Below are 54,767 nucleotides of genomic sequence, written 5' to 3' on the forward strand. Positions count from 1 at the left end.
AAACAACAAAGGAACAGCTTAAAAGGAGCAGAGCTTTTAGGATTTATGCATCTACCTTTCCGATGGAAACAGAGGGAGGAGAAAGAGAAAGAAAAAACCTCCAAACCTTTCCATAGCTCTGTTCAGTTCCTAAAAGGCCAATCACACCCAACAAGTTCCAAAAACAGCAAATAAAAATGTATCCCTAGGTAGGAAGGGGAGCAATACTCAGAGACTGCCTCAGAAAGATCACTGGATTTGCAGTCAGAAAACTTGGGTTCAAATGCTGCCTCAGACACAAACTAGTTACATGACTTTGGGCAAGGACTTAACTTTTCTGGTTATTAAACATCAATCGTTGTTGTGTTCAACTTTGTGACCTCATTTGGGGTTTTCTTAGCAAAAATACTGGAGTGGTTTGCCATTTCCGTCATGATTTTATAGATGAGGAAACTGAGGAAACAAGGTGAAGTGACTTCTCCAGGGGTCACACAGCTAGGAAGTGTGTGAGGCCAGATTTGAGCTCAGGAAGATGAGTCTTCCTGACTTCAGACTTGGCATTCTATGCACTATAGTGCCACCTAGCTGTCCCTACATTTATTAAGCACCTACTATGTGCCAGGCATCATCCTACATGCTGAGGATACAAAGAAAGGCAAAAGAGACTCAAAGAACTCATGATCTAATGGAGAAGGTAATTAACAAACAAATATGTACAATCTATATGCAGGATAAATCATCAATAAAAGGAAGAAAATGGAATTAAGAGGGATTGGAAAAGGCTTCCTGTAGAAGGGAGAATTTTACCTGGCACTTGAAGGAAGCCCAGAGACACAGATGAGGAGGGAGAACATTCCAGGCATGGGGGAGGGGCAGCTAGGTAGCATAGTGGATAAGCACTGGCCTTGGAGTCAAGAGGACCTGAGTTCAAATCCAGTCTCCGACGCTTGACACTTACTAGCTGTGTGACCCCGGGCTAATCACTTAATACCAATTACCTCACCAAAAAAAAAAAAATCTTCCTTTGGTCAGCTAAGTAGAGCAGTAGATAGAGCACTGGCCCTGTAGTCAGGAGGACCTGAGTTCAAATCTGGCCTTAGACAATTGACACTAGCTGTGTGACTCTGGGCAAGTCACTTAACCCTGATTGCCTCACCAAAAAAGGAAAAAAAAAGAAAATTCCGGGCGTGGGGGACCACCATTTCCTCCATCTCCTCATCTGCAAAATGAAGGAGATACACTCTAAAGTCTCTTCCAGATAGAAATTCTAAGGTCCTATATATGGGAACTTTAGCATCTGGTACTCTACCTGTATCTTGTATGTGCTTGTTTATTCATTTGTTTCTCCCATTAGAAAACAGAGACTGCTTTTTTTTTGGTATTCCCAGGACTTAGCACAGTGCCTAGTTAGTACATAGCAGTCACTTAATAAATGCTTGTAGATTAATTGATACTCCTCCATAGAAGCAGCTTTCCACAAAGAGAGATAAGGGTCACAACATGAACAGTTTTATTGACAGGTTTATAGGATCATAAATTTTGGTTGGAAGGGACTTCAGAGAGCATCTAATCCAAGCACCTTATTTTACATATGGGAAAACTGGGGCCCAAGGAGGTTAAATGATTTGTCCAAACTCAAAAATTTGAACTAAAGTCCCATGACCCGAAGTTCATTGCTTTTTCTACTGTTAATGGAAACATATAGGACTTCCATATGAGCCCACAGAAAATGTTACTAGTATGCTGTGCATGACTCTTTATTTTAATGGGACTGGTAAGGGGAAGAGAGACCTTTTTCATTTTCATTATGAGAGAAAAAGAGAGAGGGAGATGACAGAGAGAGAGAGAGGGAAACATGAGAGGGAAACATGAGAGAGAGAGAGAGAGAGAGAGAGAGAGAGAGAGAGAGAGAGAGAGAGAGAGAGAGAGAAGGGAGAAGGAGAGGAGGGAGAGAGAGATAAGAAAGAAAGAGAGAAATAGAGGAAGCTAAGGAGGAGAGAGGTGGGGAAGAGAGAAAGAGAGGAGAGGTAGAGAGAGGGAGGGAAGGAGAGAATAAAAATCACAAAAAAAAGAGCTGTGTTGCCCAACTGACCAGTTCCACTTGAGTCCCCAGTGGGGCAGCTCCACTTTGTACTCACAGAGGTTGTCATTTGCTTTTTGTTCCTGAAGAGGACCATGACATCTGGGAGGTGATGCTATGACATGCAAGTGAATTGGATTTAGGCGAGGGAGGGCTGTGCAGATGGTCCTCTCTGAGAAAGACAAATGACAAGCACTTACTTTGAGCTAAGCACAGCTTTGGGGATACAAAGAAAGACAAAAACAGTCCCTGCTCTCAAGGATCTTACAATCTAAAGGGGGAGACAACATGCAAAGAACTACAGGCATACTTCAGAGATATTACAGGTTCGATTCCAGACCACTACAATAAAGTGAGTCACACAGTTTTTTTTAATGTTTCCCAGTGCATATAAAAGTTATGTTTACACTATACTGTGATCTATTAAGTGTGCAATATTAGTATTATGTCTAAAAAATTGTACATACCTTAATTAAAATACTTTCTTGCTAAAAAATGCTAGCCATCATCTGAGCCTTCAGCAAATTGCAATCTTCTTGCTGGTAATGCTTTTTGCTGACTCTATGTTGATAGCTGCTGATAGATCAGAGTCGCAGTTACTGAAGGTTGGGGTGGCTGTGGCAATTTCTTAAAATAAGGCAACAATGAAGTTTACTACATTGATGGATTCTTCCTTTCACTTGAACACTTGGAGGCCATTGTAGGGGTATTAATTGGCCTATTTTCAATATTGTTGTGTCTCGGGGAATAGGGAGTCCCAAGGAGAGGGAGAGAAAAGGGGAATGGTTGGTACATGGAGTAGTCAGAACACACACAACACTTATCAATTAAGTTTGCCATCTCAGAAGGGCTCGGTTAGTGGTGCCCCAAAGCAATTACAATAATGACATCAAAGATCACCATAAGAGAGATAATAATAATATTGAAAAAGTTTGAAATGTTTCCAGAATCACTAAAATGTGACACAGAGACATGATGTGAGCATATGCTGTTGGAAAAATGGTGCAGATAGACTTGCTTAATGAAGGGTTGCCACAGACCTTCAAACTGTAAAAATGCAACATCTGCAAAGTGCAATAAAGTGAAGTGCTCCTGGATGTACAAACCATATACAGAATGAACTGGAGATGGTCAACAAAGGAAAGGCATTGGCAGGTATTAAAGGGGTTCAAGAAAGGCTTCTGGTAGAAGGCAGGATTCTCAAACAGGACCTCAGGGAAGCCAGGAGATGGAGATGAGGACAGAGAGAATTCCAAGCATGGAGGACAGCCTGCGAAAATGCCCGGAGTTGGGCTATGGAGTACTGCATTCATGGTTCAACAAGGAATCTAGGGTAACTGGATGTTCTAATTAACCTCCTTGCCTTGCAGCATAAAAACTATTTTTAGCACATGAGCTTGGGCTATGTGTACATTTGGAGAGTGCTGGGGTTGGGGGGGGGGAAGGGAGGTAGAATGAATGAACATAATAGATTCGCTCAGTGCTCAGTTTTCCAGGATAAATGCTAAAGTATTTGGGAGAACAGTGAGCCATCCTGCTATAATGCCAATACCCATATTGTTTTAATGAAGTCCGAAATAATAAATGGGACAGGTAAACAAAGACTATAGAGCAGAGGTTCCCAAACTTATTTGGTCTACTGGCCCCTTTTCAAAAAAAAAAAGTTACTCAGTGCCCCCCTGGAAATCTACTTTCTCTAACTCTTTAATGTTTTGTCTTTTAAATTTGTGTCATTTAAAAAATAAATAAAAAAGATGCATCTTGAATTTAATAATTTATCGTAAATTTGTGCATTGAAATTTTGATGATGCAACATTGCATCGTATAACCTTATAGTATCATATTGTAAACAAATCACTACAAACACATATTTCTGCCGACGCATGCTGGATGTCCCAAAAATGTACAACACTTACTTGCTAAGACCTGTCAGCAGACTTGAGGACTGATTGGTTGTGACTTGCATTTTTTGTGTGTTTATTTGGAAAATAATGTAATTACTACAACTGTCACACAACAGATGAAACACATATGAATGGTTTTTCAAAATTTTCTTCTCTTCTCTTCTCTCCTTATGCTTCTACTGCCCCCTTATTTTTATTCAACACCCCTCAATTACATCTGAGGCTACTATGCCCCCCTGGGTCATTCCAGCACCCCCTCGGGGCGGAATTGTGGTATTTGGGAACCTCTGCATGGAGAGTGTTACATTTGAATCTGCACTCACCCTCAATGCATGAACCCAACTTTATAAGCCCAAGTGTATAAGTGAGAAAGAGACAAAGGCAGAAGAGGGATCAGCTGGCCTGACCTCCCCCTCCCCCACCTCGATCTAGACTCTACCTGTGACAGGTGAACTCTATTTGCTACAAGGGAGCCACTTAAGCTTGATTAAGCTTCAGGCTCGCTGGGCTCCTTAATTCCATGAAGTTCCTAGGAGCATATACCAAGAGTCCAAATCAATGGGTACAAAGGGAAGAGACCTAAGGGGCAGAAGGGGTGGAAGCTGGAGGCAAAATAATGACTTCCATAATCTAATATTTCATTTCATCCTCTAGTTCAGGACTCAGAACATCAAGGAATTAAAATATTCCTTTTGATCTAAAAACCAAAAATACGGTCACTGTCATTCACCGGCTGAGATTGTTTCCCTGGGCACTTATGGAGAGAATCAGAAAAACCAGTAATGGTAACTCAGTATCAGTGCACCATCTGGTGGCCAGAGCATGTATTGTACTCTGTTCATTTAGATTCCCTTTCAATGGATTTTTGCCCGTGACAATACTTAACCAACCCAGACATCAGCCAAGGTATTTACAACCCGTGTTGATTTGATTATGGTTCCCTGATTATGCACTTGTTATGGACAAGTCACTGAGTCAAGCACTTAGGATACAACAATCCTTATTCACGAAGAGCTTACATTCTGTTCCAGGCACTCTAACATAGGCTAACATTCAATAGTCTAGAATCTTTTCCAGTTCTGAAATTCAATGTTTTAAGGTTCCTTCATTCTATGACATTTGATGATTTTGTGATTCATTTGGCCTAAAGTGCTGGTCTCTCAGAGACAAGACTAGACTGAGGCTGGGATAGGACCAAAGCACATAAGAAAGTTAGTAAGTGGTGAGGGCTGTGTAGGGGGAGGAGCTCCAACTAGGGTCTACACAACCCCAAATGAGAAGACAGTTCCCCTAAGTGTCTCATTATAATCAATGTCAATCAAAACTCATGTATTAAGTGCCCATATATACATGATATTTAACTATTTTACATTTTAATTAGGTACTTGTAACCCTTGCCCATTGGGAAGTTATTATCTAAGTTTAACAGGAGTAACTGTAGAAATGTAATGCTAGAATTCTTTAAAAAATAGTATTTTATTTTTTTCCAATTGTATGTAAAGACAATTTTTAACATGCTTTTTAAAAAAATTTTGAGTTCCAAATTTTCTCCTGCCTTCCTCACCTTCCCCCTCTCTAAGATGGTAAGAATTTTATGTAAGTTAGGTACATGCAATTAGGTACATAATTCCATATTAGTCATGTTGTGAAAGAAGAAATGGGCTCAAAAAAAGAACCACAAAAAATAAAGAAAATGAAAATAGTATGTTTTCAATTGAATTCAGACTCCATCAGTTCTGTGGATAGCATTTTCCATGAGTCTTCTGAAATTTTCTCGGATCATTGTATAGTGCTAGAATTTTGAAGGAACTGGAAATAAATACATAACTATTTAAACAACTGAGGAAACTCCAGCATCTCCAAATGCCTCCAAATAGTAGAGGCAGTTCGGTAAAGAAAAAAAAAGTTAGATTTGGATTTGGAGTCGGATAAACTGGGTCACTATAGCCAAATCTCTTTCTGTGTCTCAGTTTCCTCATCAGCAAAATGAAGGGGATAGATTCTTTGTGTGAATAGAAATTCCCTATACAACATATAAACGTTGTAGTCATTTAATCTTTGCTTGAAGACCTTCTGGGAGAGGCAGTCTAATACCAAGAAGCAGCCTGTTCTCCTTCTGAATAAAAAACTATAATTAGGATATTTTTATTTACATCAAGCCTAAATCCTCTTTTATGCCAAGTTGGCCTCTTATGCCTAGTTCTTTACTCATGGGGCAGAAGTCATATTCCTCTTCCCATGACAGCTCTTCAATAATGCAATAATTATCAAAGATAATTATCTTCTCCAAGAAGTTTTCATTTTTCCACAAGAAAAGAACCAGAGTTCACATCCCACCCTTGCTGCTTCCTATCTATGTGAACTTGAGCCAATCAATCATTCACCCCTTCTGAACCTCAGTTTCCCCATCTATAAAATGAGGGTGTTGGACTCGATGATTTCTAATGTCCCTTCTATCTCTAAATTTATAACCCATAACTCTTTAAAATTTTTTTATTTCTTTCTGTAATTACATGTAAAAACAATTTTAAACATTTTTAGTAAGAAAATATGAATTTAATCATTTACTTTAGCAAGCAAGCAGTTTATAAACACTCAACAGCAGCAGCATCCAATTACAATTTAAAAAGAAATCGAGATTAGTGATTATAATTTGTCCTTCCCTTTCCATAAAAAGGAGAAAAGAAGGAGAAGAAGACTAAGATGAAGATGAAGATGAAGACCAAGACAAAGATGAAGAGATTTGGAAGTGTTGTCTTGAAACACTACAAACCCAAACAACTTGGTTACATCTCCCATCAGGCTTCTACTCATTCTCACTCTCGAATTCTCTTTCTTCCTCACTCTCTCTTTCCTTCAAAGGTATCTCTACTAATGCATCATTTTGCAATAACTCGTATACAAGCATTTTCAATCTAGGAATCCATGGCTGTGGCTTTCCTACTCACGGGTTTGGGTATGTATGATCTCCACTCAGATCCCTTCCTTGAAAAGGGTATTTTTGTCTTAGTTCAATGCTTCATTGATTTTGGTTGGCAAAGTGTCGAAGAGGTCATCTTCTACCACCAGCCTGCTCATCTTGAGGTGTCAATACTGCCCTAGTTGGGCTGGCAGGTGGATCTAGGCAGTTTCCTTTCAGTTCCAGCTGAGCGAGCTATGATAACTGACTGGGATCGAGGTGACACAGTTTTGCCCCAGACTCAAAGTCCCCAGTTTAACACATTTAAACAATTGTTTGGGCAGAATGTGGGCGAGTGGAGGTGGTGGCGGGGGGAGGGGGAATGTTTACAATTTTGTTATGCCACAATTTCAAGCAAGTCAGTCTTTTCAAATGTTGGAAATTGATGACTTCTTCAGTTGTGCCTATGTTATTGGACTTCAGATCCAGCTCCCGCAAATTAGAGAGGCTGAAAATGGCATAAGGGATCCTCTCCAGTTCACAGTTCTGGAGCTGCAACTTGGCTGCTTTCATAATTTTCTTTTTCTTTTTTTTTTTGCTAGGCAATGGGGTTAAGTGACTTGCCCAGGGTCACACAGCTAGTAAGTGTTATGTGTCTGAGGCCAGATTCGAACTCAGGTCCTCCTGAATCCAGGGCCAGTGCTCTATCCACTGTGCCATCTAACTGCCCCCATTCATAATTTTCTTAAGGCTGTTAAGTACCACAAACTTAGTGTAGTCGTTGTGAATGACTAACTTTGTGAGAAAAGGGGCTTACATCTGTGATGTTGGGTGGACTTATGTCAGATTGCTCTTGAAGGTGCCTTAGCTCCCACAGAGACTTCAGTTCTATCATTTTATTGTTCTCAAGAGTTTAAATTGCCTACCAAGTACAACTCCCAAAAGTTCTTAAGCAAGTACACCCAGGTTGGGATTTCAGCCACTTCTGTGAATATCTCGGAGGAAGCTAAAAGCTGTCTGTTCCACCTTAGTGGAACAGTGGCAGAGACTGAGCTTTTGCAGGTTAGACATCTGGGAAGTCTTGGCTGGGACCTTAGCTTTTGGGGTGAGCTCCAGCTTGAGCACGTCAAGGTCCATGATGTCAAACACGGCATCAGGGATCCTCAAGAACATAAAAAGGTATGATTCTTGCTTGTCTTTGGCATTGTGAGAAATGTGACGCCAGAGTTTTTCAAATGTCCACTCATGCTTTAAGCTGATTTCTCTAAGTTTATTTTCACTGACTTTGGACAAGATGACACCAAAAGGCTTAGAGTACAGTTGGTCATACTGGTCGACCATATATAGAAGAAATGTAAAGCCATTCTTGACATCAAGAATGTCACTGAAACTGCTCTCTTCCCTCACATTTTCAAAGGAATACTCCTTCAAAGGCATCCAAAACAACCAGAAGAGGGTATAGAGACAAATAAAACCATATACATAAATAATGGAGATGTAATTGATGAGCAGCTTTTTCAACATATAAGTCATGTTATGGGTACACTCAAACTCCTCACAGCCAGTCAGGTGCTCCACTTCAGGCTTGCAGATATGCTCAAAGCTGATGGCATTGACAATAACCTTCTTTTTTTTTTAGAGCTTTGAGTTCCAAATTCTATCCTTTCCTCTCTTTCCATCCCCTTCCGGAGACAGTAAGCAACCTGATACAGGTTATAAATATGCAATCATGTAAAACATATTTCCACATTAGCCATTTTGCAGAAGAAAACTCAAGCAAAAAAAAAAAAAGAAAGAAAAAGAAAGAAGGAAAGAGAGTGAAAAAGAGTATGCTTTGGTCTGTATCCATCTACCACCAGTTCTCTCTCAGAAAGTGGATAACATTTTTCATCATTAGTTCTTTGGGATTGTCTTGGATTGTTGTATTGTTGAGAATAGCTAAGTCATTCACAGTTCATCATTGTACGGTATTGCTGTTACTGTGTTTAATGTTCTCCTGGTTCTGCACACTTCACTCTATATCAGTTCATGTAAGTCTTTCCAGGTTTTTCTGAAATCATCCTGCTCATCATTTTTATAGCACAATAATATTCCATTGCAACCATATACCACAACTTGTTCAGCCATTCCCTAATTGATGGACATCTTTTCAATTTCCAATTCTTAGCCACCACAAAAGATACTTTTGCATAAATATTTTTATATAAATAGGTCCTTTCCCCTTTTTATCAATCTCTTTGGGATACAGCACTAGAAGTGGTATTGCTAGATCAAAGGGTATGCACATTTTTATAGCCCTTTGGGCATATTGCTCTCCAAAATGGTTGGATCAGTTCACAACTCCACCAACAATGCATTAATGTCTCAATTTTCCTACATTTTCTCCAACATTTATCATTTTCCTTTTCTGCCATATATGCCAATCTGATAAGTATGAGGTGGTACCCCAGAGTTGTTTTAATTTGCATTTCTCTAATAAGCAATGATTTAGAGCATTTTTTCATACGACTATAGATAGCTTTGATTTATTTGCCTGGACACTGCTTGTTCGTATCCTTTGACCATTTCTCATTTGGGGAGTGAGTTCTATTCTTATAAATTTGATTCAGTTCTCCATGTATTTGGGATCAGAGATACTTGTAAATCTCCCTCTCCTCCCACCCCTAGTTTTCTGCTTTCCTTCTAATTTTGGTTGCCTTGGTTTCGTTTGCATAAAACCTTTTTAATTTAATATAATTAAAATATCCATCTTCCACTTTTTAATGCTCTCTATTTCTTGTTTGGTCCTAAATTCTTCCTTTCTCTATAGATCTGACTGGTAAACTATTCCATGTTCCCCTAATTTGCTTATGGCATCATCCCTTATGTGTAAATCATGTGCCCATTTTGACCTTATCTTGGTATACGGAGTGAGTTGTTGGTCTATACCTAGTTTCTGCCATTTTGTTTTCCAGCTTTCCCAGCAGTTTCTTTTGGTCAAATATTAAGTTTTTGTCCCAAAAGTTTATATCTTTGGGTTTATCAAACACTAAATTACTGTGATCATTTATTACAATGTGTTGTGTACCTAATCTATTTCACTGATCCACCACTCTGCTTCTTAGCCAGTACCAAATTGTTTTGATAGTTACCATTTTTAAATATAGTTTGAATTCTAATATGACTAGGCCACTTTCCATCCCATTTTTTTCCGTTGCTTTTTATATTCTTGACCTTTTGTTCTTACAGATGAATTTTATTAATATTTTTTTCTAGCTCTATAAAATAATTTTTGGTTGTTTGGTATGACACTGAATAAGTAGATTAACCTGGGTAGAATTATCATTTTTATTATGTTGGCCTACCCATGAGCAATTATGTTTTTCCAATTGTTTAGATCTGATTTAATTTCCTCCCACTTAAATTTCTCCCACTAGCATAATTTTACTGTTTATTTCCTCCTGTAATTCATATAACTTCTCTTTTAAAAATTTGGATGCTATATCACTTGGTATATATGTTTAGTATTGATATTACTTCATTGTCTATGGAACTTTTAGTAAGATGTTTCCTTGTTATCTCTTTTAATTAGATGTATTTTTGCTTTTGCTTTGTCTGAGATCATAATTGCTACCCCTGCTTTATTTTATTTTTTAAATGTTATTTGAAGATTGAAATACCTATTTTTTTATTAATTTATTTTGATTTATCAACAATCACTTCCATATGCTTTTGAGTTTAAAATTTTTTCCTCTTTCCTCCCCACCCCCTTCCCCAAGACAGCGCACAATCTGATATAGGCTATACATATACATTCCTATTAAACATATTTTCACATTAGTGATGTTGTAAGAATTAGAACCAATAGGAGGAACCACCAGAAAGAGGAAACAAAACTCAAGAGAAAAAAATAGCAAATAGTATGCTTTGATCTGCATTCAAATTCCATAGTTCTTTCTTTGGATGTGGATAGCATTTTCCATCATGAAGCCTTTGGAGATGTCTTAGATCCTTGTATTGTTGGGAAGGGTTGAGTTCATCAGTGTTAGTCATTGCACGATGTGGCTGTTATTGTGTACAACGTTCTCTTAGTTCTCCCTGCTTTATTGTTTTACTTCAGCTGAAGCATAATATGTCCTGCTTTAGCTTTTTACCTTTATTCTGTATGTGTCTCTCTGATTCAAATGTGTTTCTTGTAAACAACATATTGTAGGATTCTGTTTTTTAATCCACTCTGTTATCCACTTATGTTTTATGGGTGAGTTTATCTCATTCATATTCACAGTTACGATTACTAATGGTTTCTTTCCCTCCATCTTATTTTTCCCCTGATTATCCTTTTCTCTCTCTTTACCATGTCCCTTCTCATCAGTGTTTTGCTTCAGACCATTATGTCCCCCCAATTACCCTCCCTTCTATCAGTCCTCCTCCTTTTTTCTTATCACCCTTCCCTCTTATTTCCCTATAGGGTAAGATAGATGTCCATACCCAACTGAATGTGCAAATTATTCTGTCTTTGAGCCAATTCCAACGAGAATAAGGTTCAAGTGATGCTCTGCCTCATCTTTCCCTCCACTGTAATAGATCTTTCACCCCTCTTCATGTGAGATAATCTACCCCATTTTACCCCCCCTTCCCTCTTCTCCCATTGCAATTTTCTTTCTCACTTCTTAATTTTTTTTATATCATCCCATCAAAGTCAACTTATACCCACTGTCTATGTATACTCTGTCTATGTGTACTCCTTCTAATGTCCTAATAGTGATAAAGTTCTTAAGAGTTAGAAGTATCATCTTCCTGTGTAGGGCAGTTAAATCTTATTGAATCCCTTATGTTTTCTCTTTCCTGTTTACCTTTTTATGCTTCTCTTGAGTCTTGTATTTGAAAATGAAAATTTCTGCTCTGCTCTGGTCTTTTCATCTGGAATGCTTGCAAGTCCTCTATTTCATTGACTATCCATTTTTTCCTTGAAGGATTATGCTCAGTTTCACTGGATAGCTGATTCTTGGTTGTAATCCCAGTTCCTTTGCCTTTCAGAATATCATATTACAAGCCCTCTGATATTTAATGTAGATGATGCGAAATCCTTTATAATCTTGACTGTGGCTTCGTAATATTTATTCCATAACTCTTAATGTCCCTTCCAGTTCTAAATCTACAATCCCTTACAGCCCTAAATCCAGGCTTTTTCTTTTTATTATTTTTATTTTTCAAGTTACAAGCATTTTAAAAATTAGTTTTATTAATTTGATCCCTCTGCCATTAAGCAAATCTTAAAAACCAAAGAAACTCCCCAAATCTCTAAATCCTGGTTTGATCTTATGACCTGGGTTGGAATTAGATCTTTGGCAAGTCACTTCAACTGCCTCAGGTCCTTCATTTGTAAAATGGAAATAAAGATACAAATACTACTTAGTTCCTAGGATTGTTGTGCCGATTAAATAAACAGTGACAGTAAAGTTCTTTGAAATACTAGATAAGCACTTACCAGACGTTAAATTCTCACTCTATGCAATGCACTGCGATGGGTGCTAGGAGGCTTTTATAAAGACAAATAAAACATGTCCCTTGCTTCAAGGGCGCCTAAAATAGAGCAGCCAGGTATTTGTTAACATTATCACCATTATTGCTACTGTTATTTTGGTTATACATTTTTGTTTGGTTATATTGGTTGGTTTGTTGTTGTCAATACACACAAAAAGTTTAATATCTTAAAATGATCTCTTTAAATGCCTTGGTCTTGATGTGTTAAGTTAGTTCAGTGTTGGGGAAATCACAACTCTGTGTGCACTTTCTTTCCTTCATGATACGGCTTCACTTTTTCACGAATGAATTTCCCCCAAAACTCCATTTTGTCCTCTTTGAGTTTCCTTCCGACCTTTGGAGTCAAGCTGAGCTCTAGGTGTGGCTCTGATTGGTCATAGAGGGGCCAGTTGGGCAGCCCTTCTCCATTGGGGTCCCTGGAAATTAGGGGAAAAGGAATGAGTGGCTGGAGGAATGTACCATGTCCTTCACAAGCTGCCACAGACACATATTTCCCTGATGGCTCACTCTGTGGCCTGTTCCAACTTCACCCCAGTTGCCTTGCCCTCCCTAAGAATGACTCTTCTTTGAGTCTAGACTAGGTACTAGATTGCAAGGATTACCATCCATCCCTGCCTCTTTCTACTCCCCCTCTGTGTGTTATCTTGCCCCATTAGAACATAAACTTCTCAAGAGTAGGAAACTCCTTGTATCCCCAGTGCTTAGTATGGTTCCTGGCACATAGGAAGTATTCAATAAAGGCTTAATCTAATCTAATCTAGGACCCCTTGTAAAGTAATGACACCTCATATTATTTGGAAGCAAGTGCATGTGATAACACATATGCAATGACAACATGTTTTACATGTGTTGTGTGTTCTAATCCTATAATGGGAGATACTTGACTCTTTGATGAGAAAGGACCCCTTCTCCCCAACTACATTATCTTTCTGAGCATAAGGTATTAAGATAACATTACGGAGGTGCATTGTAACAAGAAATGGGTTGGAGCATCGCAATGTGGAGGACTCTTACTATTGTGATGGTAACCTAGCTGTGGAAGGAGTGGGAGGATACCAGGACTAGTACAAATGCTTGATGGGAAGGGCTAATGGTATAGGTGTTTCTACTCGTGTGACTTTGGGAAGGTTTTCTTCCTCATTCGTAAAAACATGGCGGCTGGACAGGATAACCTCTGATGATGGCAGAGGTTCTTAACTTGGGGTCTGTGAACTTGGTTTTGTTTTTATATTGTAATAATCATATTTTATTATTATTGTTAATAACAATAATGATAGCTAACATTTCTATAGTGTCTACTATCTAACAAGCACTGTGCTAAGCTTAGCAGCTTTTCACAATATTATAATCTCATTCAATCCTCATAATAATCTTGGGAGGTAGGTGCTAGTATTATCCCCATTTTACAGTTAAGGAAACTGAGGTAAACAGAGTTTAAGGGACTTGCCCAAGGTCCCACAGCTAGCAAGTGTCTGAGGCCAGATTTGAACTCAAGTCTTCCTAATTTTGGGCCCAGCACCATCCACTGAACCACCTAGCTACTTGATACAATTGGTTTCCTTTTAAATCCAATGTATTTTATTTTATGCATTTAAAAACAGAATTTAAGTAGGGGACCACAGACTTCACCAGACTGCTGAAAGAGATCACCTATAAGAAGGTAAGAACCCCTGGTTACTGGGTATCAAGAAGCATCCTTGGGACTGGTGTTGGCTGACTTAGCTGTTGAAAGATTGGCCTGGGAGCAGAGATAGAGGCACTGTGCAAAGAAAGCCAGTGGCTGTGGGGACGGTGGTTCTGAAGTGTGTTGGGAGGAGATGGAAAGAAAGAGCAGTATGTTGGGAGAGATTCCAGCATGGAGAGGTTTTAGTGGCTGTATGTAGGGCAGTGAGACAGTGTGTGAAGCCTGGGAGACCATGTGGAAATTGAAACCTGAGGAAGGGCAGGAGTCCTGGGTCAGTGACTGGGTGCCTTCCACCCCTCCTCCATAGCAGTGTGAACTGTGATGAAATGTGGCAGGCCTGATGCTGCCTCATCTAGCTTGTCTGAAATCGTGGACTTTTGAGCTTACTTATCTTCCAACATGAGGAATTTTGTGGGGAGTGTGTGGCAACAAGGTCATGGAAGGCAAAGGGGATCCTGGCACTGTGAAGGTTCAGCCAAGGATAGGCAGACTTAATCATTGAATTTCTCGTGGTCATTTGAGGTCAATAAAACTACACGTGGGGGTAAGGAAAGCAGAGTGAGGGAAATGCACAATAAACAAGGTCAAAGTTCCCACCAGGAACTAACAGAGAGGAATGCAAACAGTAACTTTATGGTAGGTGACTGGGATAGGAGCTAAATATCTGGGAATGCCAATTTGTTCTCCTCAAGGTCTAGCTGGGGGCAGTGTAATTGATCATATGGTGAGCATCCTGCTATCCTAAGAACTATTCTAAAAGGGGCAGTAGACTTCAGTGGCCGGACCTGGAGTGAGGAGTTCAAATTTTGCCTCAGACACTTATTAGTCGGGCAAGTCACTTAACTTTTGCCTGACTGAGTTTCCTCAACTGTAAAATGAGGATCACAATAGTACCTACCTCTCAGGGTTGTTGTGAGAATCAAATGAGATCATATTTATAAAGTGCTTAGCACAGAGCCTGACACATAGTAAGTGCTTAATAAATGTTTCTTTTCTTCCCTTTCCTTTCTCTATTCCTTTTCATTCAGGTATGGGCTTGAAGAGCTGTACTTAAGTTTGTCTTTTGGGTAAGAACTGAACACAGAATTACAGAATTTTAGAGTTGAAAGGGGAATCTCAATGGCTATCTAGTTCAGACTACACTTGAAAAAAGTACTGTAACATACTTAACCAGTGGTCCTCCAGTCTCTGCTTGATTTCTTCTATGGGGGAACTTGTCGCTACTTCCTATATAATTCTACATATATACATACATACATACATATCTATATCTATATCTATCTATATAAATATATATATATATATATACATACATATATATAGCATTTATAAAGCACTTTGGAGGCAGCAAGTGGCTCAGTGGATAGAGCACTGGGCCTGGAGTCAGGAAGACCTGAGTTCAAATTCAGCCTTAGACACTTCCTAGATGTGTGACCCTGGGCAAGTCACTTAATCTCTGATTGTCTGACAAAAATGGATCCACTGGAGAAGGAAATGGCAAACCACTCCACTGTCTTTGCCACAAAACCCCAAATGGGGTCATGAAGGGTCAGACATGACTGAAATGACTGAACAACAACAGCAAAATAAAGCACTTTAATATTTACCGAGTAATTTCTATATGTTATCTCATTTGATCCTTGCAACAACTCTGTGAGGTAGGCGTTATTATCTCCTTTTTACAGATGAGGAAACTGAGGTTGACAAAGGTTACCTATCTGACATTATTATCTTTATGAGTGCTATTTTGTATCTTGATTATATCTGGTTCATGATGTTCATATGAAAGCTTTCTTTTTCTTTGTGGGGGCAGAGCAAACATTTAATATATTGCTTATACTGCTGTGCTATCTTCACAAAAATTAAAAAAAACAACTTGCCCAGACTCACACAGCTATTAAATGTTTGAGGGAGAATCTGAACTCATGTCTTCCTGACTCTGAATCCAGCACTTTTCCCACTATACCATCTAGCTTCCTCTATATAGGAAGTTCTAATTGTTAAGATATCTATAAAATGTCCATTTTGTGATTATCTGTGAAGTTGTTTGGGAACTGGGGTGAGAACAAGCATTTATTAAGTGCCTACTATGTGCAAGGAACTGTCCTAAATGCTTTACAGAGATCTCATTTCATTCTCACAATGACTCTGGAAGGTAATTACTATTATCCTTGTTTTACAGTTGAAGGAACTGAGGCAGACAGAGGCTAAATGACACATAGCTAGCAGTTGTTTGAGGTTATATTTGAATTCAGGTCTTCCTGACTCCAGATCTAGCACTCTATTGATTAAAGTCACCTAGCTGCCTTCATATCCTTTCCTTTAATGAGTAGTGAGCTGTTTTGAAAGCCTAGGCAGGGGTCATCTAAACCAAGAAGGTCAGATGATTAATAACTGGGATGATAAGGTAGCCAGTGTCAACAACCATGACATAAGCACCAGTCTCTCTCTTCCTCTGAAAGTGTTGTAGTAATCTTATCAAAAGAGAACCAGGGAAAGTTCTTGGGCTGATTTTTCTACATTTGCCTTTGAACTTCAGAGCCAACTGTTGTCAGAAAGGAGAGCAGGAGAGCCTGAGGAAATCTCTTTGAAGCAAAGCAGTATAGTTCTGAGGTCTCTGGTTACCCAGATAGATTTCTCTGGGGGTCTGTAAATGGGTTCTCCTGCGCTGTATGTATCCCTGGGAAAAATCTCATGCTTTTTATAAGATGGTAGGCTTGTCCTATAAGCTGCCAGAGGTCTTAAGGCACAGCATATGTCAAAGGACAAAGTAGTAAAGACATAACGTAAGTAAAGGGTCATAACGTAAGAGACAACCTTGTTAATACTTTCTGGACCCTTCTTAGTTCTCTGAGGTATATTTGTGGGTTGTAGGACCTTGCAGTTAGAGGTCATAGGACCCTAACATTTGAGGGTACAAAGGAACATGGCTGCAAAGAGAAAAAAAAAACCAGGAACCACAAGAATCTTTTACAGGAGGCTAGGAAGCAAAGGTTAGGATTTAAATTTCCCCCCAGCTGAGACTGAAAGCTCAAACTCTAGTAGACTAGAGATGGAGTCCTCTTCTCTACTACTTATAACAAAGATTATTTCTGAGATAACAGTGACACTGGCCCAGTACTTTGAAGCAGGGACAAGGGGAGAATGTGAGTCTCTGAGATGATGATTCTGCCCAGTTCTGTGGCTTCCAAGTAATGGATTCAAGTATCCTAAGATCTTCCTCAGAGACCATCCTAGAATCAAGAGGTTCCTCCTTTGTGTAGGGTGATTATCTCCATCTTACTTACCCATTCCGAATGAAATTGGCCCAGTATCTCATCATTATTCTGCTTAGCTGTTTCTCCTCCTCAGTGGAGTCTGGAAAAGCTGAAAACATAATCATTTCTCATGTAGTCAAACCCAATTGGCATCGTGAAGAGCTTGATGCAACAAAAACTATCAGAAATTCACATTCAAGTCACACTGCACATCTCAGAAACACCTGAGCCTGACCAAAAGATTTGTTGTTCATTGAAATCATTGTACTTAAGGGGAAACTCCTAATTTTTCCATGAAAACTCTGACATACAGACATGCAGGGTAGGAAATAGTTTTAGAATTATAAAATTCTCTAACAGATTATATGGACAGCTGCCCTGCAGGCTTCTGGTTAACCATGTATACTAGCGTCAAAATCAGAGAGTGATCCTGTATTTTACACTTGATTTTACTCAGTAAGTGATTTTTTCTGTAGCCCCACATAACAAACCTCAACCTCTTTTCTATCTCTATGTGAAGAAGCTCATGAGTTCAAAAGTTCAATCTTGCTCTCTGAAGAGTCAGATTCCCTCTTGATCACTTTTAATTAAAGAAAAATTCTGAGCTGAAGTTTAGAAGTTCAATTATCTAATAAACCATTCCAATTCCATGAGAATTGCTATCTCAGCATCATCTGCAAACCACTTTGTGCCAAGGAAAGCTTATTATCCCACATAACCTCAGTTTCTGAGAAACTCTATGGCATTTGTGTGTTACCCCCGAGGAGCAAACTAGCTGACCTTGTTCCATCTTAGCATCCCACCTTGCCAATTAAAGGTGGTCTTTTGTCCTATTCCCAGGCACTCATGAGGCTGCTACTCCTAGTCTACTGTCACTGGCCTAGGAATGAAGCTGGGTCCTATATATTCACAAAACATTTCCTAGAGATAGAGAGGGGTGGTGGCCCTGATCCCACATGCATGTGTATGCCGGTTTTCTTTAATGTAACCATAACCAATTATGATTCCTTACCCCCATGATTCTGCCAATGTTATAACCAATGGTGTGATCTCCTCACCTATTATGTGCTTTTCTTTGTTCTATGCTTATAAACAAGGAGTTGTATCTCCTCTAATTGCCTCTAATTGAGGCAATCATCAGTCTACTTTATTGGTTGGTTGTGCCCCTGCTAACATACCATTACCATGCTTGAAGTGTGCCTTTGTTTACCTTTTTATTAAATTTAACTAATGACACTAGCTCAGCATTTGGGTGCTTTTAGAATAATGAGTCAATTCTCTTATTGGCCACTGAGCAGGAAGAGCCAATGGCTCAGTGCACCTTTAAAAAAGTATTGATTCTTCCCCTGTCTTTCTTCCTTTGACCAACCAGGAACATCCTGTAACTCTAGGACTTCCCATGAGCACGGCTCTTCTAACACGTTGGAAGTATTGTCATTATTCTCACATGGCAGCTAGAACTGGTCCTCATCTAGGTTGTCTTGAACCTGGACCTTGGGATGCTTCTTCTGCTTTCTGTTTCTTTGCCTGATGACAGGTTACCAGGCAGTGATCCTGAGATGGACATTTCCAGAGTGGGGGGCCACTTTGTAAGTTTGAGAGGTCTAGAGATACTAGATCCTCAGTTGGCAGAAGAGGTGTTCCCTACATTTCCTGATGAGCTTATACATTAAAGAAGATGACCACTGATAAGAGGAATAATCTCAAGGCCTGACCGGGCTTGTCAGAAGACATGAACCTGGAAGGGATTGTTTGGACAGGGCAGAGTTAAGGTGAAATGTGATAATGTCTACTCAGGGTCCTGTAAATTACATTATGCCTTGATGCATTAAGTATAAACCTCTCAGGAGAGTATAAGAATACACACAGATACACATACACACACACACACACGGACACACACACACACGTAGTTAACCTCTTTTAAGTCTTTCTCTTAGTGCGTATTTGTGAAAGCCCTGTCTTAATATTAAGTTTTTCTTTTGTATGTAAGAAATAAATACCTGCCCCATCCATGATTTACATTGTATATGGAATACAAGTCTACTCTGCTTTTTGGGGAGATCCTAGATATGAGCCAAACCTAAGCTTTAAGTAAGTCTTCCTTAGGGAGCAGTGGAATGAGTCAGAGTATGAGAAAAAGAATTTGACCCTTCTTCTAGGTGGTCAGGATTCCCCTATGACTAAACCCAATCACCATGTTCATGGGTTCAGAAGTAGTAGATGTAGTCCACGGGACTTTTTTTTTTTTGAGACTGGATCTCCCAATCTTGCTCAGACTGGAAGTACAGTGTCCATTCAATACCCGATCCCACTATTGATCCACACAGGAGCTTTGACCTACTCCTTTACATCTTGGGCTTGTTTGATCCTCCTTAGGAAGCCTGATGGCCCCCCGCCCAGGAGAGTTCACCATATTGGTGCCATACTTAATGTAGACACCCAATTGGCTGAACCCAATGCAGGTCAGAACTCCTAAGCCCAGGCTATCCACCATCACCACCTTCCTGGAAGCAGGGATTACAGTCATGTGCCACCACACCTGGCAACTGCTTTTTAGTATTATTGCTTTTCTTTGGAGATCTCTAAGTCCCTAAGAGCAGCTGCAATGGAAAGTGGGACTCCAATATCTTTGGGATAGTGTGGCTAGTATTACATGTGTGTTGGCTGATTGCTGAATGGATTTCACAATAATCGAAGTCTTCTTCTATATTGAGATTTTAATTATAAAACCCAACATTTAATTATCAGTTTAATCTGCCCTGAGATTGTATGTTCTCCAACATATATACACACACATATGTCTTAACTACCCACAAAAGATACTAAGTTCTTTAAAGAAAAACTGTATCTTTGTATTTCTCACAATTCTAGACACACAGTAAATATTCAGTAAATGCTGATTGATATATTTTCCTTACCCAACATGGAGCGCTCATCTGTCATGAAAGGGCCTCCAAAAATGAATGTGAGCTCAGCTGAATGGTCAGATTTTACAAAAGCAGGTTTGATCTTATTGAAAGCACTTGGCCGATGCTGGAATTCATAAAAGTAGACTGGAGCACCAGAATCTGAAGGAAAAGAGCCAAGGAGAAGCCTGGAGTTAGGAATCTGAGGCTATTGGGCAGGACAAGCCCATTATGTTGGGCTGGGCAAGCCCATTTTGTTTCAATGTTGTTTGTTGTCTCTGCCCTCTGTTACATGTCCTTCATTGTGAAGAGGATCAGTGACATCAAGGGTGATATTTTGACTTGCACCTGAATTGGATTTAAGTGAGGCAGGGCTGTGCAAAGTTGTCAGCCTCACTTTCTCCTCCAGAGTCATGGAAGTTCCAGTGGCAGGACAAAAGTCAGGATGACTGGCCACAGCCCAGGATGCAGCGGATGACCTCAGCATCTTCAATGTCTGACCAAGCTTGTAAGCACTTCATAGTGCCTGCTTCAGCTGTCTTCATAGCCCCTGGAACAAATTGTTCTCACCCTCCCATTCTGCCAGGGGAAGTCTTCACAAGCTTGGGGTAGTATCTTTTGTGGGTAGCCAATTGGTTACCCTTACTCTGCTTTAGCCCGTATGCCTAGATGGTTTTACCCGGGTGGCCATTGTGCATGCTACAGCTTCTTGGAGCCACAGGTGAGAGGTGAGTGCTAGGTGGACACCAAAGGTGGGTGAGCAGCCCTGAAAAGGCTCAGCAAGTCCTCATACCAGAGGTGCTAGTTCTCCCTGAACATCTATTGTTAAAGCACTACAAAACTACCTTTGAGGATATTAAGTGAAAAACCCATCTCTCCAATAAGAACACAGAACCAGCTATTTCTGACATTCATCTTGAAGAGAAATTCTCATGCTCTCAGAAGGAAGGAAACAAGCATTTATTAAGCACCTACTATTTGCTACTCACTGGGCTAAATCTTTTACAGATATCTCATTTGGTTCTTACAACAACCTTGGGGAGTAGGTATTATTATTTCTGTTTTGTAGTTGAGGAAACTGAGGCAGGCAGAAGTTAAGTGACTCATTCAGGGTCACATAGCTAAGTAAGTTTCTGAGGCCAGATTTGAACTTAGGCCTTCCTGACCCTAGGACCAGAGCTCTATCCACTGTGCCACTTAGATGTCTCTAAAAAGAATTTGTTATTACTATTGTAACATACAATATCATAATTAATAACAAATATGGTACCACTATTTCAAGGATCCATGATTTCCTTGGTTTAGATATTCTGTCCTCCCATGTGTGAACTTAGTAAGCTCATCTCCTGGTTGCCAACCTTCAGGTGATAAGTGATTTTGCACTTAGTAATTTTCGCAAGGTCACACAGATAGCAAATGGCAGAAAGAGGATTTGAACCAAGCCCCTCTAACTTGAAATCAATCTGTGCTATAGCAGAGGTGGAGACACAGATACAATGATTGACGATAATCCCTACTCAAAAAGAGCTCACATTCTGAAGGAGGAGACAGCAAGAATACAGTGAACAAATATAGATAAATGCAAAGGAGATAACTATAAGGTGCTTCAAGGAGGGGGCATTGATGGGATCAGGAAGGCTTCAGTAGAAGGTGGTGTCTAAGCAATGTCATGAAGGAAGAGAGGATTCTGTGAGACAGAGGTGAGGAGGGAATGCATTCCAGGCATGGGGGAGAGCAAATCAGTGCAAAGGTCCAAAAGTGGGAAATGACGTATTATGTGTGAGGAATAGAAATAAACAGAAATAGGAATTTGTTTGGATGGAGTTTGAGTGGATTGCAGAGTAATCTCTAGTGAAGAAGGAGAGATCCATTGCAGTAAGGGCTTTCATAGCTTAACAGAAGAATTTATCCTTGACCCTAGAGGAAATGAGGAACCACTTGAGTTGATGATGTAGGAGAGGGGCATGGTCAGATCTATGCTTAAAAAAAATCACTTTGGCAGGAATGTGGAGAATGGATTGGAGGGGTGAGAAGCTTGAGGTAGGAAGAAGAATTAGGAGGTTATTACAGGTAAAAGGAGCTTGAATTAGAGTGATGACTGTCTGTAGAGGTTTTGGGTGAGAGAAATGTTATAAAGGTAGAAACAGCATTATTGGCAACTGATGATATATGTGGGGTGAGGGAGAATGATGTCAAGGATGACTTTAAGATTCCAAATTGAGGAGACTGGAATAATGATGGTGTCTTTGATAGAAATAAAGTTAAGCATTCCTTAGATCCTCAGACCTTCACGAGCTTGCTCCATGATTCCAAGGAAGTCACTATCCTGCTTGGGCCTCGGTCTGAGAATAAAGACTCTCTCCCACCCTGCTCTGATTGTTTTGACTCTTGGGTTCCTGGAGTCTGGTTTGGAGCAGTTTGAAGCCATAAGCTTCGAGCCTCGAGAATGGCTCACCTCTGTGTTTCTTTGATATCCTCAGAGCTGGAAAAATGATGACCTTGTCTCCAAATATATCCAGAGTTGCATCCCGAATGGCAACTGGGTCTGTCTGGTTACCCATGTACTCCTCTGCTATGAGATGGATCAGCTCAGAAGGGATGCCCTGGGATAAACAGAGAAGAAAACTTAGGAGACTCCTCAAGACTCAATGGCAGAGCCAGAATCTTATCCTTTAGCCTAAGCCTGGGACAATGGCAAGAACACTGGGCTTGGGATCAGAAGAGACAATCTAGCTGTTCAAGGCAGCTATGGGGCTCAGTGAATAGAGTGCTGGCCTTGGAGTCAAGAAGATCTGAATAAAAATCCAGCCTTAAACACTTAGTAGTTGTGTGGCCCTGGGCAAGATATTTAACCCCTCTATGCCTCAGTTTCCTCATTTATAAAATGGGAATAATAATAGCACATGCTTCCTAATGTTGTACAAAATGAGATATAATTTGTAAAGCACTTTGCAAATCTTAACTCATTATATAAATGCTAGGCAGCTAGGTGGCTCAATGTAATCCAGAATCCTAGAATCAGGAAGACATGAGTTCAAATCTAGCCTCAGACACTTACTAGCTATGTGACCCTGGGCAAGTCACTTAACCCTGTGCTGCAAAATGAGCTGGAGAAGGAAATGGCAAACCGCTTTAGCATCTTTGCCAAGAAAACCCCAAATGGGGTCACAGAGAGTTGGACACAACTGAAACAATAATTGATCAACAGCAATTATTATTATTATGTTTGGGTTGTAGCACTAACTTGGTGTAGTGGGTAGAATGTTAGACATGGAATCAGGAATCCCTTAGTTCAGATTCTGAGACATATTAGCTGTGTGACTCTGGGCATATTCCTTGCCTCTCTAAACCTCCGTTTTATTATGGAATCTCAGGCAAATTATTTTATTGGGCTTCAGGTTCACTTAGTTCTCAAGGAAGGGGTTGTGCTATGGGATCTCTTAAGGTCTAATCTGCCATTGTTGTTTATGTCCTAAGGCCCCTTCCAGATCTTGTATTTTGTTTGGTTTTGCTTTTGTCTGGACCTGTGATTTCATTGGTGTGGGAGCCTTCCAGTGGGGAAAATCCTTTTCCTGATGCAAACCAGTAACTTCTGAGATTCATAGTTTGAGAGAGTTGTCTGGGGGCACTGAGAAGTTATGTGACTTACCTAGGGTCAGTTTGTGTCAAAGACAGGACTGGAATCCAGCCTTCCCTTGTTCTAATGTTCCACATTGCTTCCAGTATTATCTGTTTCAACATTCCAATGTTCTAAAATGTCTTCCAATTCTGACATCCTGTGTTCTAATGCTCCATTCCAGCTCTGATACTCTTAGCTATAATATTCTAATATTTTAAGATTTCTTTCCACTCCGATATTCTATATTCTAAGGTCCCTCATCCTTGTAACAGTTCAGGGGCTAGATAACGTAAGTATTATTACCCCCATTTTACAGATGATGAAATGGAAGCTGTGATAGGTTTGAGTAAGTTCACCAATGTCACATAGGTAGCTGGTGGCAGACAGAGTGAACCAAGGTCTTCTGGTTCAGTCCTCTTTCCAAAACATCCAGGTCTCACCTAAGGGGTGGTCTGTGAACTCTGATCACCTACGTGCCAAAGTCATTTCTTTATCTAGTGGCCCTCTGGCCTTCTGGATGCTTCTATCTCTGGGGCCCATACTGTCCAGTGGGAGTAAATAAACCAGACTATAGGGTATGGTACCATGAAGGGAAAATCAAGCTGAGGAAGCAGAAGGAAAGACCCAAGTGTTTTCTCACCAGAACAGCACTTTTGTTCTTCAGCAAGGTGAGTGCCAATTCTTTTTTTATTCCATCTTCCAGATTTTGGGGTATCCATGCCTGGTGGAGGAAAGTAAATCCTTGGTCAAAAGATTATGTTTCTCAGTCCTCTATGAAGCCCCAACCAATAGAAAAACATGAAAAAAGTTGCATGAAATAGTGAAAAGTGAAATGAGCAGAACCAAGAGAACATTGTATACAGTAACAGTAATATTGTTTTGAGAACACCTTTGAATGACTAAGTCATCTTGAGTATTATAAATTTGTGTATTTAATTATTAATTAAAATCTACTACAAAAGACCTATGAAAGAAGATGCTATTCACATCTAGAGAAAGAACAGATAAATAGAAGTAGGTAGAGTGTGATTTGCATATATACATATTTATGTATAATGGGAGCCTTCTCTAGGGCAGGGTGGGGAGGGAGGGAGAAAAAAAGTGCACCGCAGAGAACAAAAGAAAACTTAGAAGGAAGCACAGAAAAACAGGATAGTTTTGAAAATAACATGTAGTCTTTATTACACAATTTTTCAAAAATAGGAAACAGCGAGAAAAGGAAATTTACGGTTTTATATTGAATCCTCTTTTTATGTTGTGCTGTGTACAAGAAAATAATCTTTCTTTTATCTTTAAGTTCAAAATGAATAAATAAAAATTAATGGGGGAAAAATATGTAAGGGGAAAAAAAGAAGCCCCAACTAAGACTGATTAGCTGGGACCCACACCTGTCATCTACCCTCATCCCCAAGAGGACATCCAGTATCCTCAATGTATTGACTCAACTTCCTCACTCCTGGGCAACAAGATGGGCACATCACTTTCTTGATACTGTTTCCCCAGAGGGACTGAGGAGGAATAATCCAAAAAATTCCCTACTTTGAACTATCATAGACTTTAGAGCTAAAAGGGAACTTAGAGGAAACTTAGTCTAACAGTTCCTAACTTGTAGGTCATAAACCCCTAAATGCTATAGAATTATTGTGAAGAATCCGTGAATCCACATTTTCTCTCAAAGTTGAAAATCAGCATTACCATAATGGCGTTAAATGACTCACCACAATAAATACATATTTTTGGCCTCAATCTCTTCACTTGTAAATTGAGAGTTGGACAAGATAAACCTTTTTTTTTTTAAGGCAATTGGGGTTAAGTGACTTGCCCAGGGTCACACAGCTAGTAAATGTTAAGTGTTTGGTCTGAGGCCAGATTTGAACTCAGGTCCTCCTGACTTCAGGGCTGGCACTCTATCCACTGTGCCACCTAGCTGCTCCAAGAAAAACCCCTATAACTCTAGAGCTATGGTTCAAGGAAATTATACCTTGCCCAGCCTGAAAAATTGTCCTTGTGCAATATGTGTACAGCTTTTCCAAATAATAATAACTGTAGCAATGATATTTAACATCTATATAAGTGCCTACTATGTGCAAGGCACCGCGCTAAGAGCTTTACAATTATCTCATTTGAGTTCCATGTAGAGAAATGCTCTTGTGATTAATAAAATTCAATCTAATTTGAAAGTGTTACTGAGGGAAAGCTGTATTTGGAAGTTATAAGTATATAAAAACAAAAGATCTCAACGAATTATTTTAAACTTCAAAGAGTAGCATCCAGAATAGTTGTTTGATGTCATGTGTTTTATTCATTAATGGATACTAGTTGTATAACCGCCTTGATGTCAAGGGTCCTCATAGTTCCCTCGAGTTAAGGAGTGAGTGACTCCTTTTACTGAAAGGGAAAATAAAACCTGGGGGAGATGAAGGGACTTTTCTCAGGGTCACACAATTGATAAGAGGCAGAGGCAGAGGCAGGATTCAAACTCAGGGGTTGAATGTCACATTCCATGCTTTTGTTTCTGTATGTGATACTGTCTGGGTGAATATAAATCTAGAAAGTATTTAGAAAGGTTAAATAATGGATAAGTAAAATAGAAAAACAAACAATAAAATATGATTGTGAGGATCAAATCAAATGAGTTAATATAATTGCAAACCTAATATAATAGCACTACATAAATGTTTGCTGCTACTAATTAAGTCATGCTAAAAGGTACCTTTGACAATGAAAGAATATCAATATGAAATGTCTTCATAGCAATGGCATAACGACTAAACTTATAAAAGTTTTCTGAGCTATGGGAAGAATACAGGAAACCTTGACTCAGCATATGGAGAGAAATGAAAAGGTAAATAGGAGATATACTTATTTTTCCTTTGAGGAAAACAAAACAAAAGCCCAGACTCCAAATCCCAGAAGTCCATTCAGGTCCAGAATACATTTGGTTAGTTGTCTTTCATTCTCAAAGAGGACCAAAATGGCATCACTATGTTAGAGCCAAGTTGCAGTGTGTCTGACCGTGGCTGATCAGACCACTACGAGCTTGGAATGCTCTGCTGCAGGTCGGGCACAAATAGTCCGTGTGAACATTTGGGGTGGATTCTCTAAATCTGTGAATCCCGCATTTCTTTTTAGCTACTTCAATTCTGCTTTGCTCATAGAGCATAGTGCCTTCTTTGGTGCGAGTACACCATGCTGGGTGGTCCTTTGCCCAATCACCTCCAGGTCCAGAGTAGACTTACCCCCTTTAGGGAGGGCATTAACAAAAGTATAAGCATGGAAAATTACGCCCCCCCCCAAATGTGATAGTTCTCACCATACACTTCGCTCGAATCCACCTTTCCTCACTGTGGTGTGTAGGTGACTTCTTTTTTTCACTGTTTTCCAGCATGTTTCCATCCCCAACCCTTCTCAGAATTCTTTTATATGTTGTCTTCCTTCACTGGAATGTAAGCTTCTTGAGAGCAGAGATTGTCTTACCTTTTGCTTTATTTATATATCCAGCTCTTATCAGAGAGCATGGCACATAGTAAGTGTATATATACAAGTATATAAATGCCTTGCCTTGCCTTGGCAATGCCACCCAAATTATTTTTATAAATTTAATAATACATCTTTTTAAAAAACAATGGGATGTTTCATAGAATGGAGTAAAATAATATAATTTACATTAATTTATATGAAAGAGGGCAAGAACATTAAGGGAAATTTTTTTAAAGGAAGAAAGGGGACTCTGTCAGATCTCAAATTATACTATAAAGCAGTAATTATCAAACTATTTTGTACTGGATTAAAAAAAATAGATCAATGAAGTAAGTTAGATAACCTAGAACAGGAACTAAATGCATCACAATAGACTACTATTTGGTAAATCCAAGATCATAAAATACTGGGGAAGAAACTTATAATTTAATTTTTTTAAAAAAATGGTTGAGAAATTGGGCACCAATATGGTGGAAAATGGAGTTATCATCACCATCACCAGCAAACATTTATTAAGTACCTACTATGTGCCTGAGGTTATTCAGTCATCAAGTTGCAGAGCTTGGATGGGAATCCAGTTTATTCCCACGTACAGGAAATGAGACCGTCTTTGTGCCCCTGGCATGGGGCAAAAAGCATGGATTGAACTGGGAGTCAAAAGACGGGTACCTGAGTATCAACTCTGCCACTAACTTACTATTGTGGGAATGCAGTGAACCATGCTAACTCTATCTTGTGACTCACTTCTGGAGCTAGCTCAGTTCCCTTTCTATTCAATTATGAATCTAGTCTAATTTCCATCTTGTGAGAAAACTTTATTGTATTGTTTGACCCAGCCCCACATGGCTGGGCTACCTCTACCTGCTGCTTAGAGACCCCTAACCAAGGACCTAGGTTATGCTGACCAGAAACCTAGAAGGATACAAAGATTGATGCAAGTTTTCTCACAACTATTTATCTCAGGCACACATGACTTGTCTGAAAACTAGTCCCCTACTGGTCAATCAATTAAAGTTTCCATGTTCCTTTGATTCTTACAAACACTTGAGAGTGGGACATCTCTTTTCCTGATTTCAGGGAATTGCATCTGTTCCTTCTCCCCCTCCCGATTTAGAAAATCCCTAATCTTTCCTTTTGTTAGAAATCAGATTACCTAATTTTCTATTCTGGCTAATTGTTTTCTTTTAGCTAACTGGTCTTTTTTTTTGTTTGTTTTGATTAATTGTTTTTAATGCATATAAAAATCTACCTCCCCCTGTATTTGAGGGTCTAGTACCAAAGCTGAGGAGATCTGGTCTCAATTTGTTATGCAATTGGCATGCATTTCTCAATAAATCAATATGCTTGGAATCTCAAATCTGTTTCCTCTATCATTTTATCTTTTACCCACCACAGAAACCAGTTAAGAGCTTACAAATTCATGGTTTCTAATTTTTTTTGGTGATCTTGCTTCTAATTTACCTAAACAATTTATTCTGTTATATAAATTGTCAGCCTTCCCAAAAGACATTTCTAGTCAGTTTCCCCTCCCATCATTGTGAATATCTATCCCTATTATCTATAAGAGGGTTTGTGTCCAGGTGATGGTGGGGGTGGGCTAGTGGTTCTTCCTCACAGACCCCTCTTTGGTTTAAATCACTCTTCCTATTCCTTAATTAAATTTCACTCATTTTTAAAGTTGCTGCCTGATTTAGGCAAGCTCTTTTCTTTTCATAGTCAGGACAGGCTTAAGTACCAGGTAAATTTAAACTGCAAAGTACAGACTCTTTTTTTTCTTCACTCTGAGATTAATTTCAAAGTTGCTTTCCTTCATTAAACTAAAACAAGGTCTACCAATCTTTAGGGGGAGAAATTATTTAAGTGTTATTTATACCCAAAACTTTTACAAAATTTAATTCTTATTTTTCCTTAAAACAAATTCTTCAGAATGGTACCCCCCAAACTCACTAAGGTATTATAGCATATGTTAAGCTTCTGCTAAGTGTCTTGTCAGATAGGACAAAGAGAAGGGGGTGAGTTCCTGGAATTAACCAAAGTCCTAAGAGTTCTCTCCTGTAATCTTAAAATAATCAATCATCAAATTCCTTAATCTCCAAACTTCAAAATCTACTAAGATGTTTTTAGCAGTTCTGCAAGCTAGGAAAAAGTTTTCTTTCTTTGGTTATCTGACTTTATCTCTGTAATCCCAACATGGCTGCAGCTGAAATGACAGAGAAAAAGTATCTTGCAGGGTTTTTTTCCCCTTTATTTTTAACCTAATCTCTCACTGAAAGTCTAAAGTAGGCATTAATCCTGCTTACTGGGGCAGAGAGTTCTTCTGGGAGAACTGCTTCAAGTATGAAACTTCATTAATCTCCCCCAGCACTGTGAAAAAAAAATATAGCAAGTTTCTCCAATAAAGGCCTCATCTCTCAGTTATGTAGAGAACTGAGTCAAATTTATAAAAATAAGAGCCATTCTCCAACTGAGAAATGGTCAAAGGATGTGATCAGGCAGTTTTCAGATGAAGAAAGCAAAGCTATATTTAGTCAACCCTACTAAATCACAATTGATTAGAGAAATGAAAATTAAAACAATTCTGAGGTACCACCTCACATTTATCAGATTGGCTCACATGACAGAAAAGGAAAATGACAAATGTTAGAGGGAATGTGGGAAAATTGGGACTCGAATGTACTGTTAGTGGAGTTGTGAACTGATTCAGCCGTTCTGGAGGGCAATTTGGAACTATGCCCAAAGGGCTATAAAACTGTGCATACCCTTTTACCCAGCAGTAGATCTAATAGTTCTATGTCCCAAGAGATTTTTTTTAATGGGGAGAAGACATATATATAAATATTTTTAGCAGCTCTTTTTGTGGTGGCAAAGAATTGGAAATTGAGGGGATACCCATCAATTGGGGAATGGCTGAACAAGTTGTGGTATGTGATTAAGATAGAATACAATTGTGCTATAAGAAATGATGAGCAGGATCCTTTCAGAAAAACCTGGGAAGACTTGTATGAACTGATACAAAGCGAAGTGACCAGAACCAGGAGAACATTGTATGCAGTAGCAACACTATTGTACAATGATCAACTGTGAATGACTTACCTATTTGATCAATATAAAGATCTAAGACAATTCTGAAGGACCTGTGATGAAAAATGCTATCCACTTCCAGAGAAAGAACTGATGGAATCTGAATGCAGATGAAAGCATACCGGTTTTTTACTTTATTTTTCTTGTTTGTTTGTTTTGGTCTTTTTTTTTACAACATGACTAATGTGGAAATATGTTTTGTATGAATGCACATGTATAACCTGTATCAAATTGCTTGCCTTCTCAATGTTGGGGGAGAGGCAGGGAGGGAAGGACAGAATTTGGAACTCGAAATTACAAAGCACGAAGATTAAAAATCGTTTTATGTGTAATAGGGAAAAAATAAAATACACTTTCAAAATATTCCTCAGCATTCTTAACTCTTTGGCTGCAGCTTTTTAGCAGTTTTTCCGGCTGGCTGCAATTTCCCCTTAGAAATCTTTCATGGTTGCAGAATCTATACATAACACTAAACACAAACACAAGACAAACACCTATTTGATAGCTGTAATTTTTTCAATTTGCAATAATGAAAAGAGCTGAATTAGGGCCAAAAGTGAATTCCTGGCTGAATCTCTTGCAGATTTGTGCTACATTTCACATAATTCAATTACTCACTGTTTAGTTATTCCCATAGCTATTGGGAGCATCCCCTGGTTCCAAGCTACCAAAAATCTATCCGGGGGAACCCAAAAACCCTTCCCTACTCATGGGGGAAAATTTAGGCTTAATCTAAATTAAATCTTTAACCTAACTTTCCCCATCCCCAGGAGAAAACTTAATCCAAAATTTAAACTTAATCCTTACCATAGCTTGGAAGAAATGGGGATGGAGATCAGGAGCCCAACCCCCAAAGTAGTCTTCCATGAAAAATTCTCTCAGTGAAAAATTAACCAGAGAACTCTACAGAGCTTTTCTGAAAGGCTGGTAAGGTTGGAGTCTTGACTTGACCTAGCATGGCTTGCCAAAACTATGATGGGTTAAAGATGAAATGACTGAGGAAATAGGTTTGAGCTTCTGAGCATATCGATTTATTGAGCAATGCATGCCAATTGCATAACAAATTGGGAGCACATGTCCTCAGCTTTGGCACTGGACCCCCAAAGACAGGGGGAGACAGATTTTTTTATGCATTAAAACTAATTAATCAAATAAGATCAGTTAGTTGAAAGAAAACCACCAGCTTACAAAATTAAGTAATCTGATTTCTAATTGAAGGAAAGATTAAGGACTTTCCAAATTGGGAGGGGGAGAGGGAATAAATGCAATTCCCCAAAATAAAAAAAGAGATGTCCCACTCTTCCCAAGTATCTGTAAATGATCAAAGGAACATGGAAACAATAATTGATTGACCAGTATAGGGCCAGTTTTCAGATAAGACATATGGGTTGCTTGAGATGTATAATTGTGAGAAAACATCTTGCATCAATCTTTGGATCTTTCTGGGTTTCTGGTCAGAATAATCTAGGTCCTTAGTTAAGGGTCTCTAAACAGCAGAGAGAGGGGGTCCAGCTTCCCAGCCATTCAGGGCTGGGTTCAAACAATGCAATAAAGTTTTCTCACCATTCCCTCAATTGAATAAAGTTTGCTCACAAGACAGAAGTTGGACTAGACCCACAACTGAATAGAAAGGGAACTGACTAGCTCCAGAATTTAGTCAAAAATTGGAGTCCATATGGTTCCCTCAATTCCCACACTATATATCCTTGAGCAAATCACTTTCCTGTCTTACTCTTTATTCCCATGTGAAATGGGGAATATGGAGTAAGAGAAAGGTTAGAGTAGACTAGGTGATCTTAAAGGTTTCTTTCCACTGCTATCAAGCTTGGATTCTATGATTCTAGGCCAATGGTGGTAAGTGGGAAGCAGTGGTGTGCTGGTAAACATTTAATAATCAGCTCTCCAAAAGCAGGACATACTTTCCAATCACTTAATCAATAACTTTTAAGTTTAATCTGCATCATTAACATTTTTCTCCATCACTTTCTTAAGTCTAAACAGTCAACGAAGCGATATATCAAGCCTCCAGATTTGTAAAATTTACTGATTTCTGAGGCATAAATGCTCACGCTGAAAATAGAATATTTGGCTCTTTTTCCAATCTGGCTATCTTAAGCAGACTCCAGCTCAATCTTAGCCAGCATGCAAGAGCCTTGTGAATTTTGAGAATGAGTCTCCATCTCCTTCTTGGGAGACCCAGGTCCTGGCTGAACTTGACCAGTTTGAGGGGTAAATTGTTAGCATTATATCACTGAAAAAGCATTGTTTTAGGAAGCATAAGAACTGGTTCAAATCTTTTATTTACTAGCTGTGTAATTGGGGTAGGTCACAACTTCTCTGGCCCTCAGTTTTGTATTCTATCAAATAATGGAGTTGGACTAGATAACTTTTCAGGTCCCTTTCAGCTCTAAATCCTAGACTCCTAGGATCTTGGAACTCAGGGAAGCACTGATGGTCCAGAACAACCTTGCATTCCCAACAATGGTCATAAAGTCTATGCAAACTTGAAAGCATTATGTAAACATTAGCTGCTGTTATTGCTATTTCTATCAGAAACAAAAAAAAATTCTGAGACTGGAGAGCTCAATTCTCTGCTCTCAGCAGCTTTCTGAGACCCTTAAGTTTTGGTGGGGGTGGGTGGTTGTTCGGGGCCCACGATGGTGGAGTCAAGGTACAGTTTGTCCAACTGTGGCTGATCAGATGAATATGAGCTCTGAAGGCTCTACCTCAGGTAGGGCGCAAATAGTCCATATGAACATTTGAAATGGAGATGGTGTGGAAACATCGCTAAATTTGCATATTTTGTTTCTTTTGAGCTACTGCAATTCTGCTTTGCTCATACAGCACAGTGCCTTCTTTGATGCAGGCACGCTATGGTGGGCTGTCCTATGCCAGCATCTCCCATGTCTCACAACCGATTCCAAGTTCTTCAGAGAGACCTTGAGAATGTCATTATATCCCTTCTTCTGACCACCAGGTGAGTGCCTACCTTGTGTGAGTGCTTAATAAAATAATCTTTTAGGCAGACATATGTTTGGCATTCAAACAACATGGCTAGTCCATCACAGTTGTACTTTCTGCAGTAGAGTTTGAATGCTTCACAGTTTAGCTTGAGAAAGGACCTCATTGGCTGGTACCTTATCTTGACAGGTGATCTTCAGAATCTTCCTAAGACAATTCAAATGCAAGCGATTCAGTTTCCTGGCATGGCACTGGTATGCTATCCAGGTATCACAGGCATCCAACAATGAAGTCAGCACAAAGGCCTTTAGTTTGGTAGACAGCCTAAAACCTCTTTACTTCCACACTTACTTCAGAACCTCTTAAACACTGAGCTATTTCTGACAAGGCATGAGTCAACCTCATTATCTATGTGTACATCCCTGGAAAGTACACAGCTGAAGTAAGTGAACTTATCCGCAGCATTCAAAATTTCTCCATTTATTGTAACCAACAGTTCCATGTATGGATGGTGTGGTACTGACTGGTGGAGAAGCTGTATTTTCTTGGTGTTAATTATTACACCAAAATTAGCACAAGCAGCAGAGAATGAAGCATCTCACCTTCGAAGTTGTATTGAGTGCACCATCATCTTTGAACAAAAAATCATGCACCAACTCTCCCTCCACTTTAGTCTTAGCTTGTAGCCTTTTCAAGTTAAATAATTTACTGTCAGTGAGGTAGCTGACCTTAAAGCTGGTTTTGTCCTTGTTGAAAGTTTCTGACAATAGTGCTGAAAACATCATGCTAAAAAACATGGGAGCAAGTGCACAGCTTTACTTCATTCCACTGATGACTGGGAAAGCGAAAGACCATCAGTCATTATCCAGAACCTGGGCAAGCATGCTGTCATGAAACTTACACACAATACTGATTAACTTCCCTGAGCAACCAAATTTTGACATAATTTTCCATAAGTCCTCATGACTGACAGTATCAAAGGCTTTGATCAGATTGATGAATGTTGAGTACAGACCTCTGTTCTGCTCCTGGCATTCCTGCCAGGGTTGTTGGGCAGCAAATACCATATCGACTGTTCTTTGGCCCTTTCTGAAACCACACTGACTTTCAGGAAGATGACCATCTTCCAGATGAAGGATCAGTTTATTATGGAGGACTCTGGCAAGAATCCTGCCAGCAATGACTAAGACAGAGAACCCCCTGTTATTGTCAGAGGACAATCTATTTTCCTTTACCTTTATAAAGGAGATGGACAATGGAGGCATCCTTGAACTCCTGAGGGATAACCTCTTCTTCCCATATAACCCAGAAAATTTCCGTTTTAAAGTGGATGCCAATATGCATTGGTAGAGAAAGGTTCCCCATCTGAGAATTCCTGATACCAATGAAATCATGGGTCCAGTCTCCATCCCCACTCCCCTGCCAAGGCACTGAAATAATCTTACCGAAAGTACCAAGTGCCCAAACTCATGATTGGTGACTCCAAACAAATAGGGGATCCTTGGGAATTCTTTCTCCAAGAGGAGCTTTTCTGGGAACTTTGGTAAGAAAACACCATCAACAGTTGCTGGGATCAATGGTAGCTACAAGAGAAGAAGAAAACACTTTTTTGGAGGGTTATTCTTTCATTTTGGATTTACCCATATAAGACCAGGAGTCAGGAAATTAGGGCTTTCATCTCACTTCTATTTTTAACTTGCTGTCTGACCTTGGAAAAGTCATTTCCCTTCTTTGGGCTCAAGTCTTCTCATCTATGAAATGAGATTGGGTTTGACTAGGTCCCTCCCAGCCCTGATTTTTTCATGTTCAAAAGCCTCTTCCAGCTTTATCATTCCATGATCTGTGTTCAAACATTCTGTATTCAAGGTCTGGGACAAATTTCATGTTTTTGTTTCTAAGATGCCTTCAATCTTTGCCACTCTATGACCTGTGCTTTGAAGTTCCTTCCTTGTCCAGAATTCTCTTTGATGACTAGAAATAGTGTCCTGATCTCAGGTATATTTCTGCCTGGTATCTACATCTGGTCCTCATGCTCAGAGAGCTGAAGGGAGCTATTTGGAGAAGGGCCTGCCATTATTCAAGGGCCCAGTTTCTTGGGTCTTTGACAAACAGAGGACCATGTTTACTAAGAAAGTTTCCCCAACTTTCTCCAGACTTTTCACTTTCCTGGTCTCCTCTAGGAAAACAATTCTATCTTCTCTACCTCTCTGTTTCTCCTTTCACATTTTTTTCCTCAATCCCTAGCATCTGTTTACTCTCCTGCTTCAAGCTCAAATGTTGGAAGGCAAAGGGAGGTTCTACTTAACCCAGTATCTATGCCAGACTTCGCCCTTGATTTAGGAATTCACCATCAAATATTGAAGAAGGGCATGGAGTGAGTATTCAGTTGGGTTGGTTCTGTGAACCCACATCCTTTTTTGGCCAAGCCCAGGGTTTGCCAGGGCAGATAACTCAGGCTCAGAGAGCTGTAGTTTTGGCAACTTGAACTCAAGGAACACCTTCTCTTCAGGTGGCTAATTTAATTTGTTCCAGAGTCATCTCTTATGTTTAGTCTAGAACCCAGTGATCTCTGTGGATCAAAGTCCTGGATGGAATCAGGGAAAAATCTCTCCTTGATTTTTTAGAGACAATGGGAAGGAAGGGAGAGGTCTTGATCTTTCTGGCAGGAGAATAGGCATTTCCGAATTCAACCTAGTGCCATCCATCAGTTATACCAGAACTACTTATTTCCAGAAGAAGCCAACTCACAGATGAGAATTTCCTGGTGAATATCATGTTCTCTGTATTCCGTAAACACTGGATCAAAACAGCTGAGCTAGAACCTTCACAGCCATGGAAGCGAGCAATGTCCTGGTGATTTTAAAGGAACAGACATTTATAAGTATCAAAAGAAAAGACTAAGGAGATTTCTGTTTCCCAATGAAAAGATTTAGGAGGCAAGTTCTTCCATCCCATTCTCCATTTTCTGCCCCCCCCACCTCAAAGTCTAGATCAAGTTTTCTTCAGGTCATTAGCCATTGGTTAAAGCTTTCTAAAGATCATCACACAATTGAGCAGAACCAGGAGTAAATTGTACACAGTAACAGCAACATTATGCAATATGTTAGTTATGTCCACTATGATAGACTTAGCTCTTCTCAATTATGCAATGATCTAAGACTAATCCAAGGGACGAGTGATGGAAAATGCTGACCACATCCAGAGAAAGAACTATGGAGTGTGACTGCAGATCAAAGCATACTATTTTCACTTTTTTTCCCTTTCTCATGGTTTTTCCCTTTTGTTCTGTTTCTTCCTTCACAACACGACTATTTTGGAAATATGTTTAACATGATTGTACATGTATAACCTGTATCAGATTGCTGTCTTGGGGAGGGGTGAGGGGAGGGAGGGAGGGTGAAAAATTTGGAGCTCAAAATCTTACAAAGATGAATGTTGAAAACTATCTTTACATGTAATTAGAAAAAAATACTGTCAAGTTTTCTATTCTTTTTTGCTTTTTGGTGAGGCAGTTGGGGTTAAGTGACTTGCCCAGGATCACACAGATACTAAGTGTCAAGTGTCCGAGGTCAAATTTGAACTTAGATCCTCCTGACTCCAGGGCTGGTACTCTATCCACTGTGTAGCTGCCCTTTAAGTTTTTTTTTTTAAAAGAAAAAATAAGAAAAAAAGATCATCACACAATCAGACAAGTTTTTTGAAATTTTGGGGCCAAATTTTCTAAGGAATGTTAACCATAGGGTCAAATTTCCTATGGATTATAGGATCACTGGTTTAGGCCAAGGGAGGGCCTTAGAGGTCTTCTGGTGTAACCCCTCCCTTTTTATTTCTTTATTTTTTCAGTTAAATTTAATTTACTTTTTCAGTTAATAATCTATTTTCTTTTCTTCTTCTCTCCCCTCAATATTGAGGGTTGGGAAACCCAATCATTGTAACAAAGGTTCATGGTTAAGCAAAATAAGTTCTCACATTGGCCATGTCCAATCTCATGTCCAATATATCTCACTCTGCACCTCGAGTCTATCACGTCTCTATCAGGGACCTCGCCAGTTGTCTTGACTTTTGTCCCGTCCCTGGACGCTGGCTGATGACTTTGCACAGCTCTGCCTCACTTAAATCCAATTCATGCACAAGTTAACATCACCCACACGACGTTATTGGTAAGACCCAACCTTATAACGCCCCCCTCTCTTTTTTGGGGTTAAGTGATTTTCCCAGGGTCACACAGCTAGTAGGTGTTAAATGTCTGAGGCTAGATTTGAATTCAGGTCCTCCTGACTCCAGGGCCATTGCCACCTAGCTGCCCCAAATCCCTTTCTTTTTAAGGATGAAGAAAGGGGACCTCAGAGAGATTATGCAATTTGCCCCAAGTAACTCACATAGCTACTGATAGGGCCAGTATTCCCACCCAGGTCCTCTAATGTCAAATCCAGCATCCTTTCTCCAAAGGTAATCAACGATTTAGTCCAGCTCAAGAGCAGGCATGGCTGCAGACTTTGCACCATTGTAGGATGTGGGAGTCCAACCTGGCCTGGACCGGAGTTGTCTGCCTTGGTCTGATCTGAGCTAAAACCACAGCCACAGACTCTGCCCTTACCTAAAGCTAGAGCCTCAGGCAAGGTACTGAAGCACAGCCTGAAGCAGAGACAGCAGGTTCTTGACTTATCCAGGACCCAAGGAAGGCACAGTCTCTGTGCAAAGTATCTTCTGAGTGCAACTCAATCCTTGCCATCTTGGGATGATGATGACAACAGCAACAACTACCATTTACATAGTGATTTAAGGTTTGCAAAGTGCTTTACTTAATGTTATCCCATTTTATCCTCCCAACAACTCTGTGAGACACGAACTATTATTATTCCCATTTTATAGACGAGGAAACTGAGGCTAAGAGATGTTATATGGCTTGCCCAGAGCAACATAACCACTAAGTGCAGGAGGCTGGATTCAAACTCAGGTCTTCCTGACTTCATGTCTAATACACTTTCTACTTTGTCACCTTACATCACTTAGTAAATGCTTGTTGACTCAATATGGACTCAATATTGACTCAATGTAGAGACTTCTGCTGAAATCAGGCTACAGAACTGATGTCATCTGTGAGGTCAGTTGTAGCCCTAAGGATCTGGTCTTCCAGAATACAGTCATTCAGCCTGAATTTACTGACACCTCTACCCCCAGCTCCCCAGTGTTTGGAGAGAGAACACGCTACAGACAGTCATGCTGATGCTGATCTCATACTGAAGCTATGCTCTTTCTAGGTTTGCAGGGGATAAAGAAAGGGGACTGGGGTCAGGAAGATCTGAGTTCAAATCTAGCCTTAGATACTTACTAGCTGTGTGACCCTGGGCAAGTCACTTAACCTATGTTTGCCTCAGTTTCCTTATGTGTCAAATGGGGACAGTAATAGTACCTACTTCCCAAGGTTGATATGATGACCAAATGAGATAATAGTTGTAAAGCGTCTGGCACAAAGCAAGCTCTCTCTATTTTCATTTTTCTTTTCTTTGTAGGACCATGGAGAGTGGAGGGACACCTGTTTAACTTGTACTTTCCCCATTCTATGACTTTCAGACTCTTTCCCCTTCCTCTCATCTATCATTTTGCCAACTCTGTGATGTTGAACTCTGAAATGCCCATCTGTGATTATAAATTGACTACTATCTTGCTTGCCTGGCCAGCTAGTTGGTACAGTGGATAGAGCGCTGGGCCTGGAGTCACAGAGGCCTGAGTTGAAATCCAACCTCAGACACTTACTAGCTGTGTGACTCTGGGCAAGTCACTTCACCTTGTTTGGCTCAGTTTCCCCATCTGGAGAAGGGGAACGACCTGGAGAAGGAAATGGCGAACCACTCCAGTATCTCTGCCAAGAAAATCTCCAAAAGGGGAATCTCTCAAACCTGTGGAATTGATCTAACCTTTGAATCTAAGGAGACCTTTCTAAAATGGATTTGAGTCTCTTAGATAATATTAAGTGAAGAATAAGAAGCCAAAAACCTACATGAAAAATGGGTTGAGGGTGATCTGTGATGACACCTGACATGATGGCCACCCCACTCTGTGAGATGGCTCTGTGGAATAGACCTTTGGTCACAGGAGACAGAACCTGCAAGACATGAGAAGAAGAATGTCTAAGAGACAGATACTCCCCAGAAAGAGTTCTAGTTTAAGGGAATTCACATTCAGAGAAAGATTGCAGATCAGACTGGCCATGTGAATTAGAATCAACTAACATTAGGCCAGGAAGGGAGCTTAGAATTCCTAATCCAACTTCCTCATTTTATAGTCAATTAGTAGTGATGCCATGATTTGAACCCAGATCTCCTAATTCCCAATCCAATGCTCTTCCCACTATATCATCCTACGTTTGCCCCATTGGGGAATTATCTGCAAACTCACAAGTGCAGAGACACAAATTCCTCCTGCAGACTGTCCAGAGATGGTCACACAGTTGGGGTCTCCTCCAAAGTGAGCAATGTTGCCCTGGACCCATTGTAAAGCAGCCACCAGGTCCAAGAATCCCCAGTTACCAGGTGCAAATTCATCCCCAGTGCTGAAAGCCAGAGAGACAGCAGTCAGGTTCTGCCTGCTAGGAAGACTTATCTTTATTAATGTTTTAGATGAAAGCATCAGGCAAGCATGTCAAATTGCAAATGTCAGCCATCTTGGAAACATAGCTAACACATCAGGGGATCAAATTGGGGACTCTAGAATGGTGGTCTGAGTCTAATAAGATAACATTGAATAGAGATAAATGTAAAATTCTATGCTTGGGTTTAAAAAATCAATGGTATAGGTACAGCACTGAGGACGCATGGCTAGGAAATATTTCATGTGCAAAACATCTAGAGGTTTTGGTGGACTGCTTCTTTTTTTTTCTTGCTTTTTTGGTTAGGTAATCAGGGTTAAATGACTTGCCCAGGGTTACACAGCTAGTAAGTGTCAAGTGTCTGAAGCTGGATTTGAACTCAGGTCCTCCTCCTGACGCCAACACTGGAGCTCCATTCACTGTGCCACCTACCTGCCCCCTAGTGGATTGTTTCTCACAAAAACATTCCGCTTCCTGATCCCACGCATTTTCACTGATTGTCCTGCATGCCTGGACATGCCTCCTGGCTTTCTTCAAAGCCTCAGCTGAAGTCCCACCTTCTGCAGGAAGCTTTCCCCAATCCTCGTCCATCTCAGTGCCTTCCCTTGAGACTACCCTCCTTCCCCCATCCATTCCTCCTATATCTTGTTTGTGCATAGTTGTTGGCCAATTGTCTCCCCAGTAGGCTGTGAACTCCTAGGTAGGGACGTGGAACTCACTTTCTTTGACTTTCTTTGCACCCATAGCACTTAGCACAATGCTTGGCATGTAGCTGTCACTTCATAAATGCTTGTTAATGTGAGGTGATGACTGCATTTTGGGTCAACAGGGTGAAGGGACAGTCAAGAAAATCTACTGTGATCTTAGGTGGATTTAAAAGAGGCCTACTATCCAAGACATTAGTCTGGATGGGATAGTCCCATTGTACTCAGTCTACATTCAGACCATATTTGGTGTCTTGTACTCAGTTCTGGGTGCCTTATTTTATTTCATTTATTTATTTATTTATTTATTTATTTATTTGTTTATTTATTTATTTTTTGGTGAGGCAATAGGGGTTAAGTGACTTGCCCAGGGTCACACAGCTAGTAAGTGTCAAATGTCTGAGGTCATATTTGAACTCAGGTCCTCCTGACTCCAAGGCCGGAGCTTTATTCACTGCGCCATCTAGCTGCCCCAAGGGTGCCATATTTTAGAAAGGGCATTGATATACTGGAATATTCCAAAAGAAGATGACTAAGATGGTGAGAAGAGTAGAGACCATGCCATATGGGTATTCATTAAAAGAAATGGGGGTGTTCAACCTGGTGAAAAAGATATGGGGAGACATGAGAGTCATCTACCAGTGTTAGAAAGATGGTCACATGAAAGAGGGTTGGATGAATTCTTTTTGGCCGTAAAAGGCAGAGCTGGAAGCCCTAGGCAGATGATGGAGAGAGGTAGATTTAAATTCAACATGAGACTGAATTTACTTATACTAAAAGAACTTGCTAATGTCCCAAAGTAGAAAAGGTTATTTGAGGAGGTAGCTCACTCTCCATCTTCAAGGAGACGCTGGATGACCATTGCTGAGGATGTTGTTGAAAGAATTTTTATCCAGGGAGATGAAGAATGAGCAATTTGGATATTGCGATTCTGCTAGAGTGCCAATTGGGTCTCCATGGGGTTCACATGATTGTAGAATGTTAGAGTTACAAGGGACTTTAGAGACCATTTAGTCCAAACCCCTTCATTTTACATATGAGGAAATTGAGGCCCAGACTGGGGGAAGAGCCTTGCCCAAGATCCCCAAACCACCTTAGTCACTTTCTCACCTCAAGAATCCCTGGATTCCCAGTCTGTATTGTACTATTACCACCACGATATCTTCATAGGCTGATAAAGGCGATCCATCAATTGAGGAAGCCGCTCCAACCACTAATGCCCCTCCATGGATCCAGAACATCACCTAAGAGAAACACTGAGAGTAGCAACATCTTGGAAACAATCTCTGGGGAAAATCCATGGCAACTGGAGGGTGTATTTTCTCTAAGGAAGTATCCCTTCCTATTGTCTGAGTTGAAACAAGTATGCCCCACCCACCTTGATTAGCATGGTAGGCCTAGGGGAAGGGCAACACCCAGGCATTTGTCCTTGTGCTCTGTCCCCCCACCCCCCAAAAATATTTGCAGGAACATAAAAATAGTAGTCACTGTAGGGGAAAATGAGGAAGAACTTTTGCCAGGGTCCAGGAGTCTCTAAATGAGGAAATGTTCCAGCATGGGAAAAAAATAATCCTCCTTGGGAATGAGCAGTTCAAAGGGGCTTGAACTCCAAGAGGAGTCTTGTATTTGGGGATATGCCTTGACTTCAGTGCTTCAAAATTCTAGACCTCTCTGACCTGGGATAGCAGATAGAGCTCTCTGACCCCCAGCAGCCTTGGGGACAGGGATAGAGGATTACTTTCAGTCAGTCAGCCAACAAGCATCTGAGTACTTGCCAAGTGTCAGGCATTGTGCTAAGCACTGGGGATACAAAGAAAGACAAATACGTGGTCCTGGCCCTCAAGAAACTCACATGCTAGTGGAGGAGACAACATGCAGCAAAAAAGAAATCGCTCTTGGAAACTACATAAAGTCTGACCTCAGAGAGAGAGCAATCTATGTGTTTGGGGGTGGGGAGGAAGAGCTGCAAAGGCCTCTTGTAGAAAGTACGATTTAAGCTGAGTCTTATAGACATCAGGGAAGATAGAAGGCTGAGACTAAGAGGAAGAGCATGTCCCACATGAGGGACAACCTGTGAAAAGGTATGGAGTTGAGAGATGATGTTCTGTGTTTGAGGAACAGCAAAAAAATCAGTCTCTCTCTCTCTGTCTCTCTCTCTTTGTCTCTGACTCTCTGTCTCTGTCTCTCTCCGTCTGTCTCTCTGTCTGTCTCTGTTTCTCTTTTTGTCTCTCTCCCCTCTCTCTTTCCTCTCTCTCCTCTTTCTCTCACTCTGTCTCTGTCTCTTTGTCTCTGTCTCTCTGTCTCTGTCTGTCTTTCTCCCTCCTCTCTCTGTCTCTTTCTCCTCTCTCTCTCTCTTCTCTCTCTCTCTCTTTCTCTCCCCCTCTCTCTTTTCTCTCTCTCTCTCTCTGTCTCTCTCTTCTCTCTTTCTTTTTTTGGGCAGAAAAAATAAGCATTTATTAAGGACTTAGGATGTGCTAAGCACTTTACAAATATCATCTCATTTGATCCTCACAACAACCCTGGGAGGTAGGATTATTTTGTATTTGTTACTGGTTTTTTTGTTTGTGCATTTTATTTCATTTTTAATAGTATTTTATTTTTTCCCCAATTACATGTCAATTTTCAGCATTCATTTTTACAAGATTTTGAGTTCCAAATTTTTCTCCCTCCTTTCCTCTCCTAAAAATGGTAGACAATTTGATATAGGTTACACATGTGCCAGTGTCTCTTGATTGTAGACTCTTTGGAGGAGATTAAAGTGAGTGGAAGAAAGCTGGAGAGTAGGAAGGAGCCAGGTTGAAAAGGTCTTTACTAGCCAAATCGAGGATTTTATATTTGATCCTGGAGGTAGTTTATTGAGTAGGAGAGTGACACCGTCAGATGGTGGATGGATTTGAGTGAGGAGAATCTCGAGGCCAGGAGACCAAAGGGAAGGTGATATGAATAGTCTGGGAGAAAGGAGATGAGGGACTGTCACCACAGTGACAGTATTTGGGGGGAGGCAGGATGGTATGAGAAAGATACAAAGGTATAAGAAAGATACAAAGTTACAAAGGTAGACTTTACAAAGGTAGATTAGTACAGGGCTGGGGAACTTGTGGCTTCAAGGCCACATGTGTCCTTCTAGGTCCTCAAGTGTGGCCCTTTGACTGACTCCCAAAGGGCCACACTTGAGGACCTAGAGGGCTACATGTGGCCGTGAGCCTGCAGGTTGCCCATCCCTGGATTAGTACAAGTAAGGAGTCAAGGATGACATCAAGGTTATGAGCCTGGGTGAATGAGAGGATGGCGGTGCAGTAATAGGGAAATTGGGAAGGGGGTGAGATGAGGGGAACAAGTGTTTATTAAGCACCTACTCTGTGTCAGGCACCATGCTAAGTGCTTTACAGATACTATCTCATTTGATCCTCACAGCAACACTGTGAGGGAGATGCTATAATTATCCTCATTTTACAGATAAGGAAAGTAAGGCAGACAGAAGATAAATGATTTGCCCAGGGTCACACAGTTACTAAGTATCTGAGGCTGGATTTGAACTTGGGTCTTCCAGATTCCAGGCCCAGTGCTCTATCTAGAACAGCACCAGGGCTGTCAAAGCAAAAGCAGCATTACTTACAGGTAACTTATCCTTCTTGTGTCTGGAGGCTGGGGTGTAGATGTTGAGATAGAGACAGTCTTCAGATATTGGGAAGAGTTGCTGTTTCCCATCTATGATGTTTTTCATAATGTCTGTCCTTTCCAACTCCTGCAAACACCTTCATGAGCAAAAGGAAAATCAGGCTAAGGCATGAATAGACTCTACAGAGATTCTTTGAAACTAATGAGAATCACCTATTGGGAGCAAGAGGTCTAGAAAGAGGCAATTTAGGTAACAGGACCATTGGATTGAGAGCTGGAGAGACCTTAGAGGTCATTTGCCCAATCCTTTTTTTTTTTTAATAAAAGAGGAAACAAGATGGGGGGGTGTAAGTCATTTGACCAAGGTCACATTGGCAGTCACTAGTATTACATTTTGAGAATGATCACCACAGAGCTCTGCTCCTTGGTGGGACCCATTTCTGCTGAATTCATTTTATTCCTTCTCCATACTTGCTTCCTGCCTGGTTCTTACATCACTTAAAGTTAGTCCCTGTTAAATATCTAATATGAGTGACCTGCACTGCTATAATATTTTATGGCTTACAGAGCCATAAAAAGGCTTACAAAAACCATCTGAGAGAAGCATTAAAATTCTCACTAGTTTAAACGGGAAATGGAGCCTCCCCCAACATCAGAAGCATCTGACTAGGCAATATGACGAAAGCTACAGACAAATATTAACTTCTTTCTGTGTTGAAGGGCTGGCTTCAGGCACCTCCAGCATAGGAAGGAGGCTGGTCTCCTTCTCACAGCTATTGCACACCTAACTGCTGCCTCAGCCCTCCTCACAATTCAATTGTCCTGCCTTCCTTATTGTGTTCACCCTCACATTGGTGGGAATGCAGTGGCATCTTTTACACCCTCCCAAGGCTCAGCAGGCTGTGGGGGAGAGAATCTTCCAGCTCCCAGGGGGGGCTTGGCAAATGGGATTCCCAGGAAAACATCCACACGGCGGTCAGTTCCCTTGACAGCGACCTGTTTCCCACGGACCCGACCAAACTGGGTCATTACTTCAGGCCTGGCAGCCTCTTGCTCTGTATGTAGGACAAAAAGATTCTTTCAGGTTTTCTTTGGCTATAAATTCAGTTTCCATAAAAACTAGAAAGTGGCTCCTCCCTCCATGGTATGGGGTTTCTTCCTTAGAATTTTTTCTCTCTTAGATTATTTTTTCCTAATAATATCTTTATTTTTAAATTTTATTTTTAATTTATGGAATAAAATAAGCATTTCCATAACATAGTACAAATAAACAACAAAATTATCATGTAAATTTCTTTTTTTTTCCTTTTTTTCTTCCCCCTATCCCCACCCTAAAGATGGCTACCATTAGAGACAAATATAGATATAGATATACACATATATGTAACATTGTTCTATACATACTTCTATTTATCAGTTCTTTTTCTGGATCTTTCTTCATATGACCTTCATAGTTAATTTGGGTTTTTATAATAGTCAAATTAACTTATTATAACGACTCAAAGTTGTTCTTAAAATAATATTGCTCTTGGTTCTGCTCATTTCATTCTTCATTATTTCATGCAAGTCTTTCCATGTTTTTCTAAAATTATTGAGCTCATAACTTCTTATGGCGCAATAGTATTCCATTACATTCATATACCACAACTTGTTCAGCCATTCCCCAATTGATGGGCATCCCCACAATTTCCAGTTCTTTGCCATCACAAAGATAGCTGCTATAAACATTTTAGAACACATAGGTACTTTTCCTTTTTCCCTAATCATCTTTGGAAATAGACCAAGTAGTGTTATTATTGGGTCAAAGGGTATAGGCAGTTTAATAACTCTTTGGGCATGATTCCAGATTGCTCTCCAAAACAGTTGGATCAGTTCACAAGTCCACTAAAGATGAATTAGTGCCCCAATTTTTCCATGTTCCTTCTAACATTTGTTACTTTCCTTTTCTACCATTTTAGCCAATCTAGTAGGTGTAAAATGATATCTCATGGTTGTTATAATTTGTATTTCTCTAATCAATAATGATTTAGAGCATTTTTCATATGACTATGAATTATTATGACTTCCTCATTGGAAAAGTACCTGTTCATATCCTTTGATCATTTAGAAATTGGAGGATAACTCATATTCTTATAGATTTGACAAAGTTCTTTATATATTTTAGATATGAGACCTTTGTCTGATAAACTGTCTATAAAAATCCTGCACCCCCCCTCCAATTTTCTGCTTTCCTTCTGATTCTGGCTACATTTGTTTTATTTGTACAAACCCTTTTTAATTTAATGTAATTGAAATTATCCATTTTACACTTAATTTTGATATCTATTGTTAATTCATGAATTGTTTGCCTATCCGTAAGTCTGTTAAGTAATATGTTCAATGTTCTTCTAATTTTCTTGTTAAAGTCTCTCTTTATATCTAGGTCATGTATTCATTTTGACCTTATCTTAGTAAATGGTGTAAAATATTGGTCTGTAATCAGTTTCTGCCATACTGCTTTCCAGTTTTCCCAACAATTTTTTACCAAATAATGAATTATTATCCAAGATCTCAAGTCCCTATATTTGTCAAATACAAGGTTATTATGTTTATTTGCTGCTGTAAATTGTATGTCTACTCTATTCCATTGTTCCACCTTTTTATTTTTTAGCCATTACCAGATAGTTTTGATAATTAGTGTCTTATAATATAATTTAAGATCTGGTACTGTTAAATGTCCTTCCTTTATATTTTTTTCATTATTGCCTTTGATATTCTTGAGTTTTTGTTTTTCCAAATGAATTTTATTTTTTTTCTAATTCAGTAAAAAAAAATGGTAATTTAATTGAGATGGTGTTGAATATATAAATTAGTTGGGGTAAAATTGTCATTTTTATTATATTGGCCCTGTCTACCCATGAAAATTAATATTTTTCCAATTATTTAAATCTGATTTTATTTGCATAAAACATTTTTTAATAATTTTGTTTCTATAGTCTTGTATTTGTTTTGGCAGAAGCACTCCCAAGCATGTTATATTGTCTAGAGTTATTTTAAATGAGGTAGTTTTTTAAAACTATTTCTTCTTGCAGAGTTTTGTTTGTGACATATAGGAATGCTGATGATTTGTGTGGATTTACTTTATATACTGCTACTTTGCTAAAATTATTAATTGTTTCAACTAACTTTTTAGTTGAATCTTTAGGATTTTCCCAGTACATCATCATATTGCTGTAAAAAGAGATAGTTTTATTACCTTATTCCATATCCTGATTCCTTCTATATCTTTTTCTTGTCTTATTGCTATTGCAAGGATTTCCAATATGATATTGAATAATGTAATATTGGTGACAGTGGGCATCCTTGTTTCACATCTGATTTTACTGGAAAGGCTTCTAGTTTATCCCCATTATAAATAATGCTTGATGATGGTTTTAAATAAATACTTTTTATCAATTTAAGGAAAAATCTATTTATACCAATGTTTTCAGGTGTTTTTAATAAAAATGAATCTTGAACTTTATCAAAAGCTTTTTCTGCATCTACTGATATAATGTATGACTTTTAAAAACTTTTATTATTGATGTAATCAATTATGTTAATAGTTTTCCTTATGTTAAACCAGGCCTGCATTCCTGGTATAAATTCTATTTGATCATAATACATAATCTTTGTAATCTTTTAGCTAGTATTTTATTTAGGATTTCTGTATCCATATTCATTAATGAAATTGGTCTATAATTTTCTTTTTCTGTTTTTACTCTTCCTGGCTTAATTATCAGTATATTATTTGTTTCGTAAAAGGAAATTGGTAGGATCCTTTCTTTACCTATTATTCCAAATACTTTATTTAATATTGGAATTGGTTGATCTTTAAATGTTTGATAGAATTCACTTGTAAACCCATCCTTGTACTTTTCTTTTAGGGAGCTCATTTATGGCCTTTTCAATTTCTTTTTCTAATATAGATCTATTTAGATATTTTATTTCCTCTTCTGCTAATCTAGGCAATTTATATTTTTGTAAATATTCTTCCATTTCACTTAAATTGATAAATTATTGGCATATAATTGGGGAAAACAATTCGATATAATTGTTTTAATTTCATCTTCATTAGTGATATATTTACCCTTTTGGTTTTTGATACTGTGATTTGGTTTTCTCTCTCTCTTTCTTTTTTTTTTCTTTCTTTCTGTTTTTTTGGGGGGTAAGGCAATCGGGGTTAAGTGACTTGCCCAAGGTCACACAGCTAGTATGTGTCAAATGTTTGATCTGAGGCCGGATTTGAACTCAGGTCCTCCTGACTTCAGGGCCGGTGCTCTATGCACTGCGCCACCTAGCTGCCCCCCCCCTTTCTAAAAATCAAATTAGCCAATTATTTATCTATTTTATTTGTTTTTTCATAAAATCGACTCCTAGTTTTATTTATTAATGCAATGGGTTTTTTTACTCTCAATTTTATTATTCTCACCTTTAATTTTTAGGATTTCCAATTTAGTGTTTAATTGGGGATTTTTAATTTGTTCTTTTTCTAGTTTTTTTAAAAATTTCGTACCCAATTAATTAGTCTGCTCTTTCTCTATTTTATTGTTATAAGCATTTAGAGATATAAATTTTCCTCTAATCACTGTTTTTGTGGCATCCCATAGGTTTTGATACGCTGTCTCATGATATGCTGTCTCATTAGTGTCATTCTCTTTAATGAAATTATTGATTATTTCTATGATTTGTTCTTTAATCTACTCATTCTTTAAGCTTAGGTTGTTTAATCTCCAATTCATTTTTAATCTATGTTTCCTTGGTCTCTTATTAAATATAATTTTTATTGCATTATGATCTGAAAAGGATATTTTTAATATTTCTTTTTTTAACTAAAAAAGTTTTATGACTAATATATGGTCAATCTTTGTAAAAGTATCATGAACTGATGAGAAAAAGGTGCATTGCTTTCTATTTCCATTCAGTTCTCTCCAGATATCTATCATATCTAGTTTATCTAAAATACTATTCACTTCCTTAACTTCATTCTTATTTATTTTTTGGTTAGATTTATCTAGCTCTGATAGGGGAAGATTAAAGTCCCTTATTATTATAGTAGTACTACCTCCACCCGTAATTCATTTAACTTTTTTTTTTTTTGTTTTGTTTTGTTTTGTTTTGTTTTTTGGTGAGGAAATTGGGGTTAAGTGACTTGCCCAGGGTCACACAGCTAATGAATGTTATGTGTCTGAGGCCAAATTTGAACTCAGGACCTCCTTACTCCAGGGCAGCTCTATCCACTGCGCCACCTAGCTGTCCCTAACTTTTCTTTTAAAAATTTAGATGCTATAGTATTTGGAGCATATAGGTTCAATATTGACATTGCTTCATTACCTATGGTATCTTTGATCAAAATGAAGTTACTCTGTTTATCTCTTTTAATTAAATCTATCTTAACCATAACTTTGTCTGAGATCATAATTGCTACCCCTGCCTTTTTGCATATTATAAAAATTATAGCTGAAGCTATAGATATTACAAAAATTACTTTTGTGAACATTTAGGGCTCAGCCTGTTTCAGATCCAAAGACTGAAAAGGGTTGAAAATAGATTTGATTCAGAAAATCCTTTAATTAATAAGCCAGATGATCACCATTATCAAGACAGGCTCTGTTGAGTTTTAGTTTGGGAGCCCAAGATTTTTTTCTGGGTCTCAGTTTCTTTATGTGGAAAATGAGTGGGTTGGACTAGATAAACTATAAAATCTTTTCAGTCTTTAAGAACTATGTAGATTTAGTCACCACAGTTCTCCACTAGCATCCCAGTAGAGCTCTTATGCCAGGCAAGGATTTGCTCAATGAAGAGAGCGTTACATAAAAAGAAAGGTGTGACTATGGCTCTATAGATGGGAGAATCCTTCTCTGGTCCCTTTCCTTTTCTGTCTTTATAGGTCTGAAAAATCATCTCCCTCATATATCCCCAACAAGTGGTTTTGTCCACTGGTTAGCCAGCCTTAGCCAGAGCAGACCAGCCAGTTGGTCACTAAGGATAACTCACTAGCAGGATGGGGGAGCCTACCTGACTGCCCATCATCATCTTAAGGCTAGACGGAAATGTTACCTCTTATGAAAAGCCTGGGGATTTTCATTCTGAATACTTCGTCTTTAGCCAAAAAGAGGGAACTTGGCCTACCCACCTGTCCCCTGCTGGTCTTCCTCCTTGGCAATGCAGGGAGAACTTATCGGGGATAATTCCAGCCTACTTTCCCAATATAGGCACTGGGCCTGAAGAGACTCACCCTCAGCTTGGAGAATCAGAACACAGGCAATGAAGGTCAGAGACCAAAGCAGAGACTTCTGTCCTCTTGGCATGGTTTTCTCTGGAATTCCTGGTTGTGTTGAAATGTTTCTGATTCTATATGATGGGAACAAATCCCAGGATTTCAGACTTGTAGAAAGATTGTATCTACTAAGAGAGAAGAACATTACAATTTGTAAACTTTAGACATACTTTAAATATTTCTGTGTTCACCTTTACTTTGACTTTCCAAAAAGCACAAACCCACCACAGAAATTTTTGCTGTCTCATGCCCATTGGATTCATAAAGTTGACAAAAAAAAAGAAAAAGACAGATAGTGGAGGTGCTGGGGGAAAACAGGTACATTAATGTACTATTGGTGGAGTTGTGAACTGGTCCAGTCATTGTGGAAAGCAATTTGGAACAATGCCCCCAAAATCTAGTAACCTGTATATATCCTTTGATGCAGTGATAGGTCTATACCCCAAAGAGATCACAAAAAGAGGAAAAGAACCCATAGGTACAAAAATCCTTGTAGCAGCTCTTTTCTTGGTGGCCAAGAATTGAAAACTAAAGGTTTACCTATCAACTGGGGGTGGCTTCACAAGGTATGGTAACAAGAAATGATGAAGGGGATGGTTTCTGAGAAACCTGTAAGACTTGTATGAACCGATGCAAACAGAAGTGAACAGATCTAAGAAAGCAATTTATACAATAACTATAACACTGTAAAGCAAACAACTTTGAAAGATGTAATCTGATCAACGCAATGACCAACCGCAGTTCCAGAGGACTCATGATGAAACATGAAACACCCATCTCCAGATAAGGAAGCCGTGGATTCAGAGTGCAGATTGAAACAATGTTTTTTAGGCATGGCTGATCCAGGCATTTGTTTTGCTGATCTATGAATATTTGAAATGGGTTTTGTTTTTCTTGCTTTCTCAATTGTTGGTGGAGGGGAGTTGGGAGAGAGAATTTCAAAATTAAAAATAAAATTAAATTGAATTAAAAAAAGAAAACAGCTCAAATTCTATCTTCTGCTGGAGGCTTTTCCCCAGTCTACACCAGCCCTACCCCCACCTCATCCTAGCTAGGCCCTTCCCTCTGAAGTCACTTCCAGTTTCTCTCATCTATATCTTGTATGTACATAATTGTTTGTATGCCCTGCCCTCCCTGGAATGTGCTCCTAGAGAGCAGAGACTGTGGCTGCCTTTCTTTGCATCCCCAGTGCTTGGCATAATGTTTCCAACATACTAAGTGCCTAATTAAAGAAAGTCCCAGGTTCTCTTTGATTCTACCTTTAGGAGTAGCTTTGAAACATAAAAAGAGTAAATGGTTTTTTCAAATATTCCCCTGGGTGGTCTTCTTGACCACCAAACCAGGATGTGGGGATCCTAGTTTGTAAATTTCACGAAATATGAAAAAAAAAACAATACCCTTAGAGTTCCCTCTCCCTCTCCCCTCCCCTTTGGTCCACCCAGACAGCATTGTGTGGGATGTGAAGACCCTTACCAATAAATTCTGGAGACTCAGATGTAGAAAAGAGAGATTTCTTTATTAGCTTTCTCGAGAAAGGGCACCCTCCATCTGCTTAAAATGGCTGTGGTGGAAGAGTGTAAGGGTATGCTCAGCAAAGAAAGATTATATAGCCCCTTACTGCAACTCCTCCTCCCTAACCCCCTTCATCTCAGCTCATTGGTGCAAGCCTTGAGGGCACAATCTATTGGCAGAAATTCTACCCCAGCAACAGAGAACAAAGACAGTTTCGCAAACCTACCTGGAGACAAGGAAAGGCGGAAGTTTTTTTTGTAAAAGTAAGCAGTTTTAGAAGGGGGGGGTGTTATTCCTCCCTGATATGTGCCTAAAAACAAGTTTGGGAAGGGGGGGGGTCTGGTAAAGTACAGGATGTTTTGAAAAGCATGTTTCTTTACAAGGTCAACCGGCTGCAAACGTTTCAACGGAATGAGAAACGATTAACTCTTTGAGGAGGCTTCACTCCTGAGAGATCCTCAGAGATCATCTCTCACAGTATTTACAGTCAAACTCAGCAAAATGATACAGACCAAATTCTTTAAATGAATGCAATTTAATCCAAAATTCCTATTATTGCACAATAAAAGATCAGCATAAAAGTAAAAAGCTTTAGGAGAAAATTTTCCATCTGAGAAGAGAGAGAAGAGAGTAGATGCACTCAGTTGCTTGAGTCTTCAAAAAAAGTCAAAAGTCTACTCCTGCTGTTCCACTCATAGCTGGTATTCTGTTTGCCTGTGGTGGAAGCTGGTCTCGTGAAACAATCTTTGTTCTCTCCTCCTGCTTGTCTCTTTCTGTCCCTCAATTTTGTACAGTATTACATTTCATGATCTCTTGTCCTCTGTCCAGCCAGGATTGCTAACTCCCTTTCCCTGGGGAGCTTACTCATTGGTACATGGAACCTTGAAAGAGGGGTGACATTTGTATAACCTTCAAAAAAGATGATACATTCACAAAGAACTGAGGGTTACCCGTACATACGGGTCACCTCTGTGATTTTCTTTCTGGTAAGTTATCACACTACTATTCATAGCAAGAAAAGACAATTAGCTAATTCATGAATTATGTTTCTATTTACACATTCTGAATTATAAATTTTCCAAAGGTCACGTGCCACTTAGGCTGGCAGGCTCTACGTCTAGTTCAGAAGTATTTCCAAGTTTTTAAAAAAATGACTGGTCAATTCAACAAATAACTTATAAAATTGTTATAAGTAAACAATGATGATAAAATAAATATATGATAAACAGAAATATAACAAAGCAGGTATAAATTTTATGAAATTTTTACCTGAGGAATGTGTGCCTATTTTATTTGTTGAAGATCATAAGACTTTTTATGATTCTAACAATATGTTAGGTAAAGAAGAGTAAAATAGAGGCTAATTAAATTGACTGATTGCTCTTTTTAGTTCCAAAAAACATAAACATTGGGCAGAATGCACACCCTAAGCCTTGAATTTGTCCTCATTGTGAGAAGCTTCTAACATTTGTTTTCCTGCATTAGATGATCATAATTTCTGAATTTCACCATTATTTTTCTCTTAAAGGCCCTTTCTTGTTTATTTATGAAGCCTTTCTTGATCTCTCTTAATTCTAGTGCCTTCTCTCAGTTGACCATCTCCAATTTATCCTACGTGTAGCTTGTTTGTTCTAGCACATAGTTGTTTTCATGTCATCTCCTCCATTAGACTGTGAGGTCCTAAAGAGCAGGGAATTTTTTTTTTTGCCTTTGTTAGTATCTCCAGTGCTTAGCACAGTGCCTATAGTAGGTCCTTAATAAATGTTTATTGATTGACTGACGAACTACTTACTAGTGGCATCACAGATCAAAGAACAAAATATTGGAACATAGAATATAAGAATTGTAAAGGACCATAGAACAGAATATTAAACATAAATGTTAGAACTAAGAGTCCTTAGAATAGGTTAGAATATAGAACGTTAGAGATGAAAGATACCTCAGAGATCATCAGGGCCAATCTTCCATTTTCTGGTTGGGGAAACAGGTTTGATGTAAGGAAGAAGCTTTCCCAGAGTCATACAGCACCGAAGTGGAAGAACGAAGTCTCTTGGTCTCAAGTTTAGCCTTCTTCCCACTATGTCAAGTAGCCTCTCTATCTTTTATGAGGTTGTTGTATCTGATGAGCTTGATTCTGGGTACGAAGCTATGAAGATTGCACTGGTCCTATCAGGATATTGATGGGGGCTCAACAAGGAGAAGGGAATTGTCTTAACAGGCACTTACCAGAAAGGCCTCCAGGGGTACCCTATATTTCTTCGTCCAAAGCAATCAACAGCTCCATCTTCCATCTTCTCCATCCCACTACTGAATCTTTCTGTACTCTGATTATAACCTGCCCTTTTAGATAATTATAGCTCACATTTCTATAGTGCTTTAAGGTTTATAAAGCACCCTTCTCATCGCAGCCTTGGGAGGTAGGACTTATAGGATCACAGATTTAGAACTGGAGAGACATCTAATCCTACTCCCTCACTTTACAGAGGAGAAAATTGAAACCAAAGAGAAGTAGCAAGTTGCCCAAGGTCACTTGGGTAGTCAGAACTTGAACTCCAAATCTAGTGCTTTTTCCACTATGCCATATTGCACTGACCATTTAACAGATGTGGAAACTGAGAATTTCTCAAATGGAATTATCTTCCCATGGTTGTACAGTGAATTATAGACCTC

At 39.3% G+C, this 54,767-nt stretch overlaps 1 protein-coding gene and 2 pseudogenes across 2 annotated transcripts; all 3 read right to left on the reverse strand.

Moving 5' to 3' along the window:
• Positions 1-6,596: 6,596 nt before the first annotated feature.
• LOC114032397 lies at positions 6,597-7,499 on the reverse strand (annotated as a pseudogene).
• A 60-nt stretch (positions 7,500-7,559) lies between these two features.
• On the reverse strand, positions 7,560-11,210 carry LOC114031873 (annotated as a pseudogene).
• Positions 11,211-12,061: 851 nt separating this feature from the next.
• On the reverse strand, positions 12,062-52,160 carry LOC114032431 (carboxylesterase 3-like). 2 transcript variants are annotated; one of them, XM_027847729.1, is made up of 14 exons: positions 52,059-52,160; positions 50,544-50,710; positions 45,138-45,342; positions 44,286-44,424; positions 41,780-41,913; positions 39,776-39,929; positions 39,378-39,482; positions 36,125-36,226; positions 34,822-34,959; positions 24,495-24,575; positions 22,691-22,838; positions 20,248-20,397; positions 17,357-17,435; positions 12,062-12,801 (listed from the first exon to the last, which is right to left on the reverse strand). In XM_027847729.1, the coding sequence occupies exons 2-14, from the start codon at positions 50,614-50,616 to the stop codon at positions 12,615-12,617; spliced, it is 1,695 nt and encodes a 564-aa protein (XP_027703530.1). In that variant the 5' UTR covers positions 50,617-50,710; positions 52,059-52,160; the 3' UTR covers positions 12,062-12,614. The 2 variants fall into 2 exon arrangements, with proteins under 2 accessions (XP_027703530.1, XP_027703529.1); XM_027847728.1 differs by having other exon boundaries at positions 50,544-50,713.
• Between the last annotated feature and the right edge of the window lie 2,607 nt (positions 52,161-54,767).

The sequence above is a fragment of the Vombatus ursinus genome, unplaced genomic scaffold (genome assembly GCF_900497805.2).
Source record: "Vombatus ursinus unplaced genomic scaffold, bare-nosed wombat genome assembly UNPS02005286.1, whole genome shotgun sequence".
NCBI lineage: Eukaryota > Metazoa > Chordata > Mammalia > Diprotodontia > Vombatidae > Vombatus > Vombatus ursinus.

What these genes read in the sequence shown, in the direction of transcription:
- LOC114032431 (XM_027847729.1), bottom strand. Translation starts at nt 50,616, where the DNA reads ATGCCAAGAGGACAGAAGTCTCTGCTTTGGTCTCTGACCTTCATTGCC. An exon ending in GATATCAAAGAAACACAGAG is followed by an intron (nt 20,398 to 22,690) that starts GTGAGCCATTCT and finishes CTTTTCCTTCAG; the next exon opens with ATTCTGGTGCTCCAGTCTAC. An exon ending in AGATGAGCGCTCCATGTTGG is followed by an intron (nt 17,436 to 20,247) that starts GTAAGGAAAATA and finishes TTATGTTTTCAG; the next exon opens with CTTTTCCAGACTCCACTGAG.